Here is a 72089-nt window from a genome sequence, read left to right as displayed (position 1 = left end):
CGAGCTAATGACTTATTGGAAATAATACATACTGATGTATGCGGTCTGATGAGTGTTGAGCCTCGCGGCGGGTATCGTTATTTTCTAACTTTCACAGATGATTTGAGCATATATGGGTATATCTACTTAATGAAACACAAGTCTGAAACATTTGAAAAGTTCAAAGAATTTTAGAGTAAAGTGGAGAATCATCGTAAAAAGAAAATAAAGTTTCTAAGATCTGATCGCGGAGGCGATTATTTGAGTTACGAGTTTGGCCTTCATTTAAAACAATGTGGAGTTGTTTCAAAACTCACGCCACCTGGAAAACCACAGCGTAATGGTGTGTCCGAACGCTGTAACTGTACTTTATTGGATATGGTGCGTTCTATGAAGTTTTTTACCGATTTACCACTATTGTTTTGGGGTTATGCATCAGAGACAACTGCATTCATGTTAAATAGGGCACCGTCTAAATCCGTTGAGACGACACCGTATGAACTGTGGTTTGGCATGAAACCTAAGTTGTCGTTTCTTAAAGTTTGGGGTTGCGACACTTATGTCAAAAGGCTTCAGCCTGATAAGCTCGAACCCAAATCGGAGAAGTGCGTCTTCATAGGATACCCTAAGGAAACAATTGGGTACACCTTCTACCACAAATCCGAAGGCAAGACCTTTGTTGCCAAGAATGGAACCTTTCTAGAGAAGTAGTTTCTCTCGAAAGAAGTGAGTGGGAGGAAAGTAGAACTTATGAGGTAACTGTACCTTCTCTCGAATTGGAAAGTAGCACATCAGAGAAATCTGTTCCCGTGATGCCTACACCAACTAGAGAGGAAGCTAATGATGATGATCATGAAACTTCAGATCAAGTTACTACTGGACCTCGTAGGTCGAACAGAGCATGTTCTGCACCAGAATGGTACGGTAATCCTATCCTGGAAGTCATGTTATTAGACCATGGCGAACCTACGAACTATGAAGAAGCTATGATGAGCCCAGATTCCGATAAAGGGCTTGAGGCCATGAAATTTGAGATAGGATCCATGTATGAGAAGAAAGTATGGACTTTGGTGGATTTGCCCGATGATCGGCAAGCCATTGAGAATAAATGGATCTTCAAGAAGAAGAGGACGTTGATGGTAATGTCACCATCTACAAAGTTCGACTTGTCACGAAAGGTTTTCGACAAGTTCGAGGGGTTGACTACGATGAGACCTTCTCACCTATAGCAATGCTTAAGTCAATCCGAATCATGTTAGCAATTGCCACATTTTATAATTATAAAATCTGGCAAATGGATGCCAAAACTGCATTCCTTAATGGATTTCTTAAAGAAGAGTTGTATATGATGCAACCAGAAGGTTTTGTCGATCCTAAAGGTGCTAACAAAGTGTGGCAAGCTCCAGCGATCCATCTATGGACTGGTGCAAGCATCTCGGAGTTGGAATATATGCTTTGATGAGGTGATCAAAGCATATGGTTTTATATAGACTCATGGTGAAGCATGTATTTATAAGAAAGTGAGTGGGAGCTCTGTAGCATTTCTGATATTATATGTGTTGGGAAACGTAGCATGCAATTTGAAAAAATTCCTACGCTCACGCAAGATCTATCTAGGAGATGCATAGCAATGAGAGGGGGAGAGTGTGTCTACGTACCCTCGTAAACCGAAAGCGGAAGCGCTTGACAACGCGGTTTATGTAGTCGAACTTCTTCTAGCTCCGACCGATCAAGGACCGAACGCACGACACCTCCGAGTTCTGCACACGTTCAGCTCGGTGACGTCCCTAGCCTTCTTGATCCAGCAAGTTGTCGAGGTAGTAGATGAGTTCTGTCAGCACGATGGCATGGTGACGGTGATGGTGAAGTGATCCGTGCAGGGCTTCGCCTAAGCACTACGAAGATATGACCGTGGGAGTAAACGCTGGAGGGGGGCGCCGCACACGGCTAGGCAATTGCCTGGTGTGTGCTAGGGGCGCCCCCCACATATATATAGGTGGGGGCAGAGGGTAGGAAGCTAAGGAGGTGCCCAAGTAGGCCGAATCCTACTTGGGGCCTTCCTATGGCCGGCACTCCCCCTTTCCTTAACTGCCGGAGGGGGAAGGAAAGAGAGGGGGAGAGGGAAGGAAAGGGGAATCCTATTCCCTCTTTTCCCTTTCCCTTCCCCTCTTTCCTTCTCCTTCTTGGCCGGCCCATATGGGGGCGCACCATCCCCTTGTGGCTGGTGTGTTCCCCTCTTGTCCCATAAGGCCCATATCTTTTGCCGGGGGTGTCCGGAACCTCTTTCGGTGACCCGATATGTACACGGTACCCTCCAGAACACTTCCGGTGTCCGAATACCATCGTCCTATATATCAATCTTTACCTCTCAACTATTTCGAGACTCCTCGTCATGTCCCTGATATCATCCGTGACTCCAAACAACATTCGGTCACCAAATCACATAACTCATATAATACTATATCATCATCGAACGTTAAGCGTGCGAACCCTACGGGTTCAAGAACTATGTAGACATGACCGAGACACCTCTCCGGTCAATAACCAATAGTGGGACCTAGATGCCCATATTGGCTCCTACATATTCTATGAAGATCTTTATTGGTCGAACCGTTATGACAACATACACAATTCCTTTTGTCCATCGGTATGTTACTTGCCTGAGATTCGATCATCGGTATCTCTATACCGAGTTCAATCTCGTTACCGGTAAGTCTCTTTACTCGTTCCGTAATACATCATCCCGTGACTAACTCATTAGTCATTTGCCTGCAAGCTTATGTTGTGTATTATCGAGAGGGCCCAGATATACCTCTTCGATACTCGAAGTGACAAATCCTAATCTCAATCTATGCAAACAAAACAAACACCTACGGAGATACATGTAGAGAATCTTTATAATCACCTAGTTATGTTGTGACTTTTGATAGCACAAAAGGCATTCCTCCGGTATCCGGGAGTTGCATAATCTCATAGTTGAAGGAATATGTATTTGACATGAAGAAAGCAATAGCAATAAAACCGAACGATCAATATGCTATGCTAATGGATGGGTCTTGTCCATCACATCATTCTCCTAATGATGTGATCCTGTTATCAAATGACAACTCATATCCATGGTTAGAAAACCTTAACCATGTCTGATCAACGAGCTAGTCAAGTAGAGGCTCACTCGGGACACGGTGTTTGTCTATGTATTCGCACATGTATTTAGGTTTCCGATCAATACAATTCTAGCATGAATAATAAACCTTTATCATGAATAAGGAAATACAGAATAACAACTTTATTATTGCCTCTAGGGTATATTTCCTTTAGTCTCCCACTTGCACTAGAGTCAATAATCTAGTTCACATCACCATGTGATTTAACACCAATAGTTCACATCACCATGTGACCAACACCCAAAAGAGTTTACTAGAGTCAATAATCTAGTTCACATCACTATGTGATTAACACCCAAAGAGTATTAAGGTGTGATCATGTTTTGCTTGTGAGAGAGGTCTGTTACATTTATATCCATATGTATTTTACAAATTTCTATGTCTACAATGCTCTGCATGGAGCTACTCTAACTAATCGCTCCCACTTTCAATATGTATCCAGATTGAGACTCAGAGTCATTCGGATTGGTGTCAAAGCTTGCATCAACATAACTCTTTATGACAAACTCTTTATCACCTCCATAACCGAGAAACATTTCCTTAGTCCTCTTTAAGGCACCTAAGGATAATTTTGACCGTTGTCCACTGGTCCACTCATGGATCACTCCTGTACCCTCTTTGCTAGATAATTGGCAAGACACACATAAGGTGTGGTACACAACATGGCATATCATATAGAACGTATGGCTGAGGCACAAGGAATGGCTTTCATTCCCTCTCTATCTTCTGCCGTGGTCGGGCTTTGAGTCTTACTCAACTTCACACCTTGTAATATAGGCACGAACCCCTTCTTGGACTGAACCCCTTTGAACTTCTTCAAATCTTATCAAGGTATGTGTTTTGTGAAAGTTCTATTAAGCGTCTTGATCTATCCATATAGATCTTGATGCTCAATATGCAAGTAGCTTCATTGAGGTCTTCATTGAAAAATTCTTATTCAAGTATCCTTTTATGCTATACAGAAATTTTCTATCATTTCCAATCAATAATATGTCATCCACATATAATATTAGAATACTACAGAGCTCCCACTCACTTTCTTGTAAATACAGGCTTCACCGTAAGTCTGTATAAAACCATATGCTTTGATCACCTCATCAAAGTGTATATTCCAACTCTGAGATGCTTGCACCAGTCCATAGATGGATCGCCGGAGCTTGCACACTTTGTTAGCATCCTTAGGATCGGCAAAACCTTCTGGTTGCATCATATACAACTCTTCTTTTAAGAAATCCATTAAGGAATGCAGTTTTGACGTCCATTTGCCAAATTTCTTAATCATAAAATGCGGCAATTTCTAACATGATTCGGATTGACTTAAGCATCACTACGGGTGAGAAGGTCTCATCGTAGTCAAACCCTTGAACTTATCGAAAACCTTTCGCGACAAGTCGAGTTTGTAGACGGTGACATTACCATCAGCGTCAGTCTTCTTCTTGAAGATCCATTTATTCTCTATGGCTTGCCGATCACTAGCAAGTCCACCAAAGTCCATACTTTGTTCTCATACATGGATCCTATATCAGATTTCATGGCCTCAAGCCATCTGTCAGAATCTGGGCTCATCATAGCTTCTTCATAATTCGTAGGTTCGCCATGGTCTAGTAACATGACTTCCAGGACAGGATTACCGTACCACTCTGGTGCGGACCGTGCTCTGTTTGCCCTACGAGGTTCAGTAATAACTTGATCTGAAGTTTCATGATCATTATCATCTGCTTCCTCTCTAGTTGGTGTAGGCATCACGGGAACGGTTTTCTCCGATGTGCTACTTTCCAATTCGAGAGAAGGTACAATTACCTCATCAAGTTCTACTTTCCTCCCACTCACTTCTTTCGAGAGAAACTCCTTCTCTAGAAATGTTCCATTCTTGGCAACAAAGATCTTGCCTTCGGATTTGTGGTAGAAGGTGTACCCAATTGTTTCCTTAGGGTATCCTATGAATATGCACTTCTCCGATTTGGGTTCGATCTCATCAGGCTGAAGCCTTTTAACATAAGTGTTGCAACCCCAAACTTTAATAAATGACAACTTAGGTTTCTTGCCAAACCACAGTTCATATGGTGTCGTCTCAACGGATTTAGACAGCTCCCTATTTAACGTGAATGCAACTGTCTCTAATGCATAACCCCAAAATGATATTGGTAAATTGGTAAGAGACATCATAGATCGCACCATATCTAATAAAGTATGGTTACGACGTTCGGACACACCATTACGCTGTGGTGTTCCAGGTGGCGTGAGTTGTGAAACAAATCCACATTGTTTTAAATGAAGGCCAAACTCGTAACTCAAATATTCGCCTCCGCGATCATATCGTAGAAACTTTATTTTCTTGTTACGATGGTTCTCCATTCACTCTGAAATTCTTTGAACTTTTCAGATGTTTCAGACTTGTGTTTCATTAAGTAGATATACCCATATATGCTCAAATCATCTGTGAAAGTTAGAAAATAACGATACCCGCCGCGAGGCTCAACACTCATCAGACCGCATACATCGGTATGTATTATTTCCAATAAGTCATTAGCTCGCTCCATTGTTCCAGAGAATGGAGTTTTAGTCATCTTGCCCATGAGGCATGGTTCACAAGTATCAAATGATTCATAATCAAGTGATTCCAAAAGCCCATCTGCATGGAGTTTCTTCATGCGCTTTACACCAATATGACTTAATGGCAGTGCCACAAATATGTTGCACTATCATTATCAACTTTGCATCTTTTGGCGTCAATATTATGAATATGTGTATCACTACGATCGAGATTCTATGAACCATTTACATTGGGTGTATGACCATAGAAGGTTTTATTCATGTAAACAGAACAACAATTATTCTTTGACTTAAATGAATAATCGTATCGCAATAAACATGATCCAATCATATTCATGCTCAATGCAAACACTAAATAACATTTATTTAGGTTCAACACTAATCCCGAAGGTATAGGGAGTGTGCGACGGTGATCTTATCAACCTTGGAATCACTTCCAACATAGATTGCCTCGCCCTTAACTAGTCTCTGTTCATTCTGTAACTCATGTTTCGAGTTACTAATCTTAGCAACTGAACTAGTATCAAATACCCAGGTGCTACTACGAACACTAGTAAGGTACACATCAATAATCTCTATATCAAATATACTTTGTTCACTTTGCCATCCTTCTTATCCGCCAAATGTTTGGGGCAGTTCCACTTCCAGTGACCATTTCCTTCGCAGTAGAAGCACTCAGTTTCAGGCTTGGGTCTAGCTTTGGGCTTCTTCACGGGAGTGGCAACTTGCTTGCCATTCTTCTTGAAGTTCCCTCTCTATCCCTTGCCCTTTTTATTGAAACTAGTGGTCTTGTTAACTATCAACACTTGATGCTCTTTCTTGATTTTTACCTTCAGCATCGCGAAGAGCTTGGGATCATTTTCGTCATCCCTTGCATGTTATAGTTCATCACGAAGATCTAGTAACTTGGTGATAGTGACTAAAGAACTCTGTCAATCACTATCTTATCTGGAAGATTAACTCCCGCTTGATTCAAGCGATTGTAGTACCCATACATTCTGAGCACATGCTCACTAGCTGAGCTATTCTCCTCCATCCTGTAGGCAAAGTATTTGTCAGAGGTCTCATACCTCTTGACACGGGCATGAGTCCGAAATACTAATTTCAGCTCTTGGAACATCTCATATGTTCTGTGGCGTTCAAAAATGTTTTGCAGCCCCGATTCTAAGCCGTAAAGCATGGTGCACTAAACTATCAAGTAGTCATCATACGGAGCTTGCCAAACATTCATAACGTCTGCATCCGCTCCTGCAATAGGTTTGTCACCTAGCGGTGCATCAAGGACATAATTCTTCTGTGCAGCAATGAGGATAATCCTCATATCACGGACCCAGTCCGCATCATTGCTACTATCATCTTTCAACTTAATTTTCTCTATGAACATATCAAAAACATAGGTGAGCTACAATGTGAGCTATTGATCTACAACATAATTTGCAAATACTATCAGGACTAAGTTCATGATAAATTAAGTTCAATTAATCAAACTACTTAAGAACTCCCACTTAAATAGACATCCCTCAAGTCATCTAAGTGATATGTGATCCAAATCAACTAAACCATGTTCGATCATCACGTGAGATGGAGTAGTCATCAATGGTGAACATCTCTATGTTGATCATATCTACTATATGATTCATGTTTGACCTTTCGGTCTCCAGTGTTTCGAGGCCATGTCTGTACATGCCAGGCTCGTCAAGTTTAACCCAATTATTCCGCTTGTGAAAATGTGTTGCACCCGTTGTATGTGAATGTAGAGTCTATCACACCCGATCATCACGTGGTGTCTCAACACGATGAACCGTCGCAACGGTGCACACTCGGGGAGAACACTTATACCTTGAAATTTTGTTAAGGGATCATCTTATAATGCTACCGCCATACTAAGAAAAATAAGATGCATAAAAGATAAACATCACATGCATCAAAATATGTGACATGATATGGCCATCATCATCTTGTGCTTTTGATCTCCATCTCCAAAGCATCATCATGATCTCCATCGTCACCGGCTCGACACCTTGATCTCCATCGTAGCGTCGTGGTCCCATCGCCAACTATTGCTTCTACAACTATTGCTAATGCATAGTGATAAAGTAAAGCAATTACATGGTGTTTGCATTTCATACAATAAAGAGACAACCATAAGGCTCCTGCCGGTTGTTAGATATCTTACAAAACATGATCATCTCATACAATAACATTTATCACATCATGTCTTGACCATATCACATCACAACATGCCTGCAAAAACAAGTTAGACGTCCTCTACTTTGTTGTTGCAAGTTTTACGTGGCTGCTACAGGCTTCTAGCAAGAATCGTTCTTACCTACGCATCAAAACCACAACAGTGATATATCAAGTTTGTTGTTTTAACCTTCAACAAGGACCGTCCGCAATCAAATTCGATTCAACTAAAGTAGGACAATCAGACACCCGCCAGCCACCTTTATGCAAAACTAGTTGCATGTCTGTCGATGGAACTGGCCTCATGAACATGGTCATGTAAGGTTGGTCCGAGCCGCTTCATCCAACAATACCGCTGAATCAAAATAAGACATTGGTGGTAAGCAGTATGATGATCATCGCCCACAACTCTTTGTGTTCTACTCGTGCATATCATCTATGCATAGACTTGGCTCGGATATCACTGTTGGGAAATGTAGCATGCTATTTCAAAAAAATTCCTACGCTCACACACGATCTATCTAGGAGATGCATAGCAACAAGTGGGGGAGAGTGTGTCTACGTACCCTCGTAGATCGAAAGCGTTTGACAACGCGGTTGATGTAGTCGAACTTCTTCTAGCTTCGAGCGATCAAGCACCGAACGTACGGCACCTCCAAGTTCTGCACACGTTCAGCTTGGCGACGTCCCTCGCCTTCTTGATCCAGCAAGTTGTCGAGGTAGCATATGAGTTTCGTCAGCACGACGGTGTGGTGACGGTGATAGTGAAGTGATCCGCGCAGGGATTCGCCTAAGCACTACAAAGATATAACCGTGGGAGTATGATGACCCACAAGTATATGGGATCAATTGTATCCTTTTTTATAAGTAAGAGTGTTGAACCCAACGAGGAGCAGAAGGAAATGACAAGTGGTTTTCAGCAAGGTAATGTCTGCAAGTGCTAAAATTGTAAGTAATTGAGTCGTTTGATAGCAAGATAATTTGTAACGAGCAAGTAACAATAATAGTAACAAAAGTGCAGCAAGGTAGCCCAATCCTTTTGAGGCAAAGGACAGGACAAAACGGTCTCTTATAATAAGCAAAGTGTTCTTGAGGGTACACAGGAATTTCATCTAGTCGCTTTCATCATGTTGATTCAATTCGTGTTTGCTACTTTGATAATTTGATATGTGGGTGGACTGGTGCTTAGGTATTGTTCTTACTTGAACAAACCTCCTACTTATGATTAACCCACTCGCAAGCATCCGCAGCTATGAGAAAAGTGTTAAGAATAAATTCTAACCATATCATTAAACTTTTGGATCCAATCGGTCCCTTACGGAATAGCGCATAAACTAGGGTTTAAGCTTCTGTCACTCTCGCAACCCATCATCTAATAACTACTACACAATGCATTCCCTTAGGACCAAATATGGTGAAGTGTCACGTAGTCGAAGTTCACATGACACCACTAAGGGAATCACAACATACATACTATCAAAATATCGAACACATATCAAGTTCACATGATTTCTCCCGTGACCTCAAGAACAAAAGTAACTACTCACAAGTGATAAACATGCTCATGATCAGAGGGGTATTAAATAGCATAATGGATCTTAACATATAATCTTCCACCAAATAAACCATATAGTAATCAACTACAAGATGTAATCAACACTATTAGTCACCCACAAGCACCAATCTATAGTTCCGGTACAAAGATTGAACACAAGAGATGAACTAGGGTTTGAGAGGAGATGGTGTTGTTGAAGATGTTGATGGAGATTGCCCTCCCGAAGATGGGAGAGTTGTTGGTGATGATGATAACAATGATTTCCCCCTCTAGGAGGGAAGTTCCCCCAGCGGAATCGCTCCGCCGGAGGGCAAAAGTGCTCCTGCCCAAGTTCCGCCTCGAGTTGGCGGCGCTCCATCCCAAAAGTCCTCCCCTTATTTTTTCTAGGTCAAAATGACTTATATACCAGAAGATGGGCACCGGAGGTGGCCTTAGGAGGGCACAACCCACTAGGGCACGCCTGGGCTCCCTGGCATGCTCAGGTGGGTTGTGCCCACCTGGTGGGCTGTTGGGAAACATAGCATGCAATTTCAAAAAAATTCCTATGCTCACGCATGATCTATCTAGGAGATGCATAGCAACGAGAGGGGGAGAGTATGCCTACATACCCTCAAAGACCGAAAGCGGAAGCGTTTGACAACGCGGTTGATGTAGTTGAACTTCTTCTTGTTCCGACCGATCAAGCACCAAAGGTACGGCACCTCCGAGTTCTGCACACGTTCAACTTGATGACGTCCCTCAAACTCTTAATCCAGAAGAGTGCCGAGGAAGTAGATGAGTTCTGTCAGCATGACAGTGTGGTGACGGTGATGGTGAAGTGATCCGGCGCAGGGCTTTGCCTAAGCACCGCGAGAATAAGACCGAGGGTGTAATCTGTGGAGGGGGGCGCCGCACACGGCTAGGCAGTTGTCTGTTGTGTGCCAGGCTCCCCCTTCTCATATATATAGGTGGGAGGGAGGGAGGAGCAGCCATAGGAGGCGCCCAAGTAGGAGGAATCCTACTTGGAGTCCCTCCCAAGCCGCGCGCCCCTACCATATATAACCGAGGTGGAAGGAAAGAGGGGGGAGAGGGAAGGAAGTAGGAATCCTAATCCACACTTTCCTTGCCCTCCCCACTTTCCTTCTCCTCCTCATAGGGTTGGCCTCCATAGGGGCGCACCAGGGCTGGTGTGTTCCCTCACTTGGCCCATAAGGCCCATATCTTTGCCGAGGGTGCCCGAAACTCCTTTCCGGTGACCCGATAAGTACCTGGTACCCTCCAGAACACTTCCGGTGTCCGAATACCATCGTCCTATATAGAAATCTTTACCTCTCGACCATTTAGAGACTCCTCGTCATGTTCGTGATATCATCTGGGACTCCAAACAACATTCGGTCACCAAATCACATAACTCATATAATTCTAAATCGTCATCGAACGTTAAGCGTGCGGACCCTACGATTTCGAGAACTATGTAGACATGACCGAGACACCTCTCAGGTCAATAACCAATAGTGGAACCTAGATGGTCAAATTGGTTCCTACATATTCTATGAAGATCTTTATCGGTCAAACCGTAATGAGAACATATGTTATTCCCTTTGTCATGAGTATGTTACTTGCCCGAGATTTGATCATCGGTATCTTCATACCTAGTTTAATCTCATTACCGGCAAGTCTCTTTACTCATTCCGTAATACATCATCCTGCAACTAACTCATTAGTCACTTTGCTTGCAAGGCATCTTATGATGTGTATTACCGAGAGGGCCCAAAGATACCTGTCCGATACTTTGAGTGACAAATCCTATTCTCAATCTATGCCAACCCAACAAACACCTCGGAGATACCTGTAGAGCATCTTTATAATCACCCAGTTATGTTGTGATGTGTGATAGCACATAAGGCTGTCGGATTCTGGGTTCCGGCAAACCCTTGAGGTTTGAACACTGGGGTGCGCATGACGAACTCTCTCTCTAGCTCGCTCGCACAATGATCTCAAGGCCTAGCTTGATGAACCCAAGGAACAAGAGAAATGAGGGTTTATACTGGTTCAGGCCACCGTTGTGGTGTAATACCCTACTCCAGTGTGGTAGTGGTGGATTGCCTCAAGGGCTAGGGATGAACTAGTATAATGGATGAACTGCCTCCTAAGGAGAGGTGTTCTTGAGCTCGATGAGCTGGTATGGGTGAGGATGGTCCGAATGATCCGTTCCCGATCTGTCCCCTACTAGGGTGGTGGCTAAGTCCTATTTATAGTGGCCTTGGTCCTCTTCCCAAATGTTTAGGCAGGAAGGGATCCAACAACGGCCAAGTTTGAAGGGGGGACAACTAGTACAAGCTATCCTGACAAAAGGTGGTCTTCGCCTGCCAAAGACTCTGGTGGTGACGCTGCTGTGGGCTCCGCAGTGACCTCCATCCTGCCGTCCTGCTGGCCTTGGTCTCGTTGCACCGATAAGGAACCCTTTGCTTGATGCCTCGGGACTCCTCGCCTGCGCCTGCCTCTTTAGCACCAAAGAGGAAACTGGTACACTTCGTCCGCTGGCGCCCACCTGGCCTTGCTCGTCATGGCTCACGTCACGTGAACCTCACGAGGTGCCCCTTGCATAGATATCCCCACTCCTCGGGAGCCAGCCTAGCGAGGCTGCCCCCAGGGAGGTCTTGGTGTCGTCCGCCTCACGAGGTTTGGCCCCTCGTGAGGGTCTTGAGTGGTTGTTGCTGAAGATGGGCCGTACCATGCCGCTGGTGGAGCCACGCCATGGGCCGCAGGCAGGCAAGTCTGGGTACCCCCGTTCCCAGGACGTCGACAGTAGCCCCCAGGCCCAAGGCGCACTCGGATTTGGCTTCGAGGCGAAGCCAAAAGGCAAGTGCGGAGCGCCACGGGCCCCAACCGCCTGCGGCCTTGATTGATGCGTGGTGATTGATGGGACGTGGGCGTCTCCGCTTCCCCACGCTGCCTTGATATCCGTTCGACTTGACAAGACCCTGCCGCATGCAGAATAAAACCATCATTACCTTAGATCATGCAGGCCGACGGTTGGCCTCCTTCTGGCAATAAATGAGGAGCGGGGCGGAGCCCCCGTCGCTCATCTCTTTCTCCACTTCGCCTGCTTGTTCTTCTTCCTTGCTCCACCGTCTTGCTGCGACACCCATGGCGCCGACAAGGAGGTTCTCCGCCGCCGAGAAAGGGAAGCCCCCCGTGAAGAGCAGGGGCCACTTCCGCCGAAGAAGAGATTGCCCCGCCCCCGCGGCGTCATCGTGAGGCAGGAGGTGACGAGGCCTTGGTACGAGCGGCCTCCCCCCGGCTACCCGTTGCCCTTGTACGCCCAAGCGCAAGGCTCCGGAGAAGGAGGCGGCGCGAAGCGCCGCTCGCGCCACGGCCGCGGTAGCCAGGCCGTGGTGGCACTCGCCGACGGCCCGTGAACTCACGCTGAGGGCTCCTCGCACGAGCTTGTGGTGTGGGCGGCGATGCCGCCACGCACCTGGATCAAGTTCCTGCAGTTCTTGCTAAAGAGATGCCACTGAGGGGGCCGCTTGAGCTATGGCTGCAACACGCCGGGTGCAGCACCCCGGCAACGGGAGTAGAGGTCGAGTCCGTCTCCCCAAGCAAGATCTTTATGACCCACGGATGGGGCGAGGTTGCTCGCGTCTGTCGCGCGGAGGGGGCCCTCGCCATCCGTTTCGAGTATGATGGCGCCTCCACACTGTTCTTCAAGGTCTTCGACAAGGAAGGCTGCTGCCTGGAGTGTTACCCTGGAGGGGGTCGCCAGGACAGTGTAGCAGCGCTGGGCCCGCCCTTGGTCCTGCTGACAGCTCCTCCAGCAGCAGTGACGGCGCCTGGGAGTCCAGCGACTCTCCCGAGCCTTACAAGACTCAGGAGACGAGCGACGACAGCTACATGCCCCCGAGCTCTCGCCGTGCCCGGAGCGCCGCAGCTGCGTACGCTCGTCGTCGCCACTGATCTGGATGGGGTTGTCGTCGGCCTCTCATGGCCCACTGTTGATGATGGCGTCGGCAGCGACGCCTTGATACGTCTCCATCGTATCTACTTTTCCAAACATTTTTGACCTTGTTTTGGACTCTAACTTGCATGATTTGAATGGAACTAACCCGGATTGACACTGTTTTCAGCAGAATTGCCATGGTGTTATTTTTGTGCAGAAACAAAAGTTCTCGGAATGACCTGAAACTTCACGGAGAATATTTTTGGAATATATAAAAAATACCGGCGAAAGAATCAAGACCAGGGCGCCCACACCCTATCCACGAGGGTGGGGGCGCACCTACCCCCCTGGGCGCGCCCCCTGCCTCGTGGCCCCCCTGATGCTCCACCGACCTCAACTCTAACTCTATATATTCATGTTCGGGGAGAAAAAAAATCAGAGAGAAGGGTTCATCGTGTTTTACGATACGGAGCCGCCGCCAAGCCCTAATCTCTCTCGGGAGGGCTGATCTGGAGTCCGTTCGGGGCTCCGGAGAGGGGAATCCGTCGCCATCGTCATCATCAACCTTCCTCCATCACCAATTTCATGATGCTCACCACCGTGCGTGAGTAATTCCATTGTAGGCTTGCTGGATGGTGATGGGTTGGATGAGATTTATCATGTAATCGAGTTAGTTTTATTAGGGGTTGATGCCTAGTATCCATTATGTTCTGAGATTGATGTTGCTATCACTTTGCTATGCTTAATGCTTGTCACTAGGGCCCGAGTGCCATGATTTCAGATCTAAACCTATTATGTTTTTATGAATATATGTGAGTTCTTGATCCTATCTTGCAATTCTATAGTCACCTATTATGTGTTATGATCCGTTAACCCCGAAGTGACAATAATCGGGATACTTACCGGTGATGACCGTAGTTTGAGGAGTTCATGTATTCACTAAGTGTTAATGCTTTGGTCCGGTACTCTATTAAAAGGAGGCCTTAATATCCCTTAGTTTCCAATAGAACCCCGCTGCCACGAGAGGGTAGGACAAAAGATGTCATGCAAGTTCTTTTCCATAAGCACGTATGACTATATTCGGAATGCATGCCTACATTACATTGATGAACTGGAGCTAGTTCTGTGTCACCCTATATTATAACTGTTGCATGAGGAATCGCATCCGACATAATTATCCATCACTGATTCATTGCCTATGATCTTTTCACATATTGATCTTTGCTTAGTTACTTTACCGTTGCCACTGTTACAATTACTACAAAACTGCTACTGTTACCTTTTGCCACTGTTACCGTTACTTCCATATTACTTTGCTACTAAATACTTTGCTGCAGATATTTAATTTTGCAGGTGTGGTTGAATTGACCACTCAGCTGCTAATACTTGAGAATATTCTTTGGCTCCCCCCGTGTCGAATCTATAAATTTGGGTTGACTACTCTACCCTCGAAAACTGTTGCGATCCCCTATACTTGTGGGTTATCAAGACTATTTTCTGGCACCGTAGCCCGGGAGCATAGTTCTATTCTTTGAGTCACTTGGGATTTATATCTGTTGATCACTATGAAGAACTTTAAAGATGAAAGAACCAAGATTTTTCCCTCAACTACGAGGGGAGGTAAGGAACTATCATCTAGCTTTGCACTTGATTCACCTTCTGTTTTGAGTAAACTTGCGACACCTACTCCTGCTATTCATTCTGATATGTCGCATGTTATTGATGATGCCACTTTTGCTTTGCATGGTACTTATGATGAAACTACTTCTATGCTTGATACTACTGTGCCATTAGGTGAATTTCTTGATGAACAACTTGCTAGGGTTAGAGAGAATGAAATTATTGAAACTGATAATATTGATGAAAGTGATGATGAAGATTCTCCCACTAGATATGAATTGCCTGTTGTGCCTGAGGATTATTGAAACTGCTAGAGACTTTTTAGCTTGCAATGATAACGATCTTAAGAAACTCTTAGCTAACCTAAAAGAAAAATCTTTGAATGCTAGAATGAAATATGACCCTCCTTTTGCTACTTCACCTATCTGTATTTCGGATAAGGATTATGATTTCTCTGTCGACCCTGAGTTAATTACTTTGGTCGAATCTGATCCTTTTTATGGCTATGAATCTAAGACTGTTGTGGCACAACTTACTAGGTTGAATGATATAGCCACCCTGTTTACTAATGATGAGAAAACTCGCAATTACTTTATCCTTAAGTTGCTTCCGTTCTCATTAAAGGGTGATGCTAAAACATGTTTTAATTCTCTTGATCCTAGTTGTGTGCGTAGTCCCCAGGATATGATTTATTACTTCTCTGCTAAATATTTCCCCGCTCATAAGAAACAAGCTACTTTAAGGGAAATATACAATTTTGTGCAAATTGAAGAAGAGAGTCTCCCACAAGCTTGGGGGAGGCTTCTCCAATTACTTAATGCTTTGCCTGATCATCCTCTCAAGAAAAATGAAATACTTGATATCTTTTATAATGGACTAACCGATGCTTCTAGAGACCACCTGGATAGTTGTGTTGGTTGTGTTTTCAGGGAAAGAACTGTTGATCAAGCTGAATTTCTATTGAATAATATGTTGAGTAATGAAAATGATTGGACACTTCCTGAACCAACTCCTAAGCCAACTCCGAATAAAAGGGGTATTCTATTTCTCAGTCCTGAAGATATGCAAGAGGCAAAGAAATCTATGAAATAAAAGGGTATTACAGCTGAAGATGTTAAGAATTTACCACCTATTGAAGAAATACATGATCTTGATAACCCGACACGGGTAGTAAAGGTAAATTCTCTCTATAGATTCGATGAAGGTGATATTCCTCGTAATAAGTCTGCTAGCCAAAGCTTGGATGAATTTGATAATTTTATTGTTAAACAAGAAAACTTCAATGCTTATGTTGGTTGACAATTGAAATGTAGTGCTTATATGATTGAACACTTGAGTGATTATATGTTTAGAGTTAAAGGTGAACTTAAACTTATTAGTAAACATGATTCTATGGTTACCACTCAAGTAGAACAAGTACTTAAAGCTCAGAATGATTTGCTCAATGAATTGAATAATAAGAAAAATGATAATGTTGTTAGAGTTGTGACTAGAGGGGGTAAAATGACTCAGGAACATTTGATATCCTGAGGGCCACCCTAAGAGAATTGAGCAAGATTCTCAGAGAACTAATGTCGATGAACCTCAGAAGAAGAAAAGAAAAATGACAGAACTTTGCATGCTTCTAGTGAACCTGTTGTTGAAACACCTGAGAATCCCAATGATATTTCTATTTTTGATGCTGAAACACAATCTGGTAATGAACATGAACCTAGTGATAATGTTAATGATGATGTTCATGTTGAAGCTCAACCTAGCAATGACAATGATGTAGAGATTGAACCTGCTGTTGATCTTGATAACCCACAATCAAAGAATTAACGTTATGATAAGAGAGACTTTATTGTTAGGAAGCACGGTAAAGAAAGAGAACCATGGGACCAGAAACCCATGCCTTTTCCTCCTAAACCATCCAAGAAAAAGGATGATGAGGATTTTGAGCGCTTTGCTGAAATGATTAGACCTATCTTTTTGCATATGCTAAGTATATGAAAGATATTGTCACAAATAAAAGAAAGATACCGGAAGCTGAAATTTCCACCATGCTTGCTAATTATACTTTTAAAGGTGGAATACCAAAGAAACTAGGAGATCCCGGAGTACCAACTATACCATGCTCCATTAAAAGAAACTATGTTAAAACTACTTTATGTGATCTTGGAGCCGGTGTTAGTGTTATGCCTCTCTCTTTATATCGTAGACTCGAATTGAATAAGTTGACACCTACTGAAATATCTTTGCCAATGGTCGATAAATCAACTGCTATACCTGTCGGTATTTGTGCGGATGCGCCTGTTGTGGTTGCAAACGTTACTATTTTAATGGACTTTGTTATTCTTGATATTCCTGAGGACAATAGTATGTCGATTATCCTTGGTAGACCCTTTTTGAATACTGCAGGGGCTGTTATTGATTGCAACAAAGGCAATGTCACTTTTCATGTTAATGGTAATGAGCATACGGTACACTTTCCGAGGAAACAACCTCAAGTCCACAGTATCAATTCTATTGGAAAAACTTCAATGATTACTATTGGAGGTTTTGAATTCCTTTTCCTACTGCTAAGAAGAAATATGATATTCATATTGTTGGGGACGTGCATATCCCCGTTGAGGTAGCCTAGTGTTATTCAAAATTTCTCCGGTTTCATGCGATTCGGAATGAGTTTGTTAACAAGACTTGATCAACCTTGTTAGTGGATTCCTTTTGATGAGCATGAGATGGATGAAGATAGAAAGCACAACTTTTTGTACCCTCCTTTTACTTTCTGTTATTTAGATTTAATAAAGCAAAAATAGTATTTTTTGTCTGTTTTCTAAATTATCCTTGCAATAGAAAATACCCCGAAAATAAAAGTTCTCCAAATGTCCCGAAAATGAAATGTATTTTTTTGTAGAATAGTTAAGAATATCTGGCACCGAGAACACAGCAGAGGGGGCCACCACCTGGCCACGAGGGTCCAGGGCGCGCCCCCTGCCTAGTGGACCCCACGTGGGCCCCTCTACTTATTCTTGCACCCACACACTTCGTCTTCCTCCAGAAAAAAATCATCCACTAGCTCAAACCCGAGTTCTAGCTCATCTTGCTGCCATTTTTGATCTCCTTGCTCAAAGCTTCATTCGCAAAACTGTTTTGGGGGATTGTTCTTTGGTATGTGACTCCTCCAATGGTCCAATTAGTTTTTGTTCTAGTGCTTTATTTATTGCAAATTTTTGCTGCTTAGGTGACACTGTTCTTGAGCTTGCATGTCAAATTTATATGGTCCCGAATAGTTTTAATGCATGATATGGCCTCTAGGCACTTGTAGGAGCAGTTGCTATCAATTTTGTTGAGTTTAGTTCACTTTTATTTTTGAGTTACTAAAAATTTCAGATTTTTTTCAGAGGAAGAAATATGTTTAGGAAAATGTATCAAGGTGGTTCCTCAAAGAAGCAAGGACCCAGGCTCGCGATACGTGAGTCGGACTATGAACTACCAAGAGAAGCTCAAGTGCGGCCTTGTGAATGGCCGTTAGAAGGTTTTATGGTCCAAGCAGGAATTAAGGAGGAATTTGACGCGTATGTGCGTAATGCTGAACTTGAGGGCTTCGTGTCAGATGAGTTCCCCCAATATTATCACCTAACTGATTCCTTTGTGAGAAGGTTTAAATTTACATCATCACGCAATTCTCACACTGTCCTATTTGATCAGTATGATAAATCTTATACCATGGACTTAGAAGATTTTAATACTGCTTGTAAACTCCCACAGTGGGGTAATGTTAGTGAACCTCGCAAATCTAAATTTAAAGAATTTCTTGCTAGTATCACTGTGGGGGAACCTAGAGAAATAACACAAGCTACCATAGGGAGCATTCATTTTCCTGCCATACATTATTTTGCTCTCTTTATAGGTAGATGCATTAATGGTAAGGATGAGAAATGTCACATGTGTGTTCCCGATCTTAGTGCTCTCAAGAGTGCTGTATTAGGAGATAAACAATACAACTTGGGGGACATTGTTGCATGTAGGTTGCATCATAACAGTATTAGTGGAGATTTGTACGGTGGAATTTATGCAACCTGTTTAGCTAATTTTCTTGAGGTAACCGTACATGAAAATGATATGGAGTTGCCTCCTGCTTATCTATACTTTAATGCTATGGTTCGCCATCAGTTTATTGAGAGGAATGAACAACCTCTCCAGTACCGACTAATCTCTGACAGGCGTCGCACTGTCCATGTTGCTCTCCCTGCTCATGCTTTCTTTGACTTCCAGATAAAAGGGAGATATGTTATAACCAGGGAGGAGGCGAACAAGTACGAGAGGAGGATGGAGGCAGCTTGCCTCCAAGCTGCAGCTCGTCAGGCAGTAGCTGCTGCATCTCAGTATGACCCCAGCTTCAACTTCGGATATCCACCAGGCCAGCCATGGCCATAGACCAACTTAGGCCAAAAGCCTAAGCTTGGGGGAGTACATACTTCTCACTAACATTACATTCATGTTCACGCACTCATGCCAGTTGTCGGTGTTCATACTTTTTCATTGTATCATCCATGCTAGTTTTTTTTTTGTGTTTTAAGCTTTCTTCTTGTGTGTTTGAAAAACCTTAAGAAAAAACAAAAAAAATAGTTGTAGCTTTTAGCTAGTTTACTTTCCATGCATGTAGTAGTAATAATTAAAAAGAAAACCCAAAAAGATTTCTCGTTCTTCTTTTGCTTGTTGGGAGCTTTCCTGTGTAAGTAGTTTTGTTTCTTTTGTTTTCTTTGGGGGTCGAGAGGAGAAGACCATGATGAAAATGTTGAGTGGCTCTCATATGCATTATTGTTGATCTAACCAAGAGCCCATGTTACCTTGTCTTCTCCTATATATTGAATGCTTGCAGATTCCAGCTTAGTCCAATGCACGTGCACTATTATTATTATCCACATCGTTCGGTCGTGAAAATGAAAGGCAATAATGACGATATATGATGAACTGATTGAGATGAGAAAAGCTGGTATGAACTTGACATATCTTGTTTTTGTAAATATGATTAGTTCATCGTTCCTGATTCAGCCTATTATGAATGAAACATGTTTGCAATGACAATTAGAGATTATAGTTGCTCATGCCATGCTTAAGTAGCTAGGAGTTTATAATGGTTTACCTTGCGTGCCAACATGCTATTAAAATGGTTGTGATGTGGTATGATAGGGTGGTATCCTCCTTTGAACGATTTGAGTGGCTTGACTTGGCACATGTTCACGCATGTAGTTGAAACAAAATCAACTAGCCTCCACGATATTTATGTTCATGGTGAATTATATCCTACTCATGCTTGCATTCAGTGTTGATTAATTTTAATGCATGTTCATGACTGTTGTCGCTCTCTAGCTGGTCGCTTCCCAGTCTCTTTCTAGCCTTCACTTGTACTAAGCGGGAATACTGCTTGTGCATCCAATTCCATAAACCCCAAAGTTATTCCATATGAGTCCACCATACCTTCCTATATGCGGTATCTACCTACCGTTCCAAGTAAATTTGTATGTGCCAAACTCTAAACCTTCAAATGAAATTCTATTTTGTATGCTCGAATAGCTCATGTATCAACTAGGGTTGTCTATATCTTCCATGCTAGGCGGGTTATTCTCAAGAGGAGTGGACTCCGCTCCTCACTCACAATAAAATGCCTGGTGACCGGGATGCTCAGTCCCATGCTCAAATCAAATCAAAATAATTGCAAACAACCCCCCCAGGATTATTGTTAGTTGGAGGTACCCGTTGTTTCGGGCAAGCCATGGATTGATGCTTATTGTTGGTGGGGGAGTATAAACTTTACCATTCTGTTTGGGAACTGCCTATAATGTGTGTAGCATGGAAGATATCGAGATCTCTCGGTTGTTATGTTGACAATGAAAGTATATCACTCAAAATATTATTCATCTCTATTTAAAAATTGAGCTCTAGCACCTCTACAAATCCCTGCTTCCCTCTGAGAAGGGCCTATCTATTTACTTTTATGTTGAGTCACCATCCTCTTATTAAAAAGCACCAGTTGGAGAGCACCGCTGTCATTTACATGCATTACTATTAGTTTACATTGAGTATGACTGTGACTGGATCTCTTTTACCATGAATTACAATTTCCAGTCAGTCCTTGATCTTCAGAGGTGCTCTGCATTTATGTTTTCGGTCTCAGAAAGGGCTAGCGAGATACCATCTTGTTATATCATATTATGATTGTTTTGAGAAAGTGTTGTCATCCGAGATTTATTATTATTGCTCGCTAGTTGATTATGCCATTGATATGAGCAAACATGAGACCTAAATGTTATTGTGAATATGGTTAGTTCATAATCTTTGCTGAAAACTTGAATGCTGCTTTACATATTTACAACAACAAGATCAAACAATGTTTGTAGAAGTTTTTCTTTATCACTTTCAGTTTGTCAACTGAATTGCTTGAGGACAAGCAAAGGTTTAAGCTTGGGGGAGTTGATACGTCTCCGTCGTATCCACTTTTGCAAGCACTTTTGACCTTGTTTTGGACTCTAACTTGCATGATTTCAATGGAACTAACCCGGACTGACGTTGTTTTCAGCAGAATTGCCATGGTGTTATTTTTGTGTAGAAACAAAAGTTCTCGGAATGACCTGAAACTTCACGGAAAATATTTTGGAATATATAAAAAATATTGGCGAAAGAATCAAGGCCAGGGGGCCCACACCCTGTCCATGAGGGTGGGGGCGCGCCTACCCCCTGGGCGCGCCCCCTGCCTCGTGGGCCCCCTGATGCTCCACCGACCTCAACTCCAACTCTATATATTCACGTTCGGGGAGAAAAAAATCAGAGAGAAGGATTCATCGCATTTTACGATACGAAGCCGCCGCCAAGCCCTAATCTCTCTCGGGAGGGCTGATCTGGAGTTCGTTCGGGGCTCCGGAGAGGGGAATCCATCGCCATCGTCATCATCAACCTTCCTCCATCACCAATTTCATGATGCTCACCGCCGTGCGTGAGTAATTCCATTGTAGGCTTGCTGGACGGTGATGGGTTGGATGAGATTTATCATGTAATCGAATTAGTTTTGTTAGGGTTTGATCCCTAGTATCCATTATGTTCTGAGATTGATGTTGCTATGACTTTGCTATGCTTAATGCTTGTCACTAGGGCCCGAGTGACATGATTTCAGATCTGAACCTATTATGTTTTTATGAATATATGTGAGTTCTTGATCCTATCTTGCAAGTCTATAGTCACCTATTATGTGTTATGATCCGTTAACCCCGGAGTGACAATAATCGGGATACTTACCGGTGATGACCGTAGTTTGAGGAGTTCATGTATTCACTAAGTGTTAATGCTTTGGTCCGGTACTCTATTAAAAGGAGACCTTAATATCCCTTAGTTTCCAATAGGACCTCGCTGCCATGGGAGGGTAGGACAAAAGATGTCATGCAAGTTCTTTTCCATAAGCACGTATGACTATATTCAGAATACATGCCTACATTACATTGATGAACTGGAGCTAGTTCTGTGTCACCCTATGTTATAATTGTTGCATGAGGAATCACATCCGACCTAATTATCCATCACTGATCCATTGCCTATGAGCTTTTCACATATTGATCTTTGCTTAGTTACTTTACCGTTGCCAGTGTTACAATTACTACAAAATTGCTACTGTTACCTGTTTCGACTGTTACCGTTACTTCCATATTACTTTGCTACTAAATACTTTGCTGCAGATATTAAGTTTTCCAGGTGTGCTTGAATTGACAACTCACGCCTATAGATATGGCTCTTGGAAATCTTCTTCTTTTGTCCCCTGCGAGGAATCAAGATGAACCCTGTGGGTGTGTGTAAAGAATTTGTAGTACTCTTGTAGCGATGTTATATCCATTACGAAATTCGTGATTGCACGTCTTGCTCCAGCATTGTTCCCCCTTCTCGTCCTCGCGGCAGCTTAGTGCTCTACGCTAATAGGTCCCAGTCCCCAGGCAGGCTTCAGCTTTCGCTGGTATGCCAGGTCGCGATGCCGTGGTCAAGGCCTGAGAGGCTGGGGCCTAGGCGCCACCCAAGATGCAGGTGATGGCACGTGGCTCCTGGAAGCCCCTAGCCCCCCTCGTCCAGATGATGGTCGTCATTCCTTCTAGGCGGAGGTGGCAGCGGAGGGAGGCCAGCGTTGCCCTGGGGCGGTCCTCATGAGGCTGGTCTCTCCAGGCGCCCTCGCGAGGCAGGTCCTGCCAGCAGTCCTCACGAGGCCGGCCGCGCCACTCCTGGAGGGGGCCGCGGTCATCCTAGCGTCCTCCGCTTCGTCCTCCTCCTCGGCCATAGCCCCGATCGCTACACTTGGGGCATCGACCGTAGTGCCCATCGCGGATGGCCCTGAGCTCTTGACAGTCATTGGTGTTGTGGCTGTGAACGTTGTGGAAGGCGCAGAATGGCCGACCGGCCTTGGATGACTCGGGGTGGTCACGGCCGTGCTTCATCTATGGCTCTGCCGCGAGCACGGGAGCCCCCTTGCGTTTCACGTCCTTGGCCTTGGCCTTCTTGTCCTCCTGGTCGGCAGCTGGGAGCTCTAGGAGAGAAAGGAGCCCTTCCTCAGCTCTTGCGCACTTGGTTGCTATGTTGAACATCTCCAGGGCCGTGCATAGGTCCTCATGGATGGCGAGCTCCTCCTTCATCTTGACGTCACGCACGCCATCAGAAAACACGGAGATGATGGCCTCGTCCGTCACCTTGGGGATCTTGAGGCGGACGTTGTTGAAGCGATGGATGTACTTCTGCAGGGTCTCCCCTGGCTGCTGCTTGATGCGCCGTAGGTCACCTGCGGCCGACGGACGGTCACGAGTGCCCTGGAAGTTGGCAACGAAATGCTCGCGCATCTCGCCCCAGGAGGAGATCAATCTCGCGGGTAGGTTCAGGAGCCACGAGCGCGCGCCATCCTTGAGGGCCATGGGAAACCAGTTCGCCATGACCTTCTCGTCGCCGTTGGCTACCTCGATGCTCAGCTCATAGAGCTGCAGGAACTCAGCAGGGTCGGGGGTGCCATTGTAGTGCGGAGGCAGGTCTGGCTTGAACTTGCCGGGCCAGACGACACTGCGTAGCTCGGGAGTGAAGGCACGACAGCCTTCTGTGGTCACCGGGGCCCGTCGCGGAGGCGGAGCCTGGTCCTGGTATCCACATGTCGCTGCCGTAGGCGGTACGCGGTCTTGACACGGTGGTACTGGGAGTGGGAGTGCAGGAGCATTTTCTTACGGCCGATGGACTTCTTGGCAGCTTCCTTCTTCGTGCGCGGGTGCCCTGCGTAGTGGGCCGCATCGCAGGACCGCACGTCTTGATGCGGAGGTGGCGGAGGCGATCCCTGGGCTACGTCACCCGCAGCTAGAGGTGGGCGAGGCAGCAAGAGGGACGGTACGGGGAGCCCCCAACGGTGCTAACGAGCTCGGTGATGCGGTCCAGCCAATCTTCATAGAGGTCGTCGACCGGGCGGTAACGCAGGAGCTCACGTGCCATGAGCAGCGCGGCCTGCGTGTCCGTGGGCGCGACGAGCTTGGGACGACGAGCCGGCCGGAGTCAGCGATGGGGTGGCGGTGCGTCCGTCCCGCCACACAGAGGGGTGTAGCGATGAATCTTGTTGTTCATTCCCCGCCGGGCCAGTGGCGGCGTTGGCAGCGGGTGATGGAGAACGACAGGGAGGTCCACCGACGGGCACCGTCTGAGCGACGCGAGCGGCAAGGGCGTCCCAACGCTCAACACAGGCTCGGCGAGCGTTAGCCATGGATGCGGCGGAGCAGTGGAGCGTGGATCAACGGAGGAAAGGCTTCAGTGCACCCCCTACCTGGCGCGCCAAATGCCGGATTCTGGGTTCCGGCAAAACCTTGAGGTTCGAACACTTGGGTGCGCATGAAGAACTCTCTCTCTAGCTCGCTCGCACAATGATCTCAAGGCCTAGCTCGACGAACCCAAGGAACAAGAGACACGAGGGTTTATACTGGTTCGGGCCACTGTTGTGGTGTAATCCCCTACTCCAGTGTGGTGGTGGTGGATTGCCTCGAGGGCTAGGGATGAACTAGTACAATGGATGGACTGCCTCCTGAGGAGAGGTGTTCTTGAGCTCAATGAGCTGGTGTGGGTGAGGATGGTCCGAATGATCCATCCCCGATCCTTCCCCTACTACGGTGGTGGCCTTGGTCCTCTTCCCAAATGTTTAGGCGGGAAGGGATCCAACAATGGCCAAGTTTTAAGGAGGACAACTAGTACAAGCTATCCTGACAAAAGGTGGTCTTCGCCTGCCAAAGACTCTGGTGGTGACGCTGCTGTGGGCTCCGCGGTGACCTCCATCCTGTCGTTCTGCTGGCCTTGGTTTCGTCACACCAATAAGGAAACCTTTGCCTGATGCCTCGAGACTTCTTGCCTGCGCTTGCCTCTTTAGCACCAAAGAGGAAACTGGTACACTGCAGCCGCTGGCGCCCGCCTGGCCTTGGTCATCATGTCTCACGTCACGTGAACCTCGCGAGGTTCCCCTTGCATAGATATCCCTGCTCCTCGGGAGCTAACCTAGCGAGGCTGCCCCAAGGAGGTCTTGGTGCCGTCCGCCTCGCGAGGTGCCCCTCGCGAGAGTCTTGAGTGCTTGTTGCTGAAGATGGGCCGTACCAGGCCACCGATGGAGCCACGCCGTGGGCCGCTAGTAGGCAAGTCTGGGTACCCCCATTCCCAGGACGCTGACAATGGCATTCCTTCGGTATCCGGGAGTTGCATAATCTCATAGTCAAAGGAATATGTATTTGACATGAAGAAAGCAATCACAATAAAAAGGAACGATCAATATGCTATGCTAACGGATGGGTCTTGTCCATCACATCATTCTCCTAATGATGTGATCACGTTCATCAAATTACAACACATGTCTATGGTTAGGAAACTTAATCATCTTTGATTAACGAGCTAGTCTAGTAGAGGCTTACTAGGGAACAATGTTTTGTCTATGTATCCACACATGTATGAAGTTTTCGGTTAATACAATTCTAGCATGAATAATAAACATTTATCATGATATAAGGAAATATAAAATAACAACTTTATTATTGCCTCTAGGGCATATTTCCTTCAGTCTCCCATTTGCACTGGAGTCAATAATCTAGTTCACACCGCCATGTGATTTAACACCAATAGCTCACATCTTTATGTGGTTAACACCCATAGTTCACATCGCCATGTGATCAACACCCAAAGGGTTTACTAGAGTCAATAATCTAGTTCACATCACTATGTGATTAACACCCAAAGAGTACTAAGGTGTGATCATGTTTTTCTTGTGAGAGAAGTTTAGTCAACGGTCTGCCACATTCAGATCCGTATGTATTTTGCAAATTTCTATGTCTACAATGCTCTACATGGAGCTACTCTAGCTAATTGATCCCATGTTCAATACATATCTAGATTGAGACTTAGAGTCATCTAGATCAGTGTCAAAGCTTGCATCGACGTAACTCTTTACGACGAACTCTTTATCACCTCCATAACCGAGGAACATTTCCTTAGTCCTTTTAAGGTAACTGAGGGAGTCCTGGATTAGGGGGTGTCCGGATGGCCGGACTATACCTTCAGCCGAACTCCTGGAGTATGAAGATACAAGATTGAAGACTTCGTCCCGTGTCCGGAAGGGACTTTCCTTGGAGTGGAAGGCAAGCTTGGCGATACGGATATGTAGATCTCCTACCATTGTAACCGACTTTGTGTAACCCTAACCCTCTCCGGTGTCTATATAAACCGGAGGGTTTTAGTCTGTAGGACAACATACAGAACAACAATCATACCATAGGCTAGCTTCTAGGGTTTAGCCTCTCCGATCTCGCGGTAGATCTACTCTTGTACTACCCATATCATCAATATTAATCAAGCAGGACGTAGGGTTTTACCTCCATCAAGAGGGCCCGAACCTGGCTAAAACTTCGTGTCCCTTGCCTCCTGTTACCATCTGGCCTAGACGCACAGTTTGGGACCCCCTACCCGAGATCCGCCGGTTTTGACACCAACATTGGTGCTTTCATTGAGAGTTCCTCTGTGTCGTCGCCATCAGGAAGGATGCCTCGCCCCATCTTTAAAGACGGCACCGTTGCTAAGGGAGCTTTGGCTGTCGGCCAAACCCTCCGGCTAGGTGGTCTTCTTATGACCGCTTGTTCGGCTTCTGCGCCGATGACCTCTCGAGCCATCGAAAACAATCTTCATGCCAGCTCGGAACTCGCCAAGCGGTTAGATCCAATGGAGCTCTCCTCCATAAACGAGCTCTTGGACCGCATCGCCGCCCTGGGAGTCGCTACGGATTATGACCAGATTGAGCCTAAACCCGATCTGAGAGAGATTAACTCTCCCCAAGTCACCCATCACGTTGCCGTGGTAGAGGAACAGTGCGGCGACCCTTCATCTATCTTAAGGACTAGCTACGTCTGGATTTCCGATCCCTCCAAGCCGGATACCCGCGGAGGGGAGGATATCACTCAAGACCTGAACTTAGAGTCAGGCGACGGGCTAGATTCATTGGACAACATCCAGGAATCCAAATTTTCGAGTTCAGAAATTCCTTGGCCTCTGAGCCTCAGATTGGGTGAGGCTTCGGATTTAATTCCACCCACCCACCCGAACATAAGCAATCTATCCCAAATCAGGCAAGAGCCCGATGAAACAGTACATCATTACTGGGCCAGATTCCTCCTCGTTAGGAACAGGATAAGGGACTACCGCGAGGAAGACGCAATCTCAATCTTCTGCAATAATTGCACGGGCAAGGGAATCCTCAACGCCATAAGTCGTCGTGATATTACACGGTTCGCTGACTTAGCATCCATGGTACGAAAGTACTGTGCGATGGAAAGCGCCTAGAAAACCGAAATAAAATTTTGGGACGATCCGGCCCTGAATACAAACCCAGTCCGAAATAAAAGGGTGCATCATCGCCAGACACCCGGGTCAAACACCAAAAGGCAAAAACCCTCTACAGGGCATGGAACTGTACTAGAAGGATGGCTTAATGGACCCTGTAAAATTCACAGTACAGAGGATGCCACACCAACTCATAGCCTTAGAGCATGTTGGATACTCCGGCAGGTGGCCAAAATTGGCGAAGATCTCCTAATTCCGAAGGCCACAGAAAGCCACCCCAGAGACACCAATACGGTATTAACAGTCTTCGAGACTTTCGCATCAAATAATATGCGAAAAAGGACACTCCGCAGCCTTGCCGAAGTCTACCAAGTAGCAAAAATAAACCCATGGAGTGACACGGCTATTACCTTTAACGCCAGTGATGAACCTAAATTCCAAACAGCCCGAGCACCAGCCGCATTGGTCCTCAGTCCAATAGTGGACGGCTTTCGTCTTACCAAGGTACTCATGGACGGCGGCAACGGATTGAACCTCATTTATGAGGAAACCCTTCAAAAAATGGAAATAGACTGGAACCGCATTGAGCGAAGCAGCACAACCTTTAGAGGAATAATCCCCAGTCGGGAAGCGCGCTGTACAGGAAAAATCACACTAGATGTAGTGTTTGGCACGCCGGATAATTACAGGTCCGAAGAGGTCACGTTCCATGTGGCTCCGTTCAGCAACGGTTATCACGCTCTGCTAGGGCGGGAAGCGTTTACAATCTTCCAAGCAATACCCCATTACGGGTACATGAAGCTCAAGATGCCCGGGCCTAACAGGATCATCACTCTCGCTAGTGATCCGGACATAGCACTCCGCGCCGAAAACAAGACAGCCGCACTGGCCCTCGAGGCACTATCTGAAGCCCTAGCGGCTGAGGAACTGGCTGCGCTGCGCTCCATGGTGAACAGGGACGATGTGGTACTCGACAAAAGATCCAAGTCCACCTCCTTTAAACCGGCGGACGAAATAGTCAAATTCCAGGTCCATCCAACGGACCCCAATAAAACAGCTTCCATCGGGGCACAGTTAAACACTGATGTAGACGCCGCACTGCGAGAGTTCCTACGAGAGAACTGGGACATTTTCACCTGGCACCCTTCAGACATGCCAGGAATCCCACACAGGCTGGCCAAGCACAACTTAAATATCCTGAAAGGATTCAAACCTGTCAAACAAGCTCTTTGGCGTTTTTCCAAACCTAAGAGATAGGCCATGGGAGAGGAGCTAGCAAAGCTATTGGAGGCCGGATTCATCAGAGATATAAAACATCCGGACTGGCTAGCAAACCTGGTGATGGTACCAAAGAAGGACAAATCTTGGTGCCTGTGCGTTGATTTTAAAGACCTTAACAAGGCTTGCCCAAAGGATCCCTTCCCCCTCCCCCGCATCGATCAAATTATTGACGCTACCGCAGGACACGATTCGTTGTGTTTCCTCGACGCATATTCCGGCTACCATCAAATCAAGATGGCAGAATAAGACCAAGCCGCAACGACATTTATCACACCATACGACCCATTCTGCTTCAACACAATGCCCTTCGGGCTCAAAAACGCCGGCGCAACATATCAGCGCATGATTCAGACATGTCTGTCAAAATAGATCGGCAAAATAGTGGAGGCATATGTAGATGATGTGGCCGTCAAAACAAGACATGTCGAATCTCTAGTAGACGATTTGAGGCTCACATTTGATAACCTCCGAACATATGACATCAAGCTCAACCTGGAAAAATGCGTTTTCGGCGTTCCAGCCGGAAAGCTCTTGGGCTTCATTATATCTAGTAGAGGAATTGAAGCAAATCCAGCCAAGATCCGAGCTCTGTCACAATTGGATATCCCAAAAGACCTCAAACAAATACAAAAGTTAACCGGATGCATGGAGGCTCTAAGCCGCTTTATCTCCCGCTTGGGAGAAAAGGCCCTACCCCTTTACCGCCTCCTTCAGCGCACCGAACACTTTGAATGGACGGATGCAGCCACGGCCGAACTCGACGAAATAAAAGCCATATTGGCAACAAACCCAGTCCTGGCCGCGCCAAACATTGGCGAACCAATGCTATTGTACATTGCAGCAACACATCAGGTTGTAAGCGCAGTGCTCGTCGTCCAACGAGAAACGGACAGACACAAATTCCCCCTTTAAAAGCCGGTCTATTATGTGTCCACTGTCCTCACTCCATGCAAATCACGGTACCCGCATTATCAAAAGATTGCTTACGCGGTATTCATGGCATCCCGGAAGCTACGACACTACTTTCAAGAGTGTTCAATAATAGTAGCCTCGGAAGTACCACTTAACGATATTATAAACAACCGTGACGCAACGGGCCGGATTGCAAAATGGGCCATTGAGCTCCTCCCATTCGACATAACTTATAAGCCACGGCGAGCCATCAAGTCACAAGTTTTGGCCAACTTCGTCGCAGAATGGACAGAGGCCGAACTCCCTAAAGAGTACGACACATATTCAAATTGGATCATGCATTTCGACGGATCCAAGATGTTGGCCGGACTAGGGGCTGGCGTCGTTTTGACGTCCCCCACAAGAGACACAGTTCAATACGTACTCCAGATTATGTACACAGACTCCAACAATGCATCCGAATATGAGGCCCTTTTACATGGTCTCCGGATGGCAGTATCCATGGGCATTCAACGCCTAGAGGTGCACGGGGACTCGAACCTCGCAATATCCCAAATAAATGGAGACTTCGATGCCAAGGATCCAAAAATGGCAGCTTACCGCAACGCCGTCCTAAAAATGTCAGCTCGGTTCGAAGGGCTTGAATTTCACCATATAGCCCGGGAAAATAATCAGGCGGCAGATGTCCTGGCACGCATCGGCGCAAAACGCGATGTAGTCCCCCAACATCTTCTTGGAAAGGCTGTTCAAGCCATCCGTAGTATGGGAAGGGGAGCCGAACAATAACAGCCCAGACCCAACCGCACTGCCCAACACTAAACATTCTGACACAATCGGAGGCTCTGCCAATGAAATAACACCTTCAGCCCACGTAATAATGGCCGTCATTGCCCCGTGGACAGAACCATTCCTCACCTACCTTACTAGGCAGGAACTCCCCGAGGACCAAAATGAGGCACGCTGCATAGTGCGGTGATCCAAAGCCTACAAAGTCCACGAGGGAGAGCTTTATAAGAAAAGCACTACCGGAGTACTTCAAAGGTGCATCTCCGAAGAGGAAGGGCAGAACCTCATGGCTGAAATTCATGCCGGACTCGGTGGTCATCATGCCGCAGCTCGGTCCCTTGTAAGCAAGGCCTTCTGTACATGCTTTTATTGGCCGACGGCCCGGGCAGACGCCTAGGACTTAGTCCAACGATGCGCCGGTTGCCAGCTCTTTGCAAACCAAAGCCATATGCCACCCACCGTGCTCCAAACTATCCCCATCACTTGGCCCTTCGCGGTCTGGGGGCTTGACATGGTTGGACCCCTTAAAGGCGGAACCCACAAGCAAAAATACTTACTGGTCATGGTGGATAAGTTCACCAAATGGATAGAAGCCAAGCCTGTTAAGACGGCCAAATCCGGACTGGTGATAGACTTTATATCCGGGGTTGTACACCACTATGGCGTCCCCCACAGCATCATTACTGATAACGGCACGAACTTTACGGCCGATGAGGTAAAACTCTGGTGCAAAAACATGGGCATCAAGCTTGATTATGCTTCCATCTATCACCCACAAACTAACGGTCAGGTCGAACGTGCAAATGGACTTATCATGAGCGGCATCAAACCCAGATTAGTGCGGTCCCTCAAGGAATCTAACAGGCACTGGGTAGAGGATCTCAACTCCATACTCTGGGGGCTGCGGACCATGCCAAATCGCACCACTGGATACACACCATTCTTTATGGTGTACGGCGCAGAGGCAGTTCTGCCTTGCGACATAATTCATGACTCACCTCGAGTGCGCATGTACGAAGAAAGAGAAGCCGAACTCGATCGGCAGGACAGTTTGGACGCATTGGAGCATGACGTGGCAAAAGCCCGTTCCGCATTTTATCAACAGCAGGCTCGAAGATACCAAAGCAGAGAAGTACGGGCCAAAAATTACAATGTTGGCGAATTAGTTCTACGCCTGCCGGACAAGAAAAAGGACAAACTCAAGCCCAAGTGGGAAGGTCCCTTCATAATTGACCAAGTCCTGACTGGTGGAGCGAACCGCCTGCGAGATGCATTGGATAACCGACTCGAGCCGAACCCATGGAACGCGGCCCGTCTCCGAAGATTCTATGCCTAGCGCCGAACTCTGTATTCGTCTCCTTCCTCTGTCCATTTTTATATACTGTCTGTCTTACATTTCTCTCCTTCTCCCCTTCCTTTCTCTTATAGCCTTTAAAGGCTCATCAAATGATGTGCTATTCGCACTCATTAAACCTGGGGGGCTTCTTTTAACAGAAGCTTATTTATACGGGCTTTATGCCCAACACATGTGTTACACTTCCGCATGTACCTTTTATTTCACCATTATATGCATCGATATGACTTAAGTTTTGGCCAAGCTGGGTTGCCTGGCTCCTGTGCTTACCCCTACGTTCCCGATTATTCGGCTAGGCGGTAAAGGGAGCACCTCTGCGATTGTTACTGCCGGATCAGCCGGATGTGTACCTCAGACTGGGTGAAGCCGAAAGCTAGCGTTCTTAAGGGAATATTCGATCGGTGACCTCAAAGATGATCTTTTCACTTATTTATTTATGCGCCCCCAAATGCTTTTTCCTGCGTCTTTTTCGCAGAATGGGCATGCACTTTAGGGCATGCCTCCCAGGGAAAGGAACCCCTAACGGAACTATTCTCCCTGGAAGATGTTTCTTACTAACCATGTAATATAACATAACTAGTCGGGCACTTGTCTGTTCACGCACTAATGACCCCTACGTCTGGTCTCCATGCATTCCCCGGTTCTTATATAACCGCATGGGAATTCGGACACACTCCGGACCGTTAGGTCCCGAGGCTGAAGCGAAAAGGTCGGCCATGACAAACGATCTACAATCCGGCTAGAAGGCATTATAAATGTCAATTAAATTACATAGTCACTCTGACTGATCATATTCCTCTTCAATACCATCTAACATGCTACCTAATTTACAGTCCTGCTGGGAATACTTTGCGGCCAATTCTACTTGGCCGTATACTAAGCTTACATGGATCTCCTTCCCACCGGGCCCCACAGGACCGACCTCGGCCATGTGGTTGGGGTCAGCCTTGGTGTACCGCGTCTTCACCATGGCCCAGGCCTCTCTAGCGCCTTGACGGCAGGCCGATATCTTCCACTATCGGAAGCGCCGCCGTGCTCCCTTTAGCTTCTCCGCAAGCTCTCCAAGACCTTCGGGCAAGGAGATGGATGGCCACAGGGCCTGGACGACGCCTTGCATCGCCTTCCGAACTCGCTCGAGCAGTTGTGAGAGCTCGGGAAGAAGGTCACCCGTAGAACCGGGCATCTCCTCTGCAGGACGACCTGTTAGCACACCTACAGACATTACTCTGTTAGTCGACTTCCCCGCCGAACTTTTTTACAAAGGTTCGTTCAAGCACTTACTAAATATGCTGCGCCGAAGCCGCTGATTCTCCTTAACGGAGTCTGATAGCTGGGCACGAACATCTTTCAGGTCGACGCCCAGCTTGGTGTTGGCATCTTGGAGATCGTTCTTCTCCCGCCTCACCTTTGTCAGCACCTTCTCACCAGCCTTCAGCTGGCGTAGGAGGTGTTGCCTTTCTGGATTCAATCCGGCGCCATCTGCAATTTCATTTGTTAGATTCACAACCATGCCGTGCTTCGCAAAATACTTATCTTTCGAAGTGTATATTACCAGAGGGGGTCTCCTTGGGCTCCCCTGCCGCGGCTAGTGCGGCCTCAAGTTGGGCTTTGCACTCTTCCAGCTCCTTGGACAGTAGGGAATTCTTTTCTGTAAGAACCTGCATAACAAATGATCCTTAAATCAGTTATTCTAACTGTTTCAAGTCTCGGGGGCTACTGGCATATTGTGGGGACCCCGACTCATAAGTCGTGATCACCGAATACACATGTACAGTGATCCCAGAGATCAATGCTCACTGAACACACAGAAGCTGAATAACAAGAGTATTCATCCATACATATCGTCTTACACAAATTATGACCATTATGGTCAAGTCTTACATAGATAAAGCCACAAGGGCTGAATACCAAATAAACTTAAGCAGCGGAAATTCTTCGTCGATAAGTAGAACCCATGCCATCTGCCTTAACCCTACAGGCATTCTGACTGGGAAACGACCTAGTTCGCATGTTCGTCTCCAAAGAACTCTTCTTCGAACTCCTGTTCTTCCATGCCTGGCCAATTAAATAACCAATGGCAAGCCAATGAGTACTTTGAATGTACTCGCAAGCAACCCATGTTTTGGTTCAAAGTACAACAATGCATGATATAGGTAAATTTTTGCGGAAAGCTAGTTTTTGAATGCTATGACATGTTCAACCACGTGTAAGACATGCATCAGGAGAATTCAATTAACCATGAGGACAGGTTACAGATATCAACATAAATAGAGTGGCATCAACCCAACTCAATCATGTCAAGTCCTTTGACTTGACCCACGTAGATCTTCCCACTTATCCAAACACACACACTGGTTGGTAACATGTGGACGTAGCCCAAGAGCGGTTACCCAACTGTCCTTGACCGTGGACACGGCTATTCGAATAGTTTTACACTCTGCAGAGGTTGCACACTTTACCCACAAGATCCGGGGAACTTCCGTGTCATCCACGACCCGCGGTACCTCAAGTACCCGGGGTAAGCACCCGATCACTATCTTTCCCTAGACGACACTAACATGGAGTCCACTCGTTGTTCCGTATCCTCACGATGTACATCATACGAGACTCACTCGAGATCGTAACATCCGAGAGGGGACACAACGGTGTATCCGGTGCCCTGTGAAAACAGTCATGGCCGCCCTACCTGGCACGACCCCGTCCCGAGAGAGCGCACCAACAACTCTCCCGTCACTAGTAATGCGGGCTCCAAGCTAGTATCGGCCTAGGTAATCAATAATGCCCTTTCCCATACAAGGGTAGAGTGGTTGCGCATGTAAGGTTGGAATAACGGTCGCAACTTAAACCAATCCGTTTTGAAAAACAACACACACACTTGCCTCGGTACACCACTTCGTCATCAAGTGGTTACCCAACTCATCATCTCCCCCGGGCATAAGTGGCACCCGATGGGGTTTTCGAAAAGTCTTTTGAAAATACTTTGTCTCCATCACCATGCATATTCCCGTCCCTTTTTGCGTAGTACTACTTTAGCATCCTATCTACTCCCACAGGCATAACCCGCATAAGGAGGTAGGGTCATGCACAATGCAAGTATCAACGAGGAAGTAATAGAGGCAACCCATCAAAGTGGTTACCATCTCATCATGATTCCGATGCAACACTAATAAAGTGCTATATGACATGCATAAAAAGGGTTTCATAGACATGGTCGAAGGGCTGCTTGCCTGGCTCAACAAAGTCTTCTGGGTCTTCAAAGTCTTCTGGTCCAACTCCTTCGTCAGCAACGCAATCTATCGTCGCAAAATAATAATGAGAAAAATAAGGCAATAATAAAACAGAAAAACCAAAGTGCTCAGAAAAATGTCAACTCATTTTTATTAAATACTAGGTTGAAAACTAAGAAGGGGAAAATTCCTAGTTTTGGATTTGGAGTAGCAGAATAGGAGAAATGGATTTAAAAAGGTATATTTAAATGCTTAAAATCACATTTAAATATTTACAGTGAAGAAAAGGTTGTTGGATTTGAATGAAAATTGCACCATTAAATAGGTTGCAATACTTTAGGAATTTAGGAATTGGAATTAATTTATTTGGACATATATTTTATCCTGTGGAATTCTTGGAAAAGTGATAGAAAAAGAAAAAGAAAAGGGCTATGTGCCTGCTGGGCCAGAACAGGCGCAGCGCAGCAGGCCTAGCCAGAGAGGTGGCCCGGCGCACTGGTGCACGCGCGCGCGCCAGATTTAAACCTGACGGGCGGGGCCCAGGCGTCAGGACGTGAGGCTGACGGACGGGCCTACGGCCGTCGTCGTCAACCCTGGGTCAGAGAGGGCGACGAGCTCACGGCGAAGATGCAGGGCACGGCGAGGTCGGGCGAGGGCACGACTGGGCTCAGTGTCATGTCGCTGTTCGGGTGGAGGTGGAGTTGGACACCGGAGCAGCCTGGTTCGCCGGCGATGAGGTCACGCGGCGGAGGTGCTTCGGGCGTCGATGGTTCCGGCCGTTCCCGGCTGCAAAAGAGTGGGGAAAGAGAGGGGAAGGGGTCAGTGGTGCTGCGTGGTTCCAGATCGAGAGAGAACGGGGGCGGAGGAGGCCTGTACCGCGCGAATGCTGACGAGCCGAGGCAGCGGAGCTCGAGCTCGATCTCGAGCTCGAGCTCGATCTCGAGCTCGAGCTGCTCTGGGACAAATGGGTGGTGCGGGAGGTGGATTAGGAGTGTGGGGGAGTGACAGGGAGTGATAGAGAGGCTCGGGGTCGCCTTTTATAGGCTGGCCGAGGTCTACCATAGGCGCGGCCTATGGGTGCCCGCGGGATCGGCTCGGGTGTCCGTTAGAGAGGGAATGGAGGGCTCGGGGTGTTTGTGGGAGTGGTCTATGGTGCCAGGGAGAGAGAGAAGGAGCGGGGCGAGCTGCGGGCGGGCCATAGGAGCGGCGCAAGCATTGGCCAACCAGGGCGGCGTTCTGGCGCGAACTGCAGGAGAGAGAGGAGGGCGCGGGAGCAAGTGGGCGGCCTGCTGACGTGGAGCGGACGTCTAGGGGCATCGACTGGCGCGTGGGGGAGGCTCGTGGTGGCCGGGAGGCGCGGCGTCAATGGTCGGGTGCCCTGCCAGGCACTCCAGAGCGCGACTTTGGCCGGCATCCACGGCTTTCCCGTGTCCGCGCGTGTCCACTTGCGTCTGGCAGCTGAAGGGGGCATGGACAAAAGCTGGGGAGTGCCTTGGATGCTCTGGAAGGCTGAGAGGAGAGAGGGAGGTTGAGAGAGAGAGAGAGAAATCCCACTGTCCAGAGAAGAAAAATGGGGTTCTCCCCCCTTCATCATTGCTTCCTCGGGCAGCAAAGCACACAGGTGCTAGAGGGGGACTAGGAGGGGTCGTGGTAGAAAGTTGAGCCTACGGAGATTAGTGGAAGAGGCCAAAAATGGGATTTTTGTAAAGTGGCAGAAGGTGTTTGATGCTGGTTTGGGCAAGTAGATGGTTTCCATTTGCCATGAGACTCCACAGGGTGGAATGACACATATAATTAGGGCCTTCCACCAATTTTGAGCTTATTTGGGCAAAGTTGCCAATGCAACTTTTGTAAACCCTAGAAATTAGCAGAAATGAACTTGTGCAGATCTAGTTGATCAAATCATTTCTCCTTGATGCACCACTTGGTGTAGTGGCCTCATTTGGTCATATGAACATGATCACAAAAGTTGGGGTCAAGGAGAGAAAGTTGGTAGTACAAAGTTGTTCAAATTTGATTCTGGTCAGAGAGGGTTTTGGTGCATTTTGGTGAACCAAACTGACCTTAATTGAGATGAGGATTTGCAAGGTGACCACAATATGCATTTGTGACTTGCTGGATTTTCCTTGGATTTTTATGAAAATATTTCCTGTAGAAATATTTCAAATCCTTGAAATGGGCAGAAATGGTTTTGGGAGGTTTTGTCCAATATTTTGAACATGACCATGTGTTGAAACTCTTATATATGGAAAATATATGTCCACTGAGTTTCCCTGATTTTTGTCAAATATTTTTGAAACATTAAAATAATTTTTCCCTATTAAAGACCATTTCTGGCCTTAAGAAAAAGCTTTTAAATAAAATAGGAAAATAACTGTTAAAATTATATTTTTGTGGTTTATGGGAATCCTATATCTAATAGGTTTCAAATATACTCTTTGAAATATTTTTCATACCCCAAATCAAGTACTTGTAGTGCAAACCTCAACTCAGGGGTTTTTGGAAAACTAAATTTTGAAAATACTATTTGGCCAAATTATTTTTGTAGGAAAATACTATACTGTACTATACACATGGCATGATCATTGGGCAGAAGTTTGGGGCAAGGAGATGAAGTACAGAAGGTGGAGTAGTTGACTTTAAAGAGAACTTGAAAAATCACTCAGAGAAAACCAACTCCAAAATAAAAGCCAAATAATGCAAAAGTTTTTGTTGGTCCAATTTTTCATGCTTTAATAATGAAAATGACATGTTACAAAATGCAGGGTGTGACAGACCTACCCCCCTTACAAGAATCTCGTCCCCGAGATTCCTAAACTAGGCTTTAAAGAGATACGGAAACTCGGATCTAAGGTAGTCTTCACGTTCCCAGGTTGCTTCTGCTTCAGTGTGGTTGCTCCACTAGACCTTGAAGTACTTGATGGTGCGGCTTCGAGTGCGTCGCTCAGCCTCATCCAAAATGCAGATGGGCCTCTCACGGTAAGTCAAATCAGGCTGAAGGTCAATGGCTTGGTGATTGACGTCCTTGTAAAGATCAGGCTTGTCTGGAACCTGGAGACACTTCCGGAGTTGTGACACGTGGAATACGTTGTGCACATCGGATAGTTCAGGTGGCAGTTCCAACTGGTAAGCCACTTCTCCTCGTCGGTCAGTGATCTTGAAAGGGCCGATGTATCTTGGGGCGAGCTTTCCTCTGACATGGAAGCGCTGGGTTCCCTTGAGAGGTGTAACCCAGAGATAGACATGGTCTCCAACTCGGAAGTTCATGTCTCTACGACGTGAGTCAGTGTAGCTCTTCTGCCTTGACTTGGCAGTCTTCAAACGCTCTCTGACAAGTTGGACTTGCTCTTCTGCTTCACGGAGGATATCAGACCCAAAGACTAGTCCTTCTCCGGTCTCTGACCAATTGAGGGGTGTGCGGCACTTCCATCCGTATAACACCTCAAATGGTGCCATCTGAAGGCTTGACTGATAACTGTTGTTGTAGGAGAACTCGGCGAAAGGGAGGCAATCTTCCCACCTAGCTCCATATGCTAAGACACAGGCTCGGAGCATGTCTTCGAGTATCTGATTCACTCGTTCTGTCTGACCTCCGGTCTGTGGGTGGAAAGCAGTGCTGAAGGACAACTTGGTCCCCATGGCCTCTTGGAACTTCTTCCAGAACCTTGAGGTAAACTGGGTTCCTTGGTCTGACACAATCTCCTTGGGAACACCATGAAGGCTTACGATTCTGTTGATGTAGAGGCTGGCTAGCTGGTTTCCCTTGTAAGTCGTTTTGACAGGAATGAAATGGGCTACTTTGGTCAAATGGTCGACTATGACCCAGATGGAGTCATGTCCCTTATTTGACCTGGGTAATCCAGTGATGAAGTCCATTCCGACTTTATCCCATTTCCATTCAGGCACCTTGAGAGGCTGTAACAATCCAGCGGGTCGCTGATGTTCAGCTTTGACCCTTTGGCATATGTCACACTTAGCGACGAAAGTGGCTATCTCTCTCTTCATGCCATGCCACCAGAATCTTTCCTTTAGGTCTTGATACATCTTGGTTCCTCCGGGGTGGATGGAATACGGGGTGTCATGAGCTTCTTGCAAGATCAAATTCTTGAGCTCAATCTTGTTGGGTACGCAAATGCGATTCCCAAACCACACAATTCCTTGCTCATCCTCTGAGAATCCTGGGGCCTTGCCTGCCTTGATCTTCCTCTTGATGCCTTCAATACTTTCGTGTCCCTTCTGAGCTTCCTTAACATCATCTATCAAGGTAGGCCTAACTTCGAGGTTGGCCAAGAATCCTGGTGCAACCAGTTCCAATCCGAAGCTTTCAAGTTCTACATACAAGGCGGGTAGCCTGTCCTTAAGCATAGCATTCAAGGAACAAGCCTTTCTGCTTAATGCATCTGCTACCACATTAGCCTTTCCAGGGTGGTATTGAACACTAAGGTCATAATCCTTGATCAACTCTAGCCATCTTCTTTGCCTCATGTTCAATTCCTTCTGAGTGAAAATATACTTCAGACTTTTGTGATCCGTGTATATCTCACACCGCTTCCCTAGGAGGTAATGTCGCCATGTTTTCAGGGCATGAACTACAGCTGCCAACTCGAGGTCATGAGTAGCATAGTTCTCTTCATGAGGCCGTAGTTGCCTTGAAAGGTAAGCTACGACTCTGCCCTCTTGCATCAGAACACCTCCCAGTCCGGTTCTTGACGCATCACAATATATCACAAACTCCTTGTGTATATCTGGTGTGGCCAGCACTGGGGCGGTGGTCAGTCTCTTCTTCAGCTCCTGGAAGCTCTCTTCGCACTTCGGCGTCCATTCAAACTTCTTGTCCTTCTTCAAGAGCTGAGTCATGGGTCGGGCAATGCTTGAGAATCCTTCAACGAACTTGCGGTAATATCCTGCGAGTCCGAGGAAGCTTCTGACTTCCTTCACATTGCTTGGGGATTGCCATTCAGTCACGGCTTCAATCTTAGCGGGATCGACCGACAATCCTTCTTCGGTCAAAACATGACCCAAGAATCCAACCTCATGCAGCCAAAATTCGCACTTGCTGAACTTGGCGTATAGTTGGTGCTCTCGAAGCTTGTCTAGGACCATCCTCAAGTGTTGCTCGTGCTCTTCTTCCGTCTTCGAGAAGACAAGAATGTCATCAATGAAGACAACGACGAACTTGTCCAAATATTCCATGAAGACCTTATTCATGAGATACATGAAGTAAGCTGGGGCATTGGTCAATCCAAAGGACATGACCGTGCACTCATACAGGCCATATCTGGTTACAAATGCCGTCTTCGGAATATCTTGGGGTCTGATTTTCAGCTGGTAGTACCCAGATCTAAGGTCGATCTTGGAGAACACCTTGGCCCCATTGAGTTGATCGAACAGATCTTCAATCTTGGGAAGTGGATACTTGTTCTTGATTGTAACTTCATTGAGGGAACGATAGTCAATGCATAAGCGGATAGTACCGTCCTTCTTTGCCACAAACAGAACGGGTGATCCCCAAGGGGAGGCACTAGGGCGGATAAATCCCTTCCTCAACTGCTCTTCCAGTTGCTTCTTCAACTCTGCTAACTCTTCCGATCCCATTCTATAAGGCTTCTTATAGATGGGTCCTGCTCCGGGTATGAGCTCGATGATGAACTCAATGTCTCGGTCAGGAGGCATTCCCGGTAGCTCATCAGGAAAGACATCAGGGTATTCGCATACTACCGGCACTTGCTCCAATCCAACTTCAGTCAGACAGTTGACTTGGTCGGCTTGAGCAGAGGAGGGGTTGGAGGCAAATTTAACTTCGACTCCTTGGTCATTGGTCACAGTGACAGTCCGGTTGGCACAATCTAACAAGCCTTGGTGCTTGATGAGCCAATCCATTCCTAAGATCACATCCAAGCCTTGCGATCTTAAGATGATAAGGTCCGCTAGGAAGTCTACCCCATTAATGACAATCCCGACTCCTTTACATCCTATCTTGGCTCTCATTTCTGCTCCGGGGGTTTGTACCACCATGGGATTATTCAGGGGTGTAGGGGTCATGCCACTTTTTAATGCAAACTTTTGGGTGACAAATGAATGCGTGGCTCCAGAATCAAACAAGACAGTTGCAGGTGCTGAGTTGACAAGGAACATACCCAGCACGACGTCTGGGTCTTCCTGGGCTTCTTCTGCAGTGACATGATTCACACGACCCTTGCCATTGTTGGGCGGGTTGCGGGGAGCTTGGTTCCTTGGTGGCATTCCACGGCCTTGTCCTGGGTTCTGCGCATTGGGGCGCGGGGCGTCGGGCTTCTTGTTGGGGCAATACTTGGAGTAGTGTCCTGCCTGACCACATCCGAAGCAAGTGACTTGATTGGGGTTGCTGCTCTTGCTGGCATTGTTATTGGGGTTGTTGAAGCTGGCCTGGGGTTGGCATACTGTTGAGGCTGATAGTTGGTGCAGGGTGCAGGGGCTCTTGGCTGCTGATAGGTTGGCTTGACCGGGGCTGGCTGCCACGGGCGAGGCTTCTGGTTGCTGGAGCTACCCTTGCTGATCATCTTGCGCTTACGGGTATCATCCAAAGCACGTCGCTTGTCCTCAAGCATGAGTGCCTTGTTCACCAGATCAGGAAAGGTTGGGCAGTCACACACAACAAGCGAGTACTGCAGAGTCTGGTTAAGGCCTTCCATGAAGCGCTCTCTTTTGGCAGCATCAGTGCTGACATCCTCAGGAGCATACCTTGACAGAACACTGAACTTCTGCATGTACTCCTTGACGGTGCTACTTCCTTGCTTCAGGGCTCGGAACTCACGTTTCTTGATGGCCATGATTCCGGAAGGAATATGGGCCTTGCGGAATTCTGTCTTGAAGTCATTCCAAGTGATGTTTTGCCCAGCATGCATGACCTTGAATCCATCCCACCAAGCTCTGGCAGTCCCCCCGAGACAGTGGGCAGCATATGCCACCCTCTCACGGTCTTCAGTGCAGCCGACTAGTTCCAACAGGTCCTCAATGGTGCGGACCCAGTCGTCTGCATCCAGGGGTTCAGCAGTCTCGATGAAGGTGGGTGGTGCATGCTTCTTGAACTCTGCCAACGTGGAACGTCCATTGCCGTTTCCCGCCGGCTGGTGGTTGACAGCCTGGGCAATCATCTGGAGGGCTGCAGTGTTGGCTTGGCGTTCCTCTCGGAAGGCTTGGAGAAGCTGAGCCATGTCCATGTTTGGAGGTGGTGGCGGTGGTGGAGCTTGTCCTTGGGTTTGGTCCTGACTAGCTCCCACTCCGGCTTCTTGCTGCTGAGTAGAGGCACCAGTACGTGTTACAACAGGCATCCTGTTGGAGTGGTCAAGGTCTCATGATTGGGAAAGATGAGGGAAAGCAATATAGATGGGATGCCTAGTGAGGGGGTGGGCGTGACACAATTTTAAGTTAAGCAAGGGCCAGAAGGGCCAAACTCATGCATTAAGACCAAATGGGTGATGTAGTCGTTTACAAGTTCCCGAAGGAAAGTACGACTTCTATCAAAACAAGTTGAAAGCAAACATAACACAACATGGTTTCATTTGAACCATTACATGGACTCGACTTCGCACAAGGGGTACACGACCTATCCTACCTTAAGGGTTACGGACTGGCCTATCCTAGTCCTGAACGGAGTCTAAGTGGTGGAATGCTCGGTCGCGTAGTCCGGCTCCTCTGGGTCTTCCTCCTCATCTTCATCTGTCTCAGTATCTTCGTCACTTGAGGGAATGGGGGAGTGGAGGAGCTGAACACGGCGCTGCTTCGCCGGTGGCATCATGAAGAGGTTGCGATATTCCTTCGCCGTCATACGGCGTGGCCGAGATGATCCCTTGGCATGCGTAGCCTGTGGGGGTCGCCCGCCTCGATAGGCAACAACGGGCTGTCCAGGGGGTGCACCATCCTTCTTGATCCTGTCCGCCTTTGTCTGAGCTAGGCAGAGGAGTTCCTTGGTCTCATGGAGTTCCCTCCGAAGCTCCATCGACTCCGAGGCCAAGTGTTGTGCCAGACTATCAGCACACAAGCTGAAGTAGGTCTGGAAACGGAGGGGAAGCCCCTCGTCCATGGGTGGAGCTGGTGCGCTGCTCTCGTCATCACCCTCCTTACGATAAGGTAGGTAACGAGTGGCTGGCTCACTTGCCATCCCTGGCAGAAGATCTCGAAGGCGAGTCAGCGCCTTGAGTGCAGCAATCTCAACGGCGAGGAGCAGGGTCGCCATCTGTGGTCCTTCAAAGAACCAGCTTGTCGGAGAGTCGTTCGCCCTCACGACTACCTCCACGTGATACTCCTTCGTGGTGCTGTCGATCCAGTGCTCGTGATAGGAGAAGGTGGGGGCTCGAGTGAGCTGGCACTTCTTGAGACTGTCCTCAAGGAGCATGGGAAATCCAGTGGTCAGGAGGTCCTCGGGTACGACGGCCATCTACAAAAGTGGAAAGGGAAGGGTCAATAGAGGAGATACGACCCATGTTTGGGATATTACTAGAATGCGTAGGAATATAGGTAGTTTTGTAGATAGTCTCACTCTCACTAACGTCCATGCTAACTAAGGCTTCCTACAGTCAGGATGGCTCTGATACCAGCTCTGTGGGGACCCCGACTCATAAGTCCTGATCACCGAATGCACGTGTATAGTGATCCCAGAGATCAATGCTCACTGAACACACAGAAGCTGAATAACAAGAGTCTTCATCCATACATATCGTCTTACACAAATTATGACCATTATGGTCAAGTCTTACATAGATAAAGCCACAAGGGCTGAATACCAAATAAACTTAAGCAGCGGAAATTCTTCGTCGATAAGTAGAACCCATGCCATCTGCCTTAACCCTACAGGCATTCTGACTGGGAAACGACCTAGTTCGCATGTTCGTCTCCAAAGAACTCTTCTATGAACTCCTGTTCTTCCATGCCTGGCCAATTAAATAACCAGTGGCAAGCCAATGAGTACTTTGAATGTACTCGCAAGCAATCCATGTTTTAGTTCAAAGTACAACAATGCATGATATAGGTAAATTTTTGCAGAAAGCTAGTTTTTGAGTGCTATGACATGTTCAACCACGTGTAAGACATGCATCAGGAGAATTCAATTAACCATGAGGACAGGTTACAGATATCAACATAAATAGAGTGGGCATCAACCCTACTCAATCATGTCAAGTCCTTTGACTTGACCCACGTAGATCTTCCCACTTATCCAAACACACACACTGGTTGGTAACATGTGGACGTAGCCCAAGAGCAGTTACCCAACTATCCTTGACCGTGGACACGGCTATTCAAATAGTTTTACACTCTGCAGAGGTTGCACACTTTACCCACAAGATCGGGGGAACTTTCGTGTCATCCACGACCCGCGGTACCTCAAGTACCCAGGGTAAGCACCCGATCACTATCTTTCCCTAGACGACACTAACATGGAGTCCACTCGTTGTTCCGTATCCTCACGATGTACATCATATGAGACTAACTCGAGATCGTAACATCCGAGAGGGGACACAATGGTGTATCCGGTGCCCTGTGAAAACAGTCATGGCCGCCCTACCTGGCACAACCCCATCCCGAGAGAGCGCACCAACAACTCTCCCGTCACTAGTAATGCGGGCTCCAAGCTAGTATCGGCCTAGGTAATCAATAATGCCCTTTCCCATACAAGGGTAGAGTGGTTGCGCATGTAAGGTTGGAATAACGGTCGCAACTTAAACCAATCCATTTTGAAAAACAACACACACACTTGCCTCGGTACACCACTTCGCCATCAAGTGGTTACCCAACTCATCATCTCCCCTGGGCATAAGTGGCACCCGATGGGGTTTTTCGAAAAGTCTTTTGAAAATACTATGTCCCCATCACCATGCATATTCCCGTCCATTTTTGCGTAGCACTACTTTAGCATCCTATCTACTCCCACCGGCATAACCCTCATAAGAAGGTAGGGTCATGCACAATGCAAGTATCAACGAGGAAGTACGGTGGCAAACCATGAAAGTGGTTACCACCTCATCATGATTCCGCTGCAACAACAATATGGTGCTATATGACATGCATAAAAAGGGTTTCATAGACATGGTCAAAGGGCTGCTTGCCTGGCTCAACAAAGTCTTCTGGGTCTTCAAAGTCTTCTGGTCCAAGTCCTTCGTCAGCAACGCAATCTATCGTCGCAAAATAATAATGAGAAAAATAAGGCAATAATAAAACAGAAAAACCAAAGTGCTCAGAAAAATGTCAACTCATTTTTGTTAAATACTAGTGTCGGTGTACTAGATTAGGGGTACCCTAGTACCCCGAACTTGTGCATGGGCAGTTGCAGCACCCCGCGGCAAAGGCTTGCCGGGTGATCGCCAAGATCCCCCAAGGTTCCCTTGGAGCCATCCAAGAACAAAGTATTTAAGCTAAGGAGACAAGACCCCGGCAAGAGGAGCTTGCCGGGAAGGCCAACCAAGACGCTCCAATGGACTTGCCGCAACACGCCACGCGCTCCGGCAAGGCGACAAGGCCCCGGCAAGAGGAGCTTGCCGGGAAGACAAACCAAGGTACCTCGAAGCCCGATGAGCGACAAGCTTCCGGACCCGACAAGATAACAACAGCGGCAAGGCGCTTGCCGCGGCAGGCGGCCACTCTGCGCCCACGCTCCAGCGTATCCACCAACGTGTCGATCTGGGGGCCTCTCCGTGCGTGCGTGGCGGGAGGCTGTGCAGCCAGCGGTGCGCAGTGGCATGCGAAGCTGACAAGATCGCCATCGTGGCGAACGGTGGCGCCCCTAACGGTCCTTTTCTGCACTGTTCGGGTGACTCAGACGGGCATTTAATGACCTTGTCCCCTGCCGTCAGGGTTAGGTAGGGTGCACTGTACAAGCAACTGTATCAACTACCTTGCTTTTTACGTTTTTACCCTCCTCTGCGTTGCCACCTGTCGGTGACCCCTTTAGCATATAAAAGGAGGCCCATGCGCAACGTAGAGGGGGCTCGGCTCATAGGTTCGAAGCTCAGACAGTTTGCTTCGATCGATCCGTAGCCCAGAGAACATTGCACTCTCACTTGGGAGAGCAAGAACACCAGATAATACAACCAGACAAGCAGCAGTAGGAGTGTTATCTCTCCGGAGAGCTCCGAAGGTGGGTAAACTGCTCGTGTGCCTCGCCTCGATCTGCTCTTCGTGCGATCTCCGCCCCCCGCCAAACCGAAAGGGGCCCGGTCCACCGGCCCCATAGGTGTTCGAGGATCAGTTTCCCCGACATCTTTGGCGCGCTAGGTAGGGGGGCGTCGAGATTGTGTGAACCTGATCCGGTGTTCACACGAGCTAGATCTTCATTCCCTTCATCAACATGCCACCGAAGAAGAAGACTTCGGCCGCAGCTGCTCCGGCCATGTCATTTCCGCCACCGTTGGAGCAAACGGGTGGTGGAGTGGACGCCGGCGGAAGAACAGCCGTCGATGAGGGTGCTCACAGTGCTGCCAAGTCCAAGGACAAGGCTGCACAAAACTCGGCGACTATACATGTTCCGCGCCACTCTCAGGAGGCGCAAGATCAACAGCACCATGGCGCTCGCAGCACCATGCACATGATAGACCAAGGCCAAGCTGGTGGATCTCGGGGCGCTCAAGACCAGCATGCACGCCAGCATGCTGGCACGAGCGGGGCACGGTCGCCTGGGCGGGATACTGCTCCTTCTAACATAGTTAGAAGTTCGAGCACGTCCCGCTCCTCGCGCCGTCCGCCACTGCCACCCACCACCCCAGCAGAAGCTTTGGTGCGAGCTCAACTTCTCCTAGATTACCCTCCAACGTCGGACAAGATCGACGAATGGAGGGCCACCATCCAGAGTCTCATCGGCTATGCCAACGGCGACACTCCAGGCGGCCGAGCGCGTCGCCGCCGCGGCAGGACCGCCGGACGCGAGCCGGTGGCGATGAAACGGGCGAAGGTGCAACTACCATGCAATCACCGCCCCGAAGGCCAAGATCGCCGACTCGTCGGATCCACCTCGACAGCGACTCCACCGCCTCGTCGGATCCACGAGCTCATCGTGATCAGCGCCAAGTCCTTCATGATCGACAACAAGAAGACGCTCAAACCCGCATCGAGTGCCGAAGAGAAGCGCGACGTCAATCCGACAAGCGCGCTGGGCCCTCTGTTGACATGCATGCGCCAGGGGAACCAGACGATCTGCCGTATGCGATAGGTTGTCCTGCGTTCACTCGTGAGCTGCGGCAAGTCCAGTGGCCCAGCACAAAGAACTTCAAGCCAGACGTACCGGAGAAGTATGACGGCAAGACGCATCCGTCAGAGTTCCTCAGCATCTACACCATTGCGGTGCAAGCTGCCGGGGGACGAGATGACAAGATCCTTGCCAACTACTTCCCGCTGGTACTCAAGCCCAATGTCAGATCCTGGCTCATGCACTTGCTGGACAACTCCATATCCTCTTGGGCTGATCTGTGCTATCAGTTTGTCGGCGCCTTTACAGGCGGACACAAGCCTCATGGCCAGGAGAGTGATCTTCATCTGCTCGCCCAGAAGGAAGGAGAACCTTTGCGCAAGTACATCCAAAGATTCAGTAGTGTGCAGCACAACATCCCAGACGTCCACCCTGCCGCGGTGATCAGCGCGTTCCATCAGAACATGCGGAACCGCAGGATGCGGGAGGAAATGGCTATGTGCAAGATCAGGGACGTCAGTGAGTTATATGCACTGGCCGACAAGTGCGCGCGTGCTGAGGAAGGGAGGAGACTCCCCGGAGAAAATATATGAGCGGGAGGATCTGACAGCGAAGATGCCGCCCCGACAAGGAAAACCCGGCGGCGGAACAACAGAAGGAGGAAAAGCAAAGAAGTGCTAGTTGTTGAGCAGTCCGGCAACGGTGGCGGCGCCAAGGAAGCCAAAGCTGGTGACTCCGGCAAGGAGGTTGCCGCGGAGGTGGCGGTCGCCGACAAGCAGGACAGCACCAACAAGTAGTATTGCAAGATTCACCGCACCAAGGGCCATGATCTTCAGAACTGCAAAAGGGTCGAGCAACTTGTTGAGCAACAGAAAGCTGAATACGAGTGGCGTGACAAGGAGAAGGCCCAGGAAGGAACTGGTGGATCCGGCAAGAAACGGCCCGGCTGAGGAGGACGCCGCGGCAAGGCCAAGCAGCGGCAAGGAGATAGACCTCCTCGCGGCCGCGACAAGGATGAAGATGACGGCGACGATGAAGATATGGATGATGAGGATACTGACGAGCAGGAATTCCAGAAAGCCATAGATGTCTTGTGAGTTGACGGTGGTGCTTCTCTGCATGCCTCGCACCGCCAGCTCAAGCAGTGGGTGCGAGAAGTTAATGCAGCAGAACCACCCGTTGAGTCACGCAAGCCTCTGAAATGGTCCGACACGCCTATCATCTTTGATATTGAGGACCACCTAGATCGCATAACTGCGGTCGGGTGCTTGCCGATGTTGGTGTCACCAACAATCCGCAACCTCAAGGTCACTAAGATGCTAGTTGACGGCGGGGCTGGCTTAAATCTGATCTCCTCCGCAGTGCTCCAGAAGCTCCAGATCCCTGACAGCGAGCTCGAAGAGACCGGCACATTTCAAGGAATCAACCCGGGAAGGAGCAAGCCAAAGGGAAAGATCACATTGCCAGTAACATTTGGCAGTGAGCTGAACTTCAGCACTGAGAGGGTCATGTTTGACGTTGCCGACATTCCATTACCTTACAATGGAATCCTTGGCCGTCCGGCACTCGCCAAGTTCATGGCTGCCTCTCACTATGCGTACAACGTACTAAAAATGCCAGGCCCAATAAGTGTCATCTCTGTCCCTGGCGACAAGAAGGATGCTCTTATCTGTGCCGACAAGATCTACCAGGAAGCAGCAGCTGCAGCAGAACGAAGGACACTTGCCGCTGAAGCTCCCGGGGGGAAGAAGAAGACCAATTCCGGCAAGAGCTCTGGTGCCCACTCCGGCAAGTGCACCTCTTCGGAGTGCTGCGCTACCGTCGAGGACGCACCATCGAGCTCCACCGGCAAGTGCAAGAAGGCGATGGCAGCTCCACCTGCGACTAAGAAGGTGTCCGCCAAGGAGGATGGCACTGGTGGTACCTTCACCATTAGCGCCACTCTTGACCCCAAATAGGAAAGCGCGCTCGTTGCTTTCCTGCGGGCGAATGTCGACGTGTTTGCGTGGCAACCGTCTGATATCCCCGGTGTTCCTAGGAAAGTGATTGAGCACCACCTTGCCGTCTGTCCTCATGTGCGGCCCGTCAAGCAGAGAGTCAGGAAGCAGGCAGTTGAGCGCCAAGAGTTCATCGCAGAAGAAATCAAGAAGTTGGAAGCAGCAGGCCTTGTCAGAGGAGTACTCCATCCCACGTGGTTGGCCAATCCTGTTGTTGTGCGCAAGGCTAACGGGAAATGGAGGCTTTGTATTGACTTCACTGATGTTAATAAAGCTTGTCCCAAAGACCCATTTCCCTTGCCGCGTATTGACCAGATTGTTGACTCCACAGCCGGATGTGATTTGCTTTCATTTCTTGATGCATACTCAGGATATCATCAGATCTTCATGGCAGAAGAAGATGAAGAGAAAACCGCATTTATCACCCCGTGTGGCACATACTGCTTCGTACGGATGCCTTTCGGTTTGAAGAATGCTGGTTCAACATTCGCAAGGGTAGTTCACCATGCTCTTGAGCCACAAATACACAGAAATGTGGAAGCTTACATGGATGACACAGTGGTCAAGAGCAAGGACAAAGCGACCTTGATTCAAGATTTAGATGAAACATTTGCGAACCTGTGCAAGATCAACCTCAAGCTTAACCCCGAGAAGTGTGTGTTTGGAGTCCCTTCCGGCAAGCTTCTCGGGTTCTTCGTGTCTCAGCGGGGGATTGAAGCCAATCCCGACAAGATCAAAGCCATCGAGCAGATTGAAGCGCCAAAGCGCGTCAAGGATGTACGAAGGCTTGCCGGCTGCGTGGCTGCTCTCAGCAGGTTTATCTCTAGATCTGCTGAGCGCGCCCTGCCATTTTTCAAAATTTTGAAAAAGGCAGGTCCAATGAGATGGACTCCGGAAGCGGAGGCTGCGCTGCAGGACTTGAAGAGATACCTGTCCTCCACTCCAATGCTTGTCGCACCTAAGCCGCAAGAGAAGTTGCTGCTGTATATAGCAGCAACCAATCAAGTGGTTAGTGCTGCGTTAGTGGCGGAGAGGGAGGCGGATGATGAGCCAGGAACCACGGCAGATCCATCCAGCGACAAGCAGGGGGCTTCGCCGACAAGCTCTGGTCCCGACAAGCATGAGCTTGCGCAGGAGCATGATAAGATGCCAAGGAGAATGGTGCAGCGCCCAGTCTACTTTGTCAGTTCTCTTCTGCAGGGAGCTAGATCAAGGTACTCTGGTGTGCAGAAGTTGCTTTTTGGCCTCCTCATGGCCTCGAGAAAGCTGCGCCATTACTTCCAAGCACATGAGATCACAGTCGTCACTCGCTTTCCGCTGAAGAGGATACTGCAAAATCCAGAAGCAACAGGCAGGATTGTCGAGTGGGCGCTGGAATTGTCAAGCTTTGGCCTCAAGTTTGAGAGCACCTCAACTATCCAAAGCAGAGCGTTGGCAGAGTTCATAGCAGAGTGGACGCCAACCCTAGATGAAGAAATTCCAGAAACGAGCATCCCCGTCAAAGAGGCAAGCAAAGAGTGGCTGATGTACTTTGATGGAGCCTTCTCGCTGCAAGGCGCCGGTGCAGGCGTGCTGCTTGTCGCACCCACCGGAGAGCACCTCAAGTACATAGTCCATATGCACTTTCCCAAGGAGCAAGCAACCAACAACACTGCAGAATATGAAGGATTGCTTGCCGGTCTCAGAATCGCAGCAGACCTTGGGATTAAGAAGCTCATTGTCAGGGGTGACTCACAGCTTGTCGTCCGACAAGTGAACAAGAACTACCAGAGTCCGTTGATGGAAGCGTATGTCGATGAAGTGAGGAAGCTAGAGGAGCACTTTGACGGCCTACAAATGGAGCATATCCCAAGAGCTCAGAATGATATTGCCGATGGCCTGTCAAAGTGCGCCGCACTAAAGTTACCTGTGGAACCAGGGATCTTTGTGCTTAAGTTGACTCAACCATCCGTAACACCATCAACTGGACAAAGCAAAAAGAGGAAGTTGGTTTCTGGTGACTACTTTCCGGCAGAGCTCCCCGAAGCCGCCGCCAAGAAAGTCCCCAAGATCAACACCACAGATGCTGAGGGGCAGTCTGCTCCGGCAAGCCTTATGGTTTGTTCCGTTGAAGCAGACGCTCCCGACAAGTTTTGCTCCGGCAAGCTTGCCGGGGAACATCAAGCTCCGGCAGGACCGCAAGTCCTTGCCGTAGAAGCAGATGTTCCCGCAGCAGTAGATGTGCCTTTAGTCCTTGTTGTTGAGCCACAAGCTCCAGCATGGGCACAACACATTGTCCATTTCCTTCAGACAGGAGAACTTCCCGAAGAGCAAGAAGAAGCGGAAAGAGTAGCCCGACAGTCAAGTATGTACCAGTTTGTCGATGGCATACTGTACAGAAGAAGACTCAACGGTGTGAAATTGAAGTGTATTCGCCGGGAAGATGGACAAAAGCTGTTGGCAGAGATACATGGAGGCATATGTGGCCACCACATAGGCGCAAGAGCACTTGCCGACAAAGCTTTCCGGCAAGGCTTCTTTTGGCCAACAGCCCTCCAGGATGCAACTGCACAAGTAACCAAGTGTGAAGCGTGCCAGTTCCACTCCAAACAGATACACCAGCCAGCTCAAGCTCTCCAGACGATCCCTTTATCCTGGCCATTTTCGGTCTGGGGGCTCGATATCCTCGGCCCCTTCCCCCGAGCTGTCGGGGGCTTTGAGTACTTGTACGTCGCAATCGACAAGTTCACAAAGTGGCCGGAAGTGCAGCCAGTGAGGAAGGTGACAACACAGTTAGCAGTCAAGTTCTTCAGGTCAATTGTTTGCCGTTTCGGGATCCCTAACAGGATCATCACCGACAACGGCACGCAATTCACGAGCCGCACCTTCATGCAGTACGTCCAAGACCTTGGCGCCAAGGTCTGCTTCGCTTCTGTTGCTCATCTGAGAAGCAACGGTCAAGCAGAGAGGGCAAATGCTGAAGTGCTGCGCGGGCTCAAGACCAGAACTTTCGACAGGCTGCATAGGTGCGGAAGGAACTGGATCGAGGAGCTGCCGGTGGTTCTTTAGTCGATCAGAACGACGCCAAATCGAGCCACTGGCCAGACACCTTTCGCTCTAGTCTATGGAGCAGAGGCAGTTCTCCCCACGGAACTCGTATACGGATCACCTCGAGTGCTCGCTTATGATGAGCTTGAGCAAGAGCAGCTGCGGCAAGACGACGCGCTGCTCCTCGAGGAAGATCGTCTTCAGGCTGCTGTACGAGCTGCTCGATACCAGCAAGCTTTGCGCCGCTATCATAGCCGCAAAGTTAAAGCCAGAAGCTTCGAGGAAGGCGACCTTGTTCTTCGGCTCGTTCAATCCGCCAAGAATTCCAACAAGTTGACGCCGAAGTGGAAAGGCCCTTATCGGGTGAGACAAGTCACAAGGCCTGGCGCTGTCCGCCTTGAGACCGAAGATGGCATTCCAGTGAGCAACTCCTAGAACATAGAACATCTTCGTAAGTTTTTCCCATAAGGCGCGGTTGCCGGAACCCGTTCCGGCAACCACCTTTTGTACAAGTCTTGCCGCTGTTGCATGTAATCCTTTGTACAAAGCCGGGCGCAGATCCCGTGCATAAGTAAAAACCTATGTGCTCCGCACAGCTTGTCCATTTCATGCATTAGTTCCTTTCTTGCATGTGATTATCTGAAACTTTGTGCAGCACTTACATCCAGTAAGCAGTAACGAGCAGAAGTGCTCCATATTATTATTTTCTCTTCTTTCCTTTTCTTCTAAAGAAAAAGAAGGTTCTCCCGCACACAAGTTTGCCGGGGGGAAAGGAGAAGATTGTGGTATGAGCCAGGCGTCGCTCAAGCAAGGACCTGCCTTACCAGGAAGCAAATAACAGAAAAGCTAACTTGCCAAAGTTTGAGCAATCACTTTTTTAAATTTTTGAGTTATCTTCCTCGAACGACCCTGCTTTGTATGGAAAACCTGTGCACGGAGGAACCAACTCGTGGCTAGTTGCGCCCTTACTTTGTTTCGAGTCCGCTCAACAGCTTAAGCGTGCTGCATCTAGTCACGACAAGGTTTCTTGTCGGAAGCAGCGCCGCCAGCAGGCTGCTGAAGTTCCGCACTCAGCGCTCGCGGCTCGGGCGCCTGCGCCGACAAGTTCCCTGGAAGCGTAGGGTGAAAACATACAAAGGGAGGAATCCAGTAGAGGAAATAACATTGCAATTGATAACAGAAAAAAAGTTATATTACAAAGATAACTTGTCGCAGCTCTAACAGACTATTTTCATGACATGACTAGCAGCGACAAGGGAAAAGAAGAAATGGGCGGCCTAGTCTACGCGCCCGCCCTCGACTCGCTTGATCTCGCTCACCTTGTCCACAATGGGTGCGATAAGGGCCTTGAGTGCGTCCAGATCGGCGTCAGGCGGCAAGGATCGGAGGACGTTGGTGAAGCTGAGGCCTGGATTGCGAAAGGCCACCTTCATCAGCACCTTCTGGAGAACCCCAGCGCAGATTTTGCGTGACTCGTCGGCCAGCTGCTTCGGGATCCGCTCCCGGAGCCGCTGGAGTGCCGTCGCTACGCCCTTGAAGAATAGACTGAGCTTGGCGCTGGGTTGAAGGCTCTCGTCGGAAGGATACCCAAAGTCCTCCATCCCCAGCTGCGCCAGCTCCTCGTTGATGACGGCGGCAGTGTTCACCAGACCCTCGGTCCAGTGCTCCACTGTGTCTCTAAAGGAGTTCTGGGTGACTGTAATGCTCTCCAGCAGCGCCGCGTCAGCCTGGACCTTCTCCGCCAAGGTCTTCTCCCGCTCCTTGGCGGCCTCCAGCGTCTGCGTCAGTGTGGCCAGCTTCAGCTCCAGATCTGCTTTGGAATCCTTGGCGGCGCTGAGCTCCTTGCCCCTCTCAGCAAGAAGGCCTTGCAGTTCACCATGGGCAGCGGCATCCTTCTCGCGCTCACGCTTGAGCGCGGCAATCTCCTCGCCACTCTTCCCAATTTCGGCCTCCAGCCGCGCCACCTTCTCCTCTAGTTCCCTCTTGGCGGCCTCTGCAGTTGCCGCGGCATCCTTTGCCTCCTTGAGCGCCCCGCCAAGTGCTCGCTCGCGCTCGGCAAGCTCTTCCTCATAGCTGTCGAGGTGGGCCTTCCGCTGCACTAGCTCGCCTTCCCGCGCGGACTGCTTCTCGGCAGCAAGCCTTTGTTCCTCCTCAGCCTCGGCCTTCTCGAGAAGAAAGGCCGTGCGCTCCTCGTCTACTCGCTCCCGCTCTTGCGCCAGGGACCGGAGAGCTTCTTGATTTTGGCTCCGGAGCTCTTCCGCACGCTTCTCCATGTCAACTCCCACCTTCGCGACAAGCGCTTCCCGGGAAGCCAGCTTGGCTTGCCGGGTGCGGTAGAGTGACAGCAGCTTCCGCAGTAGCTGCTCCTCCTTAGGCTCACCGCTGCTGCTGCCGGGCGCGTCAACCAATGACAGCCCAGCAGAGGCGAGCACCTCCCCGTCAAAAGTCTCCCCCTCGACTGGCGCCCTGGAGCTCGACGCCCAGGGTAGCTTGATGAAGATGTCGTCACTGGCCTGCAAGTAGGCGCCGGGCTGGGGCTCCTCGGAGCCCGGCTCCGCAGAAGCAGCAGAGGGTTCGGCGGTCGGTGTAGCGCCCGGCGCTCCTGCGGCCTCAGGGTCGTCAGTGCGATCGCCCGACCCCTCGCCGTCTTCTGCAGCAGCAGCCCCGGCGGCCTCCTCGCCGGCAGTCACATCAGCACCGGCACCTTCCTCGCCGGCGCCCTCTGTCTCCATTGGCTCAGCCGAAGATGGGTCTGAAGAACGAAGAGGGGAGGAAAATCAATCAGAAAATCCAAGAAAAGAAAAACAGAAAAAGCAGAAACCAAGGAAAAGTTTTTGAGCAAGTGGATTACCTGCGCCAAGATCTTCAGTTACGGCCTCGGTCGCCGCAGGATCAGCAGTGCCGTCCCTTGCCGGAGAGTCCCCCCTTGCCGGAGAGTCCCCCCTTGCCGGAGAGCGCTCCCTTGCCGGGGACTCCTCCCTTGGCGGCGCAGTCGGAGCAGGTGGCGCTTCGGGATCGGCCTCCGGGCGCTCCTGATGAGGCTGCTCTGCTCCTGCACAAGTCAACAAGCACGATATCAACAAAGGAAAAAGCACTCAAGCGCGCCCGACAGCAGAAGGATAAACTATGAACTTACGCTGGGGGCTGCGCTGGGGGCTGCTCCGAGGAGTGATTGCCGGGTCCGTCAAGGTGGTCTCGGATCCACCTCCTGCCGACGCGATGGGGTCATCCTCGATGATGATCACCGCGGCCTTGGCCCTCTTCGCCGCTCTCTGGGCCAGTGTTCTGAAAACAAAAGAGTCCAGATTGGAGCAAGTCAAATACAAGATATAAACAACAAGATTGAAGGATTGTAAGAGCACCAAAGAAACTCACTCTTCTTCCTCCTCATCGGAGCTGAGCGCGGAAAGATCGAAGTCCGGCCCTCCTCCGGTGCAGCGAGGTGGAGGAGTAGGATCCCTTGCCCGCTTGGCGGGGGCGGCGGCGGTGGCCCGAGAAGGTCCCGCTCCAGTTGCCGCTGTTGCGTGAGGCGCTCCCACGGCAACATTGCTTGCCGCGGTAGAGCGCGTCGCGCGGCTCGGTGGCTGTAGAGCCGGCTGCCGCCCTGCTGCGTCCCCGGCCCTGCGAAGGCGCCTCCTTGGCGGGGCCGGGGGCTCCGCCTGCGGCAAGCTCTCTGAAGGTTCAGCCTCCTCCTCGCCGGCCTCGCTCGATTCGGCTTCAGAACCGGCAGGCTCCTCCTCGCCCATGAACTCCGCGCGTTCGGCAAGGTTTGCCGCCTCTACAGCCTCCGCCTCCTCCACAGTGAACCCAAACACACCCCAGCAGCTGCGGCCGCAGCCTCTTCCGCCCTGGTAGCGATAAGCTGCAGCTCCTCGTGGTGGTGTCACGAGTGAGGCTCTTCTGCTCGTCAGCGCGGACCGGCAACTCCTCCAAGGTGTCGAAGGAGGCTCGCACAACATCGTCCGCAGGCTCTTGCCAAGTCGGGACGATGCCGTGTGAATCACACAACGGCATCATGGCGCAGATCCGGTCAAGTGAAGAGTTATTGCACAAAGGAACTATGCCCCTCGGCAGTGTGAATGGGTGCTGAGGGTCGCGTTTGAATAACTCCAAGAGCATTGCATCCAACTCCAAGACAGTGAAGTTGTAGTTGAGGCCCGGCCGCAGCCTCATGATGTCCGCCGAATTCTTAAATTCCCAGGCGGGCCTCCTCCTCTCCTGCAGGGGGGCAATGCGGCGGTGGAGGAAATCTGCCCCGACAGCACCTACGGTGAGCCCGGCAAGCCTGAGGCGAAGAATCCTAGTGATGGCGATCTTCAGCCTCTCGTCTTCCGGGGCCATGTTGCTCCAGTCATTGCCGCGCACAATTGGGGTTTGGCGCACGGCGGTGAAGGGCTGTGGATTCTCCTCGACGATCCAACACCACTCCGCTCTCCACTCCTCCCACTTGCTGCGAAGCTCACCCTCCAAGTACGCCTCTTTATTGCCGATTCTCGAGACCCAGGCAATCCCTTCGGCAAGCGGCTCTCCTCTCTCTACCCGAGGTATGAAGAAGTGGCGGAAAAGGGCTACACTAGGGTGGACTCCGACAAAGTTTTCGCACAAGTGTGCGAAAACTGCCATGGTCAAGACAGCATTGGGGGTGAAGTCAAGGAGGCGGAAGCCATACGTGTTCATAATGTCACAAAAGAATTCCGAGAAGGGAAGGCAGAGCCCGCAGTAGAAGAATAGCGGGAAGAACGGGTACCCATTTGGAGCCGACTCCGAGGCAGCAGCCGGGAGTACCCTCGTGCGCGGATGCGCACGCGTCTCCGTCGCCCAAAAGAGGTAGAAGTACTCCCTCAGCTCCTGCACTCCGAGCTGGGGGGTGAAGATCGCCCGCTCCTTCCGTAGCGCCGCGAGCCGCTGCGCCTCGGTCGACTTCACGCCTTTTCCCTTGTCGCCTTTCGGGGCCATGGCGGAGGTGGTGGAGAAGGTCGACGGCGTGGTGATGCTGCTGGCAATGGGGGGGGGGGCGGAGCGCTGCTCTCTCGGCTTCGAGAAGAAGAGGGGAGCGGCGGAGTTTGTGAAGAAGGAGTAGCAGCAAGCAGCAAGGAGGAACGAACTGCCCCTGTTTCCTCTTCTTATAAAGAGGGACGGGGCGGACGTTTCGGCCTTCCGCTTAAACAACCACCCACGATCTCTCCCATGATGCCGCAATCAACGCGTGCCGTTATGGGAGAGTGCGGTGGATACGGAACAAGATTTAGCGTGGCCCAGCCCGCGTGTGCCCATGCCCTGTCTTGGGCCTGGCCCAACAGCGCTCGGCACCGTGTCTGGCCCAGGCCCGGGGGCTCCTATCGGTGTACTAGATTAGGGGTACCCTAGTACCCCAAACTTGTGCACGGGCAGTTGCAGCACCCCGCGGCAAAGGCTTGCCGGGTGATCGCCAAGATCCCCCAAGGTTCCCTTGGAGCCATCCAAGAACAAAGTATTTAAGCTAAGGAGACAAGACCCCGGCAAGAGGAGCTTGCCGGGAAGGCCAACCAAGACGCTCCAATGGACTTGCCGCGACGCGCCACGCGCTCCGGCAAGGCGACAAGGCCCCGGCAAGAGGAGCTTGCCGGGAAGACAAACCAAGGTACCTCGAAGCCCGGTGAGCGACAAGCTTCCGGACCCGACAAGATAACAACAGCGGCAAGGCGCTTGCCGCGGCAGGCGGCCACTCTGCACCCACGCTCCAGCGTATCCACCAACGTGTCGATCTGGGGGCCTCTCCGTGCGTGCGTGGCGGGAGGCTGTGCAGCCAGCGGTGCGCAGTGGCATGCGAAGCTGACAAGATCGCCATCGTGGCGAACGGTGGCGCCCCTAACGGTCCTTTTCTGCACTGTTCGGGTGACTCAGACGGGCATTTAATGACCTTGTCCCCTGCCGTCAGGGTTAGGTAGGGTGCACTGTACAAGCAACTGTATCAACTACCTCGCTTTTTACGTTTTTACCCTCCTCTGCGTTGCCACCTGTCGGTGACCCCTTTAGCATATAAAAGGAGGCCCATGCGCAACGTAGAGGAGGTTCGGCTCATAGGTTCGAAGCTCAGACAGTTTGCTTCGATCGATCCGTAGCCCAGAGAACATTGCACTCTCACTTGGGAGAGCAAGAACACCAGATAATACAACCAGACAAGCAGCAGTAGGAGTGTTATCTCTCCGGAGAGCTCCGAAGCTGGGTAAACTGCTTGTGTGCCTCGCCTCGATCTGCTCTTCGTGCGATCTCCGCCCCCCGCCGAACCGAAAGGGGCCCGGTCCGCCGGCCCCATAGGTGTTCGACGATGCTTCGGGTGTCGATGGTTCCGGCCGTTCCCGGCTGCAAAAGAGTGGGGAAAGAGAGGGGAAGGGGTCAGTGGTGCTGCGTGGTTCCAGATCGAGAGAGAACGGGGGCGGAGGAGGCCTGTACCGTACGAACACCAACGAGCCGAGGCGGCGGAGCTCGAGCTCGAGCGGCTCTGGGGACAAATGGGTGGTGCGGGAGGTGGATTAGGAGTGTGGGGGGAGTGACAGGGAGTGATAGAGAGGCTCGGGGTCGCCTTTTATAGGCTGGCCGAGGTCCACCGTAGGCGCGGCCTACGGGTGCCCGCGGGATCGGCTCGGGTGTCCGTTAGAGAGGGAATGGAGGGCTCGGGGGTGTTCATGAGAGTGGTCTAGGGTGCCAGGGAGAGAGAGGAGGAGCGGGGCGAGCTGCAGGCGGACCATAGGAGCGGCGCGAGCATTGGCCGAACGGGGCGGCGTTCTAGCGTGAGCTGCAGGAGAGAGAGGAGGGCGCGGGAGCAAGTGGGAGGCCTGCTGGCGTATAGCGGACATCGAGGGGCATCGACTGGCACGCGGGGGAGGCTCGAGGTGGCCGGGAGGCACGGCGTCAACGACCGGGTGCCCTGCCAGGCGCTCCAGAGCGCGACTTTGGCCGGCATCCGCGGCTTTCCCACGTCCGCGCGCATCCACTTGCGTCTACCAGCTGCAGGGGGCATGGGCAAAAGCTGGGGAGTGCCTTGGATGCTCTGGAAGGCTGAGAGGAGAGAGGGAGGTTGAGAGAGAGAGAGGAATCCACTGTCCAGAGAAGAAAAAATGGGGTTCTCCCCCCTTCATCATTGCTTCCTCAGGCAGCAAAGCACACAGGTGCTCGAGGGGGACTAGGAGGGGTCGTGGTAGAAAGTTGAGCCTACGAAGATTAGTGGAAGAGGCCAAAAATGGGATTTTTGTAAAGTGGCAGAAGGTGTTTGATGCTGGTTTGGGCAAGTAGATGGTTTCCATTTGCCATGAGACTCCACAGGGTGGAATGACACATATAATTAGGGTCTTCCACCAATTTTGAGTTTATTTGGGCAAAGTTGCCAATGCAACTTTTGTAAACCCTAGAAATTAGCAGAAATGAACTTGTGCAGATCTAGTTGATCAAATCATTTCTTCTTGATGCACCACTTGGTGTAGTGGCCTCATTTGGTCATATGAACCTGATCACAAAAGTTGGGGTCAAGGAGAGAAAGTTGGTAGTACAAAGTTGTTCAAATTTGACTCTGGTCAGAGAGGGTTTTGGTGCATTTTGGTGAACCAAACTGACCTTAATTGAGATGAGGATTTTCAAGGTGACCACAATATGCATTTGTGACTGGCTGGATTTTCCTTGGATTTTTATGAAAATATTTCCTGTAGAAATATTTCAAATCCTTCAAATGGGCAGAAATAGTTTTGGGAGGTTTTGTCCAATATTTTGAACATGACCATGTGTTGAAACTCTTATATATGGAAAATATATGTCCACTGAGTTTCCCTGATTTTTGTCAAATATTTTTGAAACAATAAAATAATTGTTCCCTATTAAAGACCATTTTTGGCCTTAAGATAAAGCTTTTAAATAAAATAGGAAAATAAGTGTTAAAATTATATTTTCGTGGTTTATGGTAATCCTATATCTAATAGGTTTCAAATGTACTCTTTGAAATATTTTTCATACCCCAAATCAAGTACTTGTAGTGCAAACCTCAACTGAGGGTTTTTTGGAAAACTAAGTTTTGAAAATACTATTTGGCCAAATTATTTTTGTAGGAGAATACTATACTGTACTATACACATGGCATGATCATTGGGCAGAAGTTTGGGGCAAGGAGATGAAGTACAGAAGGTGGAGTAGTTGACTTTAAAGAGCACTTGAAAAAAAACACTCAGAGAAAACCAACTCCAAAATAAAAGCCAAATAATGCAAAAGTTTTTGTTGTCCAATTTTTCATGCTTTAATAATGAAAATGACATGTTACAAAATGTAGGGTGTGACACACATATATATATAATTACCAAAATTTTCTTACCCGTATGTCTTTTAGATATTGCTCCGTGGCTCTGGCTAGACCATTTTGAGCGGCACAGAGGTACGCATCTCCCGAATTAAAGGCATCTAATGCCTCTTGAGAGAAAGAAGCGTCGCGAAGAATTGTCCGGCGACGCCTGTGGTTCATGGCACTCTCCACCTCAGAGTGGGTGGCAGACAACCTGTCCACATCCTCCGTCGGAGGAGCGTCCGGTGCGCGCCTTGTGTTCGCCCCCGCCTCCGGACCAGGCTTTGGAGCTTGGCTGGTGGAGGCGCGATTGGCAGCCTCTCTGGATATAGTCCGGCGAGGTCTCTTTGTCCTGAAGAGAGCACGAGTGTTAATATGCCTTGAAGGTATAACACCTGGATAAGGGGGCGTGCCATACCTTTGCGCTGACGCCTCGGTTCGGACCGCACCTCTTTTCTGCCCACGGGGCCCTGCGGCCCCTCGTTGGCTTGTCGCCGCAGGTTCGGCCTCCCGTCTCAAAACCCTCCCCTGCAAGGTTCGGTTGTAATCAGGAAACTGAAAACACGAGAGGGTGGACCCCTATTCGGGGTACTGGGACTTCGATCTCAGTTACCTGGGAGGCCGGGATTAGCCCTGGGTAATTGGCCGTAATGGCCACCAAGGCATTGTCCTTGCTCAATTGATGGAACACTCCATCAATCAGCTCCACAGATAAGTCCGGATCCTCTTGAGAGGCCGGGCCGAGGGACCGTCCTGGGTCCTCGGGTTGTGGAGGAGGGCTGTTCATTTCTTTAACAGCCTGGCGCAGCTCCTGCGTTGAAGTCGTTATACTGAATATTTAACAATGGGAATATAAAACGAATGGGCAGGTAAATATGACCACTTACCCAGCTTGGGGGATTGTACATAGAAAATCCACCCTTTGGGTCGACGTGGAGAAAATCCTCCTCTTCTCCCTTGTACAAAGCGGACAAGGTCTTTGTTAGACCCACAGCCGAATCCGGCCCCTTACGACCGTAGCGGGTGGCGTCGTCCTCCCCGTTGAAGTCCCACATGGGGTGGCCTCTGTACTGTAGCGGCTGCACCCCTCGCATGATGCATGCGGCCATGACCCCGATCATGGTCAGTCCGGAATGAGCTAACAATCTTATCCAGCCCATCAGGTAACGGACGTCCTTGTCACTTTCTCTCTGAGGGCTCCGTGGACGCCAACTTAGGCGCTTCTTTAGTGGATCACTGTCGAACTCAGGGAGGCCGATCCGGACATGATCCGGCAGCGGGGCGTCCTCTATGTAAAACCATTCCGAAGGCCAGTCCTCGGACGCCTTCTTTGGGGTTCTAGATAGATATCCGGTCCCGGCGATGCGCCACACTTCGGCTCCGCCCACTTGAAATATCGACCCCTTCTGAGAACGGGGCACAAGGCAGAATAGCTCTTTCCACAGCCTGAAATGAGCCTCAACACCCAAGAACAACTCGCAGAGGGCTACAAAGCCCGCAATATGCAATACGGAGGCAGGCGTGAGATTGTGTAGCTGGAGGCCATAGAACTCCAGGAGCCCCGGAGAAATGGATGGATTGGAAATCCGAGCTCTCTTATTACATAAGGGATGAGGCACACCCGCTCTCCTTTGGAGGGATTAGGGGCACTCTCCGCTTGCTCTCCGCCATTATAGATGGCAAGACCGGCTCGAACCGGGACCATATAGGCCGGGGGGAGAAATCCCTTGGTCTGGAGCGTCACTAGCTCGCTATGCGGGATGGAGCATCTCTCCCAATATCCAGGCTAAGGGCTGGAAGGGCGAGAGGAGGAGTTGCAACGGCTGGCCATGGTGGTATGGACCTTTGTCGGATGCGCTCTGATGAACACTCGCGAAGGGGAGAAGGTGTGGTTTGGATCTAAATCCTCGTCCCCTTAAATGGGCGGCTCATTTACGCGGCTAGGGGTGTGGATGTAAAAACACTCAAACTTTTCATATTCGTTTGACACGTGGGAGACGGCCATTATTGGGTGTAGAAGCCGAGGAGCGCAACATTTACAAGAAACCGGACTTTATTCAACAGGTACACGGAATTTGGAGGAGAACCCGCCTTGCAATGCTGAAGACAATCTGTGCGCCGGACTCATCGTCATTGAAGCTTGGTTCGGGGGCTACTGAGGGAGTCCTTGATTAGGGGGTGTCCGGATGGCCGGACTATACCTTCAGCCGAACTCCTGGACTATGAAGATACAAGATTGAAGACTTTGTCCCGTGTCCGGAAGGGACTTTCCTTGGCGTGGAAGGCAAGCTTGGCAATACGGATATGTAGATCTCCTACCATTGTAACCGACTTTGTGTAACCCTAACCCTCTCCGTTGTCTATATAAACCGGAGGGCTTTAGTCCGTAGGACAACATACAAAACAACAATCATACCATAGGCTAGCTTCTAGGGTTTAGCCTCTCCGATCTCGCGGTAGATCTACTCTTGTACTACCCATATCATCAATATTAATCAAGCAGGACGTAGGGTTTTACCTCCATCAAGAGGGCCCGAACCTGGGTAAAACTTCGTGTCCCTTGCCTCCTGTTACCATCCGGCCTAGACGCACAGTTCCGGACCCCCTACCCGAGATCCGCCGGTTTTGACACCGACAGTAACTAAGGATAATTTTGACTGATGTTCAGTGATCTAGTCCTGGATCACTATTGTACCCCCTTGCCAAACTCATGGCAAGGTACACAACAGGTTTGGTACACAACATGGCATACTTTATAGAACCTATGGCTGAGGCATAGGGAATGACTTTCATTCCCTCTTTATCTTCTGCCATGGTCGGGTTTTGAGTCTTTACTCAACTTCACACCTTACAATACAGGCAAGAACTACTTCTTTGACTGATCCATTTTGAACTCCTTCAAAATCTTGTCAAGGTATGTACTGATTGAAAGTCTTATCAAGCGTCTTGATCTATCTCTATAGATCTTGATGCCCAATATGTAAGCAGCTTCACTGGGGTCTTTCATTGAAAAATTATTATTCAAATATCCTTTTATGCTATCTAGAAATTCTACATCATTTCCAATCAACAATATGTCATGCACATATAATAACAGAAATTCTACAGAGCTCCCACTCACTTTCTTGTAAATACAGGCTTCACCATAAGTCTGTATAAGACCATATGCTTTGATCACCTTATCAAAGCGTATAGTCCAACCCCGAGATGCTTGCACCACTCCATAGATGGATCGCTGGAGTTTGCACACTTTGTTAGCACCTTTAGGATCGACAAAACCTTTTGGTTGCATCATATACAACTCTTCTTTAAGAAATCCATTAAGGAATGCAGTCTTGACATCCATTTGCCAGATTTCATAAAATGCGGCAATTGCTAACATGATTCAGACAGGCTTAAGCATCGCTACGAGTGAGAAAATCTCATCGCAGTCAACACCTTGAACTTGTCAAAAACCTTTTGCGACAAGTTGAGCTTTGTAGATAGTAACACTACCATCATTGTCTGTCTTCCTCTTGAAGATCCATTTATTCTCAATGGCTTGCTGATCATTGGGCAAGTCCACCAAAGTCCACACTTTGTTCTCATACATGGATGCTATTTCAGATATCATGGCCTCAAGCCATCTGTCGGAATCTAGGCTCATCATAGCTTCTTCATAGTTCGTAGGTTCGCCATGGTCTAATAACATGACTTCCAGGACAGGATTACCGTACCACTCTGGTGCGAAACATGCTCTGTTTGATCTACGAGGTCCAGTAGTAACTTGGTCCGAAGTTTCATGATCATCATCATTAGCTTCCTCTCTAGTTGGTGTAGACATCATGGGAACGGATTTCACTGATGTGCTATTTTCCAATTGGAGAGAAGGTACAATTACCTCGTGAAGTTCTACTTTCCTCCCACTCACTTCTTTCGAGTGCAACTCCTTCTCGAGAAAGGTTCCATTCTCGGCAATAAAGATCTTGCCTTCGGATCTGTGGTAGAAGGTGTACTCAATTGTTTCCTTAGGGTATCCTATGAAGATGCACTTCTCCGATTTGGGTTCGAGCTTGTCAGGCTGAAGCCTTTTGACATAAGTGTCGCAACCCCAAACTTTAAGAAACGACAACTTATGTTTCTTGCCAAACCACAGTTCATATGGTGTCGTCTCAACGGATTTAGACGGTGCCCTATTTAACGTGAATGCTGCTGTCTCTAATGCATAACCCCAAAACAATAGTGATAAATTGGTAAGATACATCATAGATCGCACCATATCTAATAAAGTAAGGTTACGACATTCAGATACACCATTACGCTGTGGTGTTCCAGGTGGCGTGAGTTGTGAAACTATTCCACATTTTTTTATATGAAGGCCAAACTCGTAACTCAAATATTCACCTCCGTGATCAGATCGTAGAAACTTTATTTTCTTGTTATGATGATTTGCCACTTCACTCTGAAATACCTTGAACTTTTCAAATGTTTCAGACTTGTGTTTTATTTAGTAGATATACCCATATCTTCTCAAATCATCTGTGAAGGTCAGAAAATAACGATACCCGCCGCGTGCCACAACACTCATAAGACCGCATACATCAGTATGTATTATTTCCAATAAGTCATTGGCTCGCTCCATTGTTTGGGAGAACGGAGTTTTAGTCATCTTGCCCATGAGGCATGGTTCATAAGTATCAAATGATTCATAATCAAGTGATTCCAAAAGCCCATCTGCATGGACTTTCTTCATGCACTTTACATCAATATGACCTAAATGGCAATGCCAAAAATATGTTGCACTATCATTATCCACTTTGCATCTTTTGGCATCAATATTAGGAATATGTCTATTACTACGGTCGAGATTAAATAAACCATTGACATTGGGTGTATGACCATATAAGGTTTTATTCATGTAAACAGAACAACAATTATTCTCTGACTTATATGAATAATCGTATTGCAATAAACATGATCTAATCATATTCATGCTCAACGCAAACACCAAATAACATTTATTTAGGTTCAATACTAATCCCGAATGTAGAGTGAGTGTGCGATGTTGATCATATCAACCTTGGAATCAATTCCAACATTCATCATCACCTCTCCCTTAACTAGTCTCTGTTTATTCTGCAACTCCTGTTTCGAGTTACTAATCTTAGCAACTGAACTAGTATCAAATACCCAAGGGTTACTACGAACACTAGTAAAGTGCACATCAATAACATGTATATCAAATATACTTTTGTTCACTTTGCCATCCTTCTTATCCGCCAAGTATTTGGGGTAGTTCCGGTTTCAGTGACTATTTCCTTTACAGTTGAAGCACTCAGTTTTAGGCTTGGGTCTAGCTTTGGGCTTCTTCACGGGAGTGGCACCTTGCTTGCCATTCTTCTTGAAGTTCCCTTTTCTCTCCATTTGCCCCTTTTCTTGAAACTAGTGGTCTTGTTACATCAACACTTGGTGTTCTTTCTTGATTTCTACCTTCGCCGATTTCAGCATCGCGAAGAGCTCAGGACTTATTTTCATCATCCCTTGCATAATATAGTCCATCACAAAGTTCTAGTAGCTTGGTTATAGTGACTAGAGAACTCTGTCAATCACTATCTTATCTGGAAGACTAACTCCCACTTGATTCAAGCGATTGTAGTACCCAGACATTCTCAGTACATGCTCATTGGCTGAGCTATTCTCCTCCATCTTGTAGGCAAAGTACTTGTCAGAGGTCTCATACCTCTCGACATGGGCATGAGTCTGAAATACCAATTTCAGCTCTTGGAACATCTCACATGCTCACTGGCATTCAAAATGTTTTTGAAGTCCCGGTTCTAAGTCGTAAAGAATGGCACACTAAACTATCAAGTAGTCATCATACCGAGCTTGTCAAACATTCATAACGTCTGCATGAGCTCCGACAACAGGTCTGTCACCTAGCAGTGCATCTAGGACATAATTCTTCTGTGCAACAATGAGGATAATCCTCAAATCACCGACCTAGTCCACATCATTGCTACTATCATCTTTCAACTTATTTTTCTCTAGGAACATATCAAAAACATAGGGGAGCTACAACACGAGCTATTGATCTACAACATAATTTGCAAATACTATCACTACTAAGTTCATGATAAATTAAAGTTCAGTTAATCAAATTACTTAAGAACTCCCACCTAGATAGACATCCCTCAAGTCATCTAAATGATACTTGATTCAAATCAACTAAACCATGTCCGATCATCACGTGAGATGGAGTAGTCATCAATGGTGAACATCTCTATGTTAATCATATCTACTATATAATTCACGTTCGAACTTTCAGTCTCCAGTGTTTCGAGGCCATGTGTGTACATGCCATGCTCATCAAGTTTAACCCGAGTATTTCGCATGTGCAAAACTGTCTTGCACCCGTTGTATGTGAACGTAGAGCCTATCACACCAGATCATCACGTGGTGTCTCAGCACGATGAACTGTTGCAACGGTGCATACTCACGGAGAACACTTATACGTTGAAATTTTAGTTAAGGGATCATCTTATAATGCTACCGCCGTACTAAGAAAAATAAGATGCATAAAATATAAACATAACATGCAATTAAAATATGTGACATGATGTGGCCATCATCATCTTGTGCTTTTAATCTCCATCTCCAAAGCATCGTTATGATCTCCATCATCACCGGCCCAACACCTTGATCTCCATCGCAGCGTCGTGGTCGTGTCGCCAACTATTGCTTCTACACCTATCACTAACGCATAGTGATAAAGTGAAGCAATTACATGGCGTTTGCATTTCATACAATAAGGAGACAACCATAAGGCTCCTGCCGGTTGCCAGTAACTTTTACAAAACAAGATCATCTCATACAATAACGTATGTCACATCATGTCTTGACCATATCACATCACAACATGCCCTGCAAAAAAGTTAGACGTCCTCTACTTTGTTGTTGCAAGTTTTACATGGATGCTACGGGCTTCTAGCAAGAACCATTCTTACCTATGCATCAAAACCACAACGGTGATTTATCAAGTTTGTTGTTTTAACCTTCAACAAGGACCGGCCACAGTCAAATTCGATTCAACTAAAGTTGGAGAAATAGACACCCGCTAGCCACCTTTATGCAAAAGTAGTTTTGCATGTCTGTCGATGGAACCAGTCTCATGAACATGGTCATATAAGGTTGGGCCGGGCCGCTTCATCCAACAATACCGCCGGATCAAAATAAGACATTGATGGTAAGCATTATGATGATCACCGCCCACAACTCTTTGTGTTCTACTCGTGCATATCATCCACGCATAGAACTGGCTCGGATGCCACTGTTGGGAAACGTAGCATGCAATTTCAAAAAAATTCCTTCGCTCACGCAAGATCTATCTAGAAGATGCATAGCAACGAGAGGGGGAGAGTATGTCTATGTGCCCTCATAGACCAAAAGCGGAAGCGTTTGACAACACGAGTGATGTAGTCGAACTTCTTCTCGTTCCGACCAATCAAGCACCGAAGGTATGGCACCTCCGAGTTCCGCACACGTTCAGCTCGATGACGTCCCTCGAACTCTTGATCCAGCAGAGTGCCGAGGAAGTAGATGAGTTCCGTTAGCATGACGACATGGTGACGGTGACGGTGAAGTAATCTGTAACACCAACTGGGCTCCGCTACTGATCAACTGGAAACAAAAAACAACACAACGAACACGATCTTCATCGAGCTCCCGCTTGAGCTCGGTTGCATCACCTACACTGGTATCATCGGCATCTGCAACTGTTTGGAAGCATCTGTGAGCCACGAGGACTCAACAATCTCACACCCGCGAAATCAAGACTATTTAAACTTATGGGTAGGAAAGGGTAGTGAGGTGGAGCTGCAGCAAGCACTAAGCATATATGGTGGCTAACTTACGCAAATAAGAGTGAGAAGAGAAGCAATGGAACGGTCGTGAACTAGAAGTGATCAAGAAGTGATCCTGAAACTACTTACGTTCAAGCATAACACAAGAACCGTGTTCACTTCGTGGACTCCACCGAGAACAGACCATCACGGCTACACACGCGATTGATGCATTTTAATTAAGTTAAGTGTCAAGTTTTCTACAACCGGATATTAACAAATTCCCATCTGCCCATAACCACGGGCACGTCTTTCGAAAGTTCAAAACCCTGCAGGGGTGTCCCAACTTTGCCCATCACAAGCTCTCACGGTCAACGACGGATATTCCTTCTCCCAGGAAGACCCGATCAGTCTCGGAATCCCAGTTACAAGACATTTCGACAATGGTAAAACAAGACCAGCAAGACCGTCCGATGCACCGACATCCTGATAGGAGCTGCACATATCTCGTTCTCAGGGCAACACCGGATGAGCGCTCCGTACAACTAAAACCATCCCTCAAGTTTCCCCGAGGAGGCGTTGCAAAGGACTCTAGTTCGGACCAACACTTAGACAAGCACTGCCCCCGGGGGGGGGGGGCTAAAATAAAGATGACCCTTGGGAGCGCGACTCCCAAGGGAAAAGTAGGTGGTGGTGAGGCAAATGGTAAAACCAAGGTTGGGCCTTGCTGGAGGAGTTTTATTCAAAGCGAACTGTCAAGGGGTCCCCATAACACCCAACCGTGTAAGGAATGCAAAATCAAGGAACATAACACCAGTATGACGCAAACTAGGGCGGCAAGAGTGGAACAAAACACCAGGCATAAGGCCGAGCCTTCCACCCTTTACCAAGTATATAGATGCATTAATTAAATAAGAGATATTGTGATATCCCAACATATCCATGTTCCAACATGGAACAAAACTTCATCTTCACCTGCAACTAGCAATGCTATAAGAAGGGCTGAGCAAAGCGGTAACATAGCCAAACAACGGTTTGCTAGGAAAGGTGGGTTAGAGGCTTGACATGGCAAAAAAGGAGGCATGATTAAGCAAGTGGTAGGTATCATGGCATAGCAATAGAGCGACCAACTAGCAAGCAAAGATAGAAGTGATTTCGAGGGTATGGTCATCTTGCCTGAAATCCCGCAAGGAAGAAGAACGAGTCCATGAAGAAGACAAACGGACGTAGTCGAACGAATCCTCACAACTCCGGAACGGAACCGAAGCTAAGGAGGGAAGCAAACCGGAAAGAAGCAAACAACATAGTAAACAACCATCACATAAGCATGGCATGATGCACAACCAAGTATGATGCATGTCCGGTTTAAAGAGGCATGGCATGGCAAAGTGCACAAGCAAAACTACAAGTTAAGTGGAGCTCAATATGCAACGAGTTGCATATTGACGAAACACCACAACAAGTTATTTAGTTTGATCTCGTTTATGTACCTAACAATATTAAATGTTGATTAACATGGCAAGAGGTGAAGAATAATTAAACTAACTATTTAGACAAGTTTAAGTGAGGCCGGAAACAACAAACAACAATTCGGGAAAATCCTCATATGCAAATTTTAGAGTTGGTACTGTTCTGCCCTAAACCAAATTTTAGAGTTGTTAAACATGCAAAGTAATGCCACCATGTTAAACTAGGCATTTTTCTACCCCATTTACATATAAAGTTTGTTAAGTTTGGAGCTACTGTTATTTAGTTATGAATTAAAGCATTTTAACATGGCAATTAAGCAAATTTAAACAAACAACATTTTAAACATATTTAACATGGATGAAAGTTGGAAATTATTAATCTACACAAAATGCTTGGGGGGTTTTCTGCAAAACAGCATTCTCTGGAATAAATAACTAAATTCACAGATCTGGAAAAAAAAATCCTAAACATGCCAGATCTAGAGAAGCCCAACAGAGGGGGAAGCTGGGGCTGCTCACATTGGGCCTCATGGGCCGGTCGGTGAAGCAGCAGGCCAGCGGGAAGCTGGGCTAGGCGTTGCACTGGTCTCGCAGTCAGATTGAAGGGAGGCAGGGCGTGGTCAACGCGCGGGACTGAACCGGGCGAGCCACTGTTCTTCTCGTTTCTGAAGAAACAAAAGCAGCAGCAGGAGCAAGGCAATGGAGAAGACGACGGCAGGGGGCCCTGGCGACGGGGTCGGCGGGAACCGGACGGAACGGGCGGATCGAGCCGTCCGGCCTCGGTTCCAGGCAATGGTGGTGGATGGAGCTCCGGCAGGAACTTGGCGTGCGGGCGCAGTGACCTGAAGGAGGCGGCGAACAAAGGAGGCTGCGGTTGGACTTGACGAAGGGGACGGCGAGGCGAGGTGGACTGCGGGGGAGGTTAGGAATGGTGGGGCCCGACAGATCCGGACGGGGACGACGCTTGACGGCGGAGGGTGACGCGAGGCAGAGGAGGAATGGTTGTCGGGGCTTGGCGAACTGCTGCTATTGCTGCGGCGACAAGGCAGCGAGTCGAGGGACTTGGCGGCCCGGCGAGGAAACGAAGACGCAGTAGGGGCACGACGGGAACGGCGCGAGAATGGAGGCAGCGATGGGGATCTCCGGTGGCGGAGCTCGACCCGGAAGCCATGGCATCGATCCTGTCACTGAGAGAGAGAGAGAGCATGAGAGAAAGACAGGGATGGGAAGGAGAAGGAAGAAGCAGGGGAAGAGGGGGTCAGGAGGAAGGGATCCAGCGCTAGCTGGCTCTGGTGGCCTGCCGAAGCAGCGAGCGACGACGGCAGGCGATGGGGAAGTATGCGGCGGCGCGAGTTGCTCGAGGGGAGGAGTGTGTGGCCTTGGGTGCCTGGTTGCTGAACGACGAGGTGAGGTAGAGGAGCCAGGGGAGGCTCGGACGGCTACAAGCGCGAGAAGACGAGCTCGGGTGGCTGGGGCTGTAGGGGTGGATCGAGCAGAGGCCGGTGAGGTTGGTCGGGGATGGATTTTTTTGGATCGGCTTGGTGGTTGGTTGGGTGAAGAGCTCAAGGTGGATTGGATCAGAAGGGATCCTAAGGAGGAAGAGGACTGGCGGCAGCGGGTGAGGGGATTTGTTGGCTGGGACAAGCCCCTAATTTTTAGGGTAGGGGTTGGTCTATATATAGAAACAAAGGATTAGGTTTGGACTCTCTGATTAAAATCGGACGGTCTCGGATAAATAGGTTAGGGGGCCCAATTTAGAAAGCGGAGATTTTTTGTAGATGTTTGGGGATGTTCCAGATCCAACGGTGACGAAAGTCCGGTTCGGGTTTGGGGAAGGTTTTCGGACGCGCGAGGGGGTCTGAGAACTGAGCAGAGAGGGGTTTTCGGACCGTGCGATCACATCGGACGGCTCCGGACGCGAAGAGGGGTAGGTTGGA

The sequence above is a fragment of the Triticum aestivum genome, chromosome 4A (assembly GCF_018294505.1).
Source record: "Triticum aestivum cultivar Chinese Spring chromosome 4A, IWGSC CS RefSeq v2.1, whole genome shotgun sequence".
Taxonomy (NCBI): Eukaryota; Viridiplantae; Streptophyta; class Magnoliopsida; order Poales; family Poaceae; genus Triticum; species Triticum aestivum.
Note: the sequence above shows the minus strand (reverse complement) of the source record.